Genomic DNA, 71219 nt, shown 5'->3' on the forward strand with positions numbered 1-71219 from the left:
ATGCTGGTGAGACAGCGGAGAAGACCACAAGCCTGTCCTCAGAGAGATGACATCTGGTGGGGGAGACAGACCCCAAAGGAAAAATGCGCAGCTGGGTGGTGCGATTTCAGTTCATACGGTGGGGGGGGGGGGAGTGGGATAAGGGGATGGAGGTTAATGCAGGGGTGATATTTTAAATAATGTGGTCAGGAGGGTCCTCTCTCAGAAGACAGCCAGGGCCAGAGATGCTAATGAAATGAGCGACCCAGCCCTTGGCTGCCTGTTGCAGACTGCTCCAGACGGAGGAAACAGCAAGTGCAAAGCCCCGGGGGTGGAGAGCGCTTTGCCAGATCAAAGGAACAGCGAGACGGCCACGTGGCTCCATGTGGGGGCTGGGGGAGCAGTGGGTGGGCCGGATCGTGGGGGCCTCCGGGAAGACACAGCTGTCATTCTGTGTGTGATTGGAAGTCTTTGATGATGACCTTGGTGCATGGGGAGGGGGCGGGTGGGTGGGTGTGGGTGTGTGTCCTTCCTTGTCTGCTGGTCTTTCCGTGCGGGTGGAGCGGGGCACGTGCTGAGCCTTGCTTCTCACCCTTCATTTTCATTCCTGCGCTCTTGGTCCCCACCAGTGTGCAGTGTGAACCCTCCTCTGGGCCTGGCACATGCTGGCCCTCCATGAACGTCTGAGAGCCACCCATGTTAATTCCAACCCAAGCCCTGTCCTGGTCTCCAGCCCTGCGCCTTCAAGGACCCCTGACCTCTCTTTTTCAGGTCCCCCAATGGAACCTCACTCCCAACATGCCCCAAGGTGAACTCGGTCCCTCCCTTCCCGGCCCCTAGAAAAGGCAGTAGAAATGGATTCTGGTCGCTAGCCGGCCCTGTAGGCCATGCAAAGGGACAGCAAGATGTCATTGCCTGCGCCAGGGGACACTGAGCCATTGCAAGCAGATTCCTTCCGTGTTTCAACATTGTTCTTCCTCAATACGCTAGCTTTGTCTTCAGACTAGCTCCTCTCATGGTCTTAAGATTGCTACCAACGGCCCAGGCATCACACACCGACACGACATCAGCGAGAGAGACAGAAGCCACTTCTTCTCAGGTGTCTCTTTTATTTAAAAAAAAATTTTTTTATAACGTTTATTTATTTTTGGGACAGAGAGAGACAGAGCATGAACGGGGGAGGGGCAGAGAGAGAGGGAGACACAGAATCGGAAACAGGCTCCAGGCTCTGAGCCATCAGCCCAGAGCCCGACGCGGGGCTCGAACTCACGGATGGCGAGATCATGACCTGAGCCAAAGTCAGACGCTTAACCAACTGAGCCACCCAGGCACCCCTCAGGTGTCTCTTTTAGTTAGCGGGAAACCTTTTCCAGAACCTCCTCCCCCAGCTTATTTTCCTTTACATCTTATTGGCCAGAACTGTGCCACATACCTCGAAACCAGTCACTGCCAAGGAGCATGGAGTGACCACGTTTGGCTCGGAACAGTTAGGATTTACCCTTGAACCACGGTTGGAAGGGGCATGAATGCGAGCAAATCCAAGTCTTACCAGTGAGGAACAGGGCTGTTGGGGAAGGGACTGACCCCCACGGCGGAAGGCACGATGAGGGGCCTTCAGAACCACGGTGTCCCAGGGCCTGCAGGCCCCCAGCACCTCGAGTTCAAGGACGACTAGAAATGCAGCTCTTGTCTGGCTAGGCCCTTGGGTTCCACGGCAACACACACCTGTGACAATACGCGGCTACTGAATGCTGCTGAGCAGGGACACCTGCCGGGGCCAGTGCTGTAAAAAGATGGCCAAAGGAACTTGTGAGTCTGGAGCCAGACAGACTGGATGCCTCATCCTCCAGGCTGATGCTGACTGACATGGAGCACAAGGCCCCCCTCTCATTTCGGGCGCCATAATCATTTGTCAAAGGAGCGCCCGCAGGAAGGAATAAAAATCAGTTGGCTTCGGCTCAGAAGCCAGGGCCTCTGCCTCTCTAGAAGGGCCCAGCCCCAGCAGCTGTGGGCCTTTCCCATCCCGGTAAAGACAGGAAATTTTCTGGAGAGTCAGTGAGGGGAAAGCCCCACCCTCTGGGATGGCATCCATTTCCCGCCAAGGAATCATCTCGGTGTTTTACAGGCCAGCAGCCTCCCTGAGACTCCTGAGACCCTCACCCTTGCCTTGAGGAACAACGGCTGCATGGGAAGAGGCAGGAATGGGTTCCCCTCAGGGTCGTATCTCCCCACGTCATTAGCCACTGTGGATGGAAAGTCACATGCCCCTTAAGCGGGAGGAGGAGTTTGTATGTTTTTCAGAGCCAGTTTTCCCCATCTTGTTGTCTGCTCCTGGCTCAGGACTGAAGTAGGGCTGGTCTTTCTGACGCCAGGCTACAAAGTCCTTTGATTTTTAAGAGCAGCCCAGGAAGTCAGTAGAACAGCGCACTAGACGGGCAGTGAATGTCCCAGTCTTCCGAGATTGCAGGGCCAACTCAGGCTGAGGAGCTGAAGGAAGCTGGGGGAAGCCGAAACTTGTTTCAGTTTTCACATCAGTGTTTCATCTATGAGCTCACTTGATCCACCGTAAGATAGCCGACCCAGGGATTTGCAAGCCCATTTGACAGAGGAGATGAGAAAACCGGGTGACTTGCCCCAGGTCCCCCTCTGGGGTGAGGGGTAGAGCAGCTCAGAATCCTCCAAGGACTGGCCTGTTCAACTGCACCGTTCACGATGCTTCTGTGAGCGAGCCGACCCTGTGCTGGGAGCGGCCCGAGGTTGCCTCCGTTACTCAGGCTCCCCAAACAAATGCCCCACCGTAATGAGACTCTGTCCCAAGACACCAAGCTATCCCCTCTGTTGGCTGAAGCTGGCTGATGCGTTGTTGGATGTGATGCAACCCTGTGAATTTTGCTGCCAATGCCATGCTTGAAATGTAAGATCGTGCCTGGTTTTTAGCAATCTAGGTATAGAGGAGCAGCGGACGCGGGAGAGTCATTTGTGCCTGGCGGAGGTGCCCAAACCATCTCTTGTCACAAGTGAGGCTGGACAGGGGTGCCTGCGTGGCTCAGTTGGTTAAGCGTTCGACTCTTGATTTCGGCTCAGGCCGTGATCTCACGGTCATGAGATCGAGCCCTGTGTCAGGCTCTGCACTGGGCATGAAGCCTGCTTATGATTCTCTCTCTCCCCCCGCCCCTGCCCCACTACTTTGCTCGTGCCCAGTCTCTCTCTCTCTCTCAATAAATAAACATTTAAAAAAGAAAGTGAAGCAGGACGAGGCCCAGTTAGCTACAAACTCTCTCTCCCTGGGGCTCCCCAAGCCCACAGAACACCCAGCCTGCCCATGTGGCACATGTTGGGGTGCTGAGGCCCCCAAAGGACACGTGGTTCCCATGGCCAAGTAAGGCAAGACCCAGTTCCAGGCATCCTCGGTTCCTGTTTCTAGCAGCCGCCCCAGTTCTTACTGGGGCCTGAGCCAGCAGAATACCCCCGGCCTCGGTATCTGCCATCGGCCCACCTGTCTGGACCAGTGACGACTGGTCCCTGGCTCCTCTCTTTTCCAGGAGCCCGTGTCTTCCCACCCAGGCCAAGGGCTGTGGTCCGCAGGGCTGGGGAGCGGTCCTAAAGCCAACTGGAGTTTTTCTCCCTTCCTTAAGCCCTCGACTCTGGGCAAACGCTCCCCATTCCCAAGAGGAATGTTCCCGCTCGGAACTAGAAATTGAGTCTTCAGTTGGCTGTAATGGTGCCAGCCGCTGGGTGTCTCCCTGTCTCAACTCCCTCGTTCCCCAAGACATCAGGCAGCCCGGAAGGTGCTCAGCAAATACAGGGTGTGGCTGCCAAGCCTGGAGACCTCCAGACAACCTGCCAGGGAGAGCGATGCAGGATACAGCTCGCCTTACCGGGAAGGACCGATGTGCCGGGAGTTAGTCTCCCCGTCTCCCTCTCTCCCTGTCCCTCCCCCTCTCTTAGTTTCAGGAGATGTTCACTCAGCTGTTCAGGTGTCATGGGAAGTCTTTCCTGGCCTGGGCCATAAGACCGTGACCCTGGGCGCCTCCCCAACCAGTTTCTCCATCTGGGAGTCATCCAGACCCTCACCCTCCATCCCCACCCATGCCCACCACATCCTGTCCCTTCTCTGTCCCCACTGCCACCCTCACCTCTGGTCGGGGGCCAAGAGTGTTATTCCAGCACCCTCCTCACTGGCCTCCCACCTCGGCCTTTCCCCCTCCCCGTCTGCTTTTCCCCAGGAGGAAAGACTGTTCTAGATGCAAACCTTGCCATGTTGAAACAAGTCTGCTTTGTCTCCAAGACAAAGTCCAGACCTAGCAGACAGGAGGCTCCCCTTCCCGGGAAGAAGGTATCCTGTCTCCCCAGCTTCCTGATTCACTCCTCCTGCCCTTGTACTTCACCTTTACTGCACCAACCTGCTCATACCTGCAATCTCCCATGCGGTGCTCTTTCCACCTCCCGCCTCGGCTCTGCTGTTTCCTCTGTCTCCTCTCTCCGTTGTTCCCTTCAGCCCAGCGGCTCCTCCTGCAGGAAGCATTCCCAGACTGCCCTCCTCCATGCTTTCTGCCCAGCCTGGGTTCAGGGCCCCTGCAGTGTGCTCACCTCTCCCCGTGCACCCCTGTGCACCTGTTATCTGTGTCTGTTCCCGGGTCTGTCCACAGGAGCCATCGGACTCATCATCATATTGCTGAGTGTCCTGCTGAGTGCCTGTGCTCTGTGTGTGGATTTGCCCCCACGGAGCAGCCCTGAAACAGAGCCAACCCTCACCCTGGGGAGATAACGAGGAGGCCCATCCAGGAGCCCTGCCACAGGCAGTTTGGTTCGAGCCCCAATTCTGCCTCTAGCTCACCGTGTGAATTTCGGCAAGTCACACGATGTCTCTGAACCTCCACTTCTTTTTTCTTTTTAATGTTTATTTTTGAGAGAGAGAGAAACAGAGCACGAGCAGGGGAAGGACAGAGAGAGAGGGAGACACAGCATCCGAAGCAGGCACCCGGCCCTGAGCCGTCAGCACTGAGCCCGACGTGGGGCCTGAACTTGTGGACCGTGAGATCATGACCTGAGCCGAAGTCAAGACGCTTAACCGACTGAGCGCCCCTGAACCTCTCTTTCTTTATCTCCCATATAAGACAAATGATGAGCAGCACTTTCAGCCCCCTGTCCCTATCTCCAGGCAAGGTTGTGATAACATTAAATGGTGGGGACACGTGCAGTCCCAGGACTGCTAACATTCCCAAGCGTTCTGAACCAGATGTATCCACAAGACACAGAGCAAGGTGTCTTTGCCGCTGGAAAATGCAAACCAGGTGGGAATGAGGTTAGCCACTTCAAACCTCCCTCTTCTCCTGCATGACAGGTGTAATCTCCCACAGTGTCACCAGGGGCACAGTTAGCAGAAGCAAAGGACACCTTCTCTACCACAAAAGCACCCCCCCCCCCAGTACCCATTGCTCATCTCTGGTCTTCTCTCCCTGCTTCCTTGTCCTTCACCCTCGTATCCCAAGAGAATCCTTATGCCTCCTCCGCGTTTTGAACCCAATCTCTCCCTTCTCTGGGAAAACTTCTCTGCTCCCTGTTCAAGCTTGACCTCCGCCCTCCTGGTCCATCGGGTTCCTGCGTTTAATATCTACCCCTCCCCAGGGTCAAAGTGCCAGGCAGCTACGAAAAGCAACTTCAGCCCATGCCCACAGCTCAGGAAACCGCCCTGTGCCCCCAACTCACGTGCACGCGCATGTGCTCGCACGCACGCATGATCTTGGAGACTTGCCTTTTCTTCTGAACACGGTCCCTCTAGTTTGGAGTCTCCATCTGCCTGCTGCCTGAGTCAGCCGGCACCCCCGCTGTGCTCCGCAAATCCCATCCAGACCCCTAGGAAAGGAGAGCAAGCCCGGAGTCCCCGGGAGCTGGCTTTTAGTCTCTGGCACTCTCTTACCCACCTGGGACTCCTCTCCTGGCATGAGGGCATGCCATCCTGTGTCCCACTGCCTGAGAGAGACTCCCAGCTGAAAAGTGACCTCTCAGTAGCGTGCTGATGACTGCTCAGATCATGAATACTCGCAATGCTGCTAGATTTGGAGAGAAAATGCCTTAGCCCAATGGAACGAGCAAATGAGTGACGCGGCTTCTGGCGGAGGCCCTGGGGTGGAGGAGGAGGCCAGGCCGGTCCTCCTGTCACCCCCCACACTCTCTGCCTCTGCCCAGAGACAGCCCCTGACCTGGGCATCGGGAGCAAGGACCACAGCCCTGCCTTCCTGGTGCTCCCAGTTCTGACCCACCCCGGCCTGGGATCCAGGCCTGCAAACCAGGCCTCCTGAATTGTGCTGCAAGGGCCCCGGCTGGAGGAGAAGAGGTTGCCAAGCCTGGAGCCCAAGGGAACCCCGCGAGCTTAGAATTTAGAACTTGAACCTTTCAAAGTCTGAGTCCATTTAGACTCCAAAAAACACAACTTCCGTTCCTTCGACATAAACGGGGAGTAGTGGGTGGGGAGAGAGCATAAAACATCTCATAAAAAGGCTCCCAGTCCTGCTGGACATCAAAGGGCTCTTAGGAGCCGTCTGCAGATGAGTTCAGGGTAAAGGAATCATCAGCATATGGATTAAATTCCCCATTCATTATGCATCCGCCAGAGCTCAGGAGAAAACCTCACACAGCAGGGCCCCCGTTCAGCGAGCTGGAAAATGCTCTGAGTCACGGAGGGACCCCAAAGGCAGTCAGGCGCTCTCCACCATCCCGAATCTTCTTTCCGCTGTTGAAAAACCTGCGCTAGAGGAAACCGGCAGCGCTCATTCAGACGGCTGGCCCCAAATCACCGAGGCCGTGGCTGGGTCTGCTCCCTCCCTGGCGCCCTCCCTCTGCCATCCTCTCGGATCCCTGCAGGGGCGCAGCGGGTCCTCCCTCAGGGGACATTGAAGCTGGAGGCGTCCCCGAGTCCCCGACACTGCTTCCAGCAGGATGTGGCTTCCTGGTTCCCAGACACTCCTCCTGAACTAGGCCTGTCCTGCACCGGTCCCTCCCTCCCCAGGCAGGGGTCCCCACTATGGAGGGACCCCATGAGCCCCCTCACTGAGTCTCTGCCGATCCCCCCATCATGTCTGAGGTCCTCAGCAGAGATGTACAAAGAAGTACAATAGCAAGGTGGACTTATTCCCCAGTCTCTGGGATGCCTCCTTAGTCAGCTCTCCCTGTTCCGCCCCTCCCCACACAGCCAAGGGCACCCCCCCCTTCCTCAGGGCCACCTGTCAATGACTGATGGATGACACAGGATGCAAAGACTGGGCCACATCTTCAGAGTTGCCTTCAGGGTGAGCGGAGGTCCCTACTACCTGGCAGCTGGACCCTTCCTCTGCCCACTCTGTGTCTTTTCCTTCCCTTCCATAGGCGTGTCTCCCCAGAGCACCCCTAATAAGATCCCCACGGGCAGATGTCCATCTCTGTCTGCTTCCCTGGGACCCCCACCCGCAGCACAGGCCAAACAGGAAACTAAGAAAGAACCACTTTGTTAAAAACTGGTCTCGGGGCACCTGGGTGGCTCAGTGGGTTAAGCGTCTGACTTTGGCTCAGGTCATGATCTCGTAGTTTGTGAGTTTGAGCCCCGCGTCGGACTCACTGCCGTCAGCCCACTTCGGATCCTCTGTCCCCGCCTCTCTCTGGCCCTCTCGAGGAGGGCTGGCTACAGAGCCAGCCTGGACACAGGTATTCACCAAACTGGCCAGATAAGTGAATTAAGGATTGCCAGAATCAGGGAGCACCCTTCCCATTTCTCCCAAAGGCCCAAAGGCACGCAGACGGGAGGGTCGGCGTGACATGGAGGTCAGCCCCCCTGCTAGGAGGTTTTGCGTGGCATCCCTCTCTCGGATCACTTCATCCCCTTTGTCCTCACCCTCACACCTTGCAAGCTGGTTTTCTGTGCTGTTTGTGGCCGGGCTGAGACTCGAGAAGGAGAAGGCAGCTGCATATGGGCGCTCTGTGGACCTCGCCTCACTGCTGGTGGCCAGAACCCAGGGCCACCTCAACATGCAGACTGTGCCCTTCACCAAAGCATCTAGCTGAGGCCGGGGCAGGGGGGGGGGGGGAGCGGCGCTCAGGTCCAGCCTGCAGCCCACTCACCAAGCCCTGTGCCCGGACAGCTCTTTTTTTCTCACTCATACAAAGACGCTTTCTGGGTTGGCAGGGCCCAGATGTTTCGCCCCTCTGCGGGATGGTGCCACTTCACAGAGGGAGAAACTGAGGCTCAGAGGGGTTAAGTAACTTGCTCAAGGTCACACAATTTCAGGTCCGTCTGACCGAGCCCCTTTCCAAGTGCTGGTGGCACCGACAGGCTGTTATGAGACCGCAACTGTGTCCTCAGAAAATAGTCTGGAGAGAGGCTTTCTCCACAGGCTGGTTTATGCCTGACCCAGCCTTATAATTTGGGCATGCAGATAATCCCTTACATGATGTGGTAGTTAGGGTTCTCTTCATTTCAAGTAACAGAAAACAGACCAGCCAAAGGGGGAAAAAAAAGTCATTAGAAGGGTACTGAGAGGCCTGGTGGAATCTGAGGAAAGAACTGAAAATCCCAGCAGGAAGACCAGGACAGTGTTGTCAGGCACAAATCTAAAGACCCCAGAGGTTGGAGACCCAAGCGAGGCCACCATACTTCAGAGGGACCCACATCTTATAAACTCACACACACACACACACACACACACACACACACACACACACATTCCCAGACTTACTAATTAGACAACACACAGAATCCAGAGCTAAGTGCTGGTGCATCACCGCCCATCACCCTAAGCACCCATCCCCATGGCCAACATCACTCAGGCCCCGGGGAAATATCTCTCTACATCTCGTCCCACATCCTCTGAAACGAAAGGGATCTGAATCTGTGAGTTGTCTCTGCTCACGTCAGAGACAGACACTGCTTCCAAACGTGAGGAAGGTCTGAGCAGTGGAAACTCGTATCTAAGAGAAAATAAAGTTATTGAACTTGTTGGATGCTTTCAGCATGAATGCAATTTATTTCAGTAGCATATTCTCAGTAATCGAATATTGTTCCCTACTATTGTTGAGCACCCATTTTCTTTCTTCTCTTCCTGTTTCTTCCTTTTTTTTTTTTCTAATTTTTATTTTAATTCCAGTTACTTAACATGCAGTGCATCAGCTTCTGGCATATTCTACTCTTCCTGTCTCAAATCATGATTCGGAAGGTACATGACAATGAGCATGTTTCTCACAACAGCAGAGCTGATATTTTGCATGAGTGACTGAGAAATATTTTACCATATTAAACAATTCATTTTGAGGGACGCCTGGGTGATTCAGTTGGTTAAGCGCCTGATTTCGGCTGAGGTCATGATCTCGCGGTTCGTGAGTTCAAGCCCTGCATCGGGGCTTAAAGACTTTTTTTTTTTTTTTCCAACGTTTATTTATTTTTGGGACAGAGAGAGACAGAGCATGAACGGGGGAGGGGCAGAGAGAGAGGGAGACACAGAATCGGAAACAGGCTCCAGGCTCTGAGCCATCGGCCCAGAGCCTGACGCGGGGCTCGAACTCACGGACCGTGAGATCGTGACCTGGCTGAAGTCGGACGCTTAACCGACTGCGCCACCCAGGCGCCCCTAAAGATTTTTTTAAACAATTCATTTGCCCTTCAATTTTTTATATATGTACATCTATATTAGAAATTACATGATGAATTATAACACCAATTTTTTAATGTTTATTTATTTTTTAGAGAGAGCAAGTAGAGGAGGAGCACAGAGAGAGGGAGACACAGAATCCAAAGCAGGCTCTAGGCTCTGAGCTATCAGCACAGAGCCCAACGCAGGGCTGGAACCCACAAACTGTGAGATCATGACCTGAGCAGAAGTCGGAGGCTTAACTAGCTGAGCCACCCAAGTGCCCCAACATTAATTCTTTATATTGACAACGAGATAATCATAGAATGCCAGAACTGTGGCTCATTTTCATTCTATAAAACCACTTAATAGGATTGACTTGAATTTTCCAAAAACTAAACTAAATTAAAAATTTCATCTTTACTGGGATAATTTTGATTTGTGATTTTATGAGTCATTGATTATCATTTACCTTGACCCTCATGCAAGCAAGGGGGTCTGCTACAACTCAACTCTGCTGTTGCAGCATGAAAGTAGCTATAAACAAATTGTAAATAAATATGTGCGGCTATGTTCCAACAAAACTTTATTTACAAAAATGATTTGTTTGTCTGTTGCTTCACGTGTAAGACATTTTTTCGAACGATGATTAACAAAACATGGTCTTTGATCGGCCCTGAGCAATGATCGGTTGTCACATCGGACTATCCTCTCCCCTGAATATTAATATTTGAAGAAGATCAATTCTGATGAAGTCATCAACAAACTGCAGAAGTTAAGGATCAGAATTAGAGACTCATGTTCTTCATCGCTGTGCTAGAACAATGGATAAAAGCATTTTCCCTTTTTCATAAAAAAAAACAGTTAATACATTAAAAGTATTAATTACTTTTCTTCTTTTTACCATCCTCCTCTTTTCCATTATCCTGCTTTAAGGATAATGGGTTCTTTTTATGGGTTCTAGGTCTATGAATTGAATCAGGTCTCAGAAGTGGTTAAGAAGCTAGGATTCTCGATCATGATAACTCAAGCCAGATCTGAGAGGATCTTGGTAGACTACCTCTGATAAAATCCTAGAAGCTTCCGCTTTGTTGAAAGTGTCTCCTGAGAGCAGGTCTTGTTAAGAAGAACAGAATGTTCTAGCCTCTTCTTTTTTTTTTTTTTTTTTTTTTTTTTTTAGTGTTTTATTTATTTTTGAGAGAGAGAGAGAGAGAGAGGCGGGGGAAGGGGCAGAGAGAGAGGAGAACAGAGGATCTGAAGTGGGTTTTTGCTGACAGCAGCAAGCTGGATGTGGGGCTCGAGCTCACAAACCATGAGATCATAACCTGAGCCAAAGTTGGATGCTCAGCCGACTGAGCCACCCAGGCGCCCCTGTTCTGGCCTCATTTTCCCTTCTCCTTGTTGGAAGCACCAGGGGACTTTTCTCTCAGATTCACTCTGAGGACCTGGTAGAACTCCTAAAGGTAAACGCCCATGACTGGGTCTTCCTGGAGTTTTTATCTCCACACTGAGCTTCCAGAAATTCTCCAGTTACTTTGGTTGCCCTGTGCTGACCCTGGTTCGCACAGAGATTTCAGCTCATGGTTTCTTCGCAGATGAGATGTGATGCCCTGGGTCTGCCTGTCAGTCTTTCCCATTCTGGGGCTAGCAATTGGTCCTGTGATCTCACTTCTCTGACAAATTTAAGAAGAGTTGTTGATTTTTCAGTTGGTCTAGCTTTTTACTAGTGAGGATAAAGTGGGGCTTCTAATCTCCTTAAACGCCTGCCCAGAAACCATAGGTCCGGTCCTTTTCTCCTTTTCTTTTGCCATATATTAATTTTATTTTTTATTGAAAAAACCTTGACCGGCCTGATTACAATCAAAGAAAATTTTCACTCTCTGTGCTTCTTTTCTGGCTTTTATTATTCCTTTCATTTCATGAAGGTTTCCTGAAAATAATCTTATCGCATAGAGGAAGGGGATTTGAAACACAAAATTATCCACTCTGGGCAGTGGTGTCCTGGAGCCAGCTTGCGCTGGCTCATAAAAGGCCATCATGAAGTTTCTTTCCACTTCTGTGTTCAGTGATGTCATGTGGATAGCTCGGAATCAGCCGCAGTGGTTGTGTTTACACCATGGAAACCTGCAAGCATGACATATCAGGGCTCCCCCGTCCCCTGCCTGAGAGGGTTGGCTGTTAAATATTTACCAGGACACCTCTGACTCTGGGTGTCAAATATGCTAGGTACACCCCTGACCTTCAGGACATGCGTAGGCCCAGGGGTCTCGATACCCCTTTTACGTCGTGATGGAATGTTGCAAGCCATGCTCAATTTCATGGTCTGGTGAAGCAGATAACGCCCAGCTAATAGAAGGAAACACGGGACGTGTAATCATCTGACATCTTCTGGTTGGGGATACCATTTCTCTACCAGCCCCCCCACCCCCCGCAAAAAAAGAATACTTTTTTGCTGAACAAATCATAACTTTATTTCCAAATCTTAGGGATTCTGCTGATTCTCTAATCAATGATCTACTAAAGAAACGTAGCACCATGGGATCTACTGGATTATAAAACCCAAAGAGCACAGCCACTTACATCATAGCCTGGACCAGTTTAAGAGCCTTCTCTTGCTCTGAGCCCCGCTCCAAAGTGGACATCTTCTGGTTTACTCAGTAAATGAATCAGAAAATCTCCACCAACCATTGTGTTCGGTTATTTCTATGCTCCTTCCAAAGCCCAAATGAGTTCACAAAGCATCATACCTCCTTCTTTGCAGAGGGGATAGAGTGAGTCAGTTTCTCTTTCTCTTTGAAGCAAATACCCCAATATGTCCCAGACACCAGAACCCCAGAAACTTTGGTGATCTCCAGACACCAGAACCCCAGACACCAGAGCCCTAGAAACTTCAGCAAGGACCAAGTCCTTGCATTTTTATGGGATATATTGCCTGTCTTGTAGCACACATGTATCTTCCAAAAGCACGTCAACACCTGTTACTTTCTACCTTTCTACTTTCCATGACCCGCTAGCCGCTAGCTTGACATCAGCAATGTCGCAGGCTAGCATTACACCCGTGTGGGGTGATGAGACAATCAGAGCAATTGTGCCGCAGAGACAGAAGACAGATATAATCCAGAGAGCAGATCATGAAGATATATTGCTGTCCTTTTAAGGTGGATCCTAACTACGTCCTTTCTTCAGTGCAGAATTACCTGCTAAGGGGCCCAGGTCACTGGCATAGGCTAGAAGGAAGATCCACATTACTGTAAGGTCCTGCTTTAAGGTAAATGGGTTCTTTTCAAGGCTTGTGGGTCCGCCCACGGGGCAGAAGTGATTAAGGAAGTTAAGTGACTCACTTAAGATCACACAGCTACTGGGGCGCCTGGGTGGCGCAGTCGGTTAAGCGTCCGACTTCAGCCAGGTCACGATCTCGCGGTCCATGAGTTCGAGCCCCGCGTCGGGCTCTGGGCTGATGGCTCAGAGCCTGGAGCCTGTTTCCGATTCTGTGTCTCCCTCTCTCTCTGCCCCTCGCCCGTTCATGCTCTGTCTCTCTCTGTCCCAAAAATAAATAAACGTTGAAAAAAAAAAAAATTTTAAAAAAAAAAGATCACACAGCTACTAAGTGACAGAGGGGGTCCTGAGTCCACGCGGCCTGATTCCAGGGCCCATGCTCTACCGCCTTGCCTCCCTTCCTGCTCTCCTGCTCCTTCCTTCCTCCACCTATTCAGGTCTGTCTGGCCCTGCGTGGGGTGGGTGGTGCCTCCACCGTGAGTTTGGAAGATTCCATGCTGAGAGCTTTGCCTACCTTTTAAAAGTTAATTCTCTCAACACTCCTGGGAGGCAGCTTCCATTATCCCTGATGTTCCAGATGGGGGCTCTGAAGCTCCGACAAGCTAACTAGCTGCGTGTGCATGGCGTAAGCCTACAGAAGGACCCACCATAGTGCTTACACTCGATCTCACCAGCCGGTTAAGAAGATCAAAAGGGAAAGTGTCTGTGGTAGTTCTTTGAAAAGTTAGCCTCCCCTGGTATTTAGGAAAAACCCGCTCTGGGGGGGGGGGGCATCTGGGAGGCACAGTCGGTTGAGCGCTCCGACTCTTGATTTCGGCTCAGCTCGTGATCCCAGGGTTGTGGGATCGAGCCCCGCATCGAGCTCCACGCCGAGTGTGACGTTTGCTTGAGATTCTCTTTCTCTCCCTCTGCTCCTCCCCAACTCCCATGCACACGCGCACGCTCTAATTGAAACAAATAAGTTAAATACATACATACATGCATACATAGGTATTAAAAAAAAAAAGTTTTGTTCTTCCTGTGTAGGGAGAAACTCAGCTCTTCCCTACTATGTCTCTCTTCCCTGCCTCTGCTTCAGCACTCACACAGCACGCTTCCCTTGACGTTTCTGGTCACCCAATGTGAGGGGGTTATTCCCACAACGAGCAATTCTTTGAGACACCTGCTGGGTGTCTTACGATTGACCCACGAGCTATAGATTGGGGGTTCCAATGACCCCTCCTTGGGTTTGAATAATGGGTGAGGGGGGCTCACAGAACTCAGAAACGCTGACTTACTTTTACCGCTTTATTGTAAAAGGATATGAGAAGGGACACAGATGAACATCCACATGGGACATCCAGACCCAAGAGGGCAGGGTAGGTGGGAAGGGGCGTGGAGCTTCTCTGCCCCCTTTGGCCCCACCACCTTCCCAGCAACTCCACGAGCTCGCCAGCCGGGAAGCTCTCCGAACCTTCTACTTTGGGGATTTTATAGAGGCTTCATCACGTGTCTGCATGATCAATCGTGAGCTCCGTTTTCCGCCCTTCTCCCTCATCAACAGAATGCGGGGGAAGGGGAAGTTTCAACTGCCAAGCTCCTAACCAGGGCTTCTTCTTTCTGGTGACCAGCCCTGATCTAAGAGCCCACACCAAGTCTCCTTATTAGAACACAGACACTTGCTAACACCCAGGAAATTACAAGGGTTTCAGGAGCTCAGCGTCAGGCACCGGGGGCAGAGGCCCATCCATGTTTTCTATGATCTGGTACTGTTGGAGGATTTTTTTTTTTTCAACGTTTATTTATTTTTGGGACAGAGAGAGACAGAGCATGAACGGGGGAGGGGCAGAGAGAGGGAGACACAGAATCGGAAACAGGCTCCAGGCTCTGAGCCATCAGCCCAGAGCCTGACGCGGGGCTCGAACTCACGGACCGTGAGATCGTGACCTGGCTGAAGTCGGACGCTTAACCGACTGCGCCACCCAGGCGCCCCTGTTGGAGGATTTTTTTACCTCAAAACCCGAGCTCCTTTGTCTCACCACTTCGAAGAACGAAGAGGTGGACACCAAACGGTAGCAGGCCAAAGTTTATTAGAGTAGAAGATCAGAAAGGGAGAATGGTAGGAAAGCTCTCTTTACAGAGAGGGGACATTTGAAAGGGAACGCCCCTGACTGTAGGCAAGCGCCCTTGTTTTCTGAGGTTCTGGTCAGCCCTCCCTCCCTTCGCCTGTTCCTTCTCGGGTTCTACCCTTATTGGCTGGATCGCTCTACGTGCTGGGTTGTCCATTCCTGATCGGCTGGTTTCCATCGTATGAGGGGTGATCTCTGGCCATACCGTTCCTTGTGGTTCAGACATTTTATGGGCTACTACTTATTTTTAGCTAGGCCTTTCGTCAAATTCCTGAGGGAAACCTGAGGACACGTAGGGGGGTATCTGTTACATTCTTAACAGGAACCTTATGCCCGAGGGGTTTGCTGTGGTCAGAAGCTCTCAGCATTGTTCCAAAATATGTGTTTTGCCCCACCCAGGGCCCTCAGGTCCTAACCTTTCCCTCTCAGCCTACTGAATCCTACCTTTTCCTATCATAATACCTGGTACAATATAAAAGTAACTGTCTATGGTACTGTCCATTGCAGCTTTTGGCTTGGTGGTTTAGCAAACCCTGGTGAATACTCTGTCGGAGGGGTCTTTCCCTATCACTCGGGAACGGGTGACCAGACTCCACATATGGTAGGTGCCTCACAACTTAAAGAGAGCAGCCAAAAACTGAGGCCAGAGTCTTGCTGTCAAGGTTGACCCACTAATGGAAGCTCTGGGCCCACGACCCTCACACGCCACCCTCTGCTCACCCCAGTCGTATGAGGAGAAGGCCAGGCAAGGGGGGAGAGGACAGGATCCAGGGCTGTGGAGTTGGTGGGAGGAAGGGTTTGTGGTAGAATGTTTTTCCTTCCCCTCCCCATAGAGAAGGAGGTTGCCCCTCGTGAGGGTTGATTTTACACGGGTCGCCCAGAGAGCTGTCAAAACATTATTTCTGGGTGTGTCTGCGAGGGCGTTTCCAGAAGAGATTAACATTTGAATGGGTGGCCTGAGTAGAAAGATCACCCTCCCCAACACGTGTGCATCATCCAGTGTGCTGAGGGCCTGAATAGAACAAAATGGCGGATTCAGAACAAAATGTGCTCTTTCTTTTTAAAAAAAAATTTTTTGGGGTGCCTGGGTGGCGCAGTCGGTTAAGCATCCGACTTCAGCCAGGTCACGATCTCGCGGTCCGTGAGTTCGAGCCCCGCGTCAGGCTCTGGGCTGACATCTCAGAGCCTGGAGCCTGTTTCCGATTCTGTGTCTCCCTCTCTCTCTGCCCCTCCCCCGTTCATGCTCTGTCTCTCTCTGTCCCAAAAATAAATAAATGTTGAAAAAAAAAATTAAAAAAAAAATTTTTTTTAATGTTTTATTTTTGACACAGAGAGAGAGAGACAGAGCATGAGCAGGGGAGGGGCAGAGAGAGAGGGAAACAACAGAATCCGAAGCAGGCTCCAGGCTCAGCGCTGTCAGCACAGAGCCCGATGTGGGGCTCGAACTCACGGACCGTGAGATCATGACCTGAGCTGAAGCCGGACGCTCAACCGACTGAGCCACCCAGGTGCCCCCAAAATGTGCTCTTTCTGAGTGAGCTGAGACCTCGGAGCTCCTGGCTCTCAGGCCTTCGGACTGGAACTGACTACACCACCAGCTTTCCCAGGTCTCCAGCTTACCATGGGGCATCTTGGCTTCCATAATCATGGGACCCAATTCCTGTAGTAAGGGAGGGATGTGAGGGAAAAGGAATTGTCCTCTGGAAAACACCATGCATTGGGCTGACGGCCACCGCCTCAGCTTACTGCCAGGACAGACCGAATTGGGGAGGCCTCCAGAACCTAGGTTCAGGTTCTTGGGGCAACTCCTCCCCTCTGTCCTTCTCTCCTGTCCCATCCTTAGGGTAGCCATATCCTGGAGCCAGGGTGGGTGAGGCAGGAGGGAGAATGTGTCTCAGAAGAGGCCATATCCTCTCCCAACTTATCCTCCCAGCTCCAAGGTCAAATCTCAGATGCATGGAAGGTTTAAATGATTTTTTAAATGTTTATTTATTTCTGAGAGAGAGAGAAAGAGAGAGAGAGAGTGAGTGGAGGAGGGGCAGAGAGAGAAAGGGAGACACAGAATGTGAAGCAGGATCCAGGCTCTGAGCTGTCAGGACAGAGCCCGACGCAGGGCTTAAACTCACGAACCTCGAGATCCTGACCTGAGTCAAAGTTGGACACTTAACCGACTGAGCCACCCGGGCGCCCCTTAAATATCTTTCAACAACCAACAGTAGTTTGATCTGCTTGCTATGTTGTTCAGGATGCAACAAAACTGGCTTGCACTCAGCGGTGGGTGACAGAGGCTAATGTCTCCGAATGCACCCTCCTCCACTAAACTCCCCCTCAGATAATCTAGAAGGCGGCCATCCCAGGCGGACACTGCTTCCCATGGTCCTTGAGGGGACGCGACAGGGAGGGAGTACCAGGGTCCCGGCTCCCCACCCCACCGCACCACTGCCTGTGATCCCGGTCCTGCAGTCAGTGCTGAGAGGAAATGAGCGATGCTGACTCACAGCCCGATGACAGCTCTCCCCCTCCCCGGTGACAGCGACCAGATGGTGAAGCCCTGTCCTGAGACCACCAGGCGCTCGCAGCCTGAACATGCCTGTCCATCACAGACAAGCAAATTAGCCGTGCGAGGCTGCTGTTTTCGGGGCCGGTTAGTTAAGTCAGGGCTCTGGTCCTCCTTGCCGGCTATCGGTCCCTCAGAGATGGGTTTGGAAAACAGAACGAACCACCTTCCCCAGGAAGCACAGGCCCGGGTCAGAGGTTGGCGGGTTGGGAGGAATCTGCAGGCTCCTGCTGGTGTTTGCGGAGGCCGCGTGGCCCAATGCCCCGGACGTCACTGCCAGCACTGTGGCCACAGCCACCTGTAGTCAGTGGCTGAGGATGGAAACAAGGCCTCCCGCATTTAAACCCAGTGACGTCAGTCGGCCTGTTGATCTGCCGGGCAAGTCAGACGTGGTCCTCAGCAGCTTCTATCACTTCTGTCTCTAAGATCTGTGCGGGGTGGGGTGCAGGGGAGTACCCAGACAGGCTTTTCCCCAGCTCTGCCTCATTCCCAGATCCAGCCCTCCACTCCCTGCGGGACGCACACAAGGAGGGGCTCCAGGCCAGCCTAGGCCAAGCCCAGGATCGGAGTGGGTGTAGTGCAGGAGGTCAGAGACAGCCTGTAGCTGTCTCGGGAAGCTTCATATAAGAGACCGCGGAGTCCCAAAGAATGCTAAGACTCAGGGCTACTCGAGTCAGCAGGCCATGGCAGGCACGGGGAGGAACTTGCCACCACCAAGAGGGAGAGTCACTGATTTGGTTGACAGAACTTCATGGAGTCTCCTGCGTAAAGGTTCTGTGCTGCAGCTGGGGACCAGACCATGGAGGGTCAGCAAGGTTGTGCCCTCTGGAGCTTTTGGTCTAAGAAAACACACGGGACAGAGCAGCTCGGACCATCGGGGTGGTTCCAAACAAGCACCAGTGCGGGGTGGAGGTGGCCAGACGGCTACAGGCTGGACCTGCGTGTCTGGAAGTTTCCAGATGTGGCCCCACCTTCTTCCCTAGCATTTTCTGCTCTCCTTCCAGCCAGGGATGAATTCTTCCCACTCCACAGCGCAGTTCTTTGGTGCCTTGGCCAGTAACCCGTCCTCTGGACCCAGAATGCTCTTCCTTATCTCCGCCTGGCAAAGTCCTGCTTATCCTCAGCCTCTCTGTGAACCATCACCTTCCCTGGGCTCCTTGCCAGACTGCATGGAGGGCCCCTCCTCTGGTTTCTCCAGGACGGCCTGAGTGTAGCCAGGACATCAGACATTAATTCATGTTATCTTCACAATAACTCTATTAGGACACGTTATCATCTTCGTCTTACAGAGGAGGACATTGAGGCACAGAGAAGTGAAGTCAGTGGCCCAAAGTCACACAGCTCCTTCCTCTAAGTCTGACTCCCTTCCTGCCCAGGAGGGTCTCCAGACGCAGGCAGGCCTTCCCTGCCTTCACGGTGCTTTTCTGGGTCACAGTCCAAGGGATGTTTGTCCACCAAAAGAGTGTGCACTGGCCCATGAAACAAACAGCCATCCCAGAACCCCCCGCCCCCCAGGTCGGGGACCATGCCGGTCATGCAGGTCACATGACATTGCTTCTCCGTCCCTGGCTGCTACCCTCCCTTCCTAGAGAGAGGGGGAGGTGACAGCAGGGCATAGCCTCCAGCAGCACGAAAACAAACAGCATCAATCTCACCACCTCCCACAGTTCTCGGAACTGGATGCCCTTCTGGCTATCAAGCGTGAAGGAATTCTTTCAAGGCGGACCAGGGAGAGGCAAGAAAGATGTAGGCACCACGGAGTGACAATAGAAACATTCAGCAGTCCTCATAAACCATGCTCTGGGTCTTTGCCCGGCTGTCAGCCACCTTCACCCAGATGTCACCATGCATGGTCTGGACAGGCAGGTGGCCAGCCCCGTACCCAGGAACAAGGGAGGTGTGGGCACCAGCCCCCTCAGCCCACATGGCTTCCATTCTCAGAGTAAGCCAGCTTCTCCTTCTCTTTCTTAGGTCCCAAGGTCTGTTTCTCACTATGGCACCTTCCCAGATGCCTGCCTTCACAGAATTCTTGCAATTAGGCACATATCTCAGAGCCAATGTGATTTTAATCATATTTCTCCATAGGCTGGATGCCTCCCACTCCTGTCTTCCTCTGTTTTCCTTACAAATGCATCAACAACTGGTGAATGCACACACTCCACTGGCTCCTCAGTCTCTCTGCAAACACATGCAGGCACACACGGCTCACGCACAAGTACACACACACGTATGCACAGATATGCACACACGGGCTTAAGAGTTCTGACCCTCCCAGCACTTTTTTTTTTTTTTAGAGAGAGAGAGAGAGAAAGTGCATGCAAGCGGGGGTGGGGGGGGGGAAGGGCAGAGAGAGAGAGAGAGAATCCTAAGTAGGCTCCATGCTTAGCTTGGAGCCTGACTTGGGGCTCCCTCTCACCACCCTGGGACCATGACCCAAGCTGAAATCAAGAGTCAGACACTCACCCAACAAGCCACCCAGGCGCCCCCTTCCCAATACTTTTGGTGGGTCCATTCTTGACACAGAGCTCTTCACAGGAAGACGGGGATGAGGACATTTTGGAGAACGGCTCTCCATTGGTCATAGATGTCTTCCCCAGAAGCCACGGCTTCCCCATTCTGCAAACGCGGAGTTCAAGGTGCCAGCAACAGGAAGGCCATCACGGCTATGACTGGTCAGAATTAGGTTCAGCCAATAAATGCAGCTTCAACCGGTGTTTCTCAAACTTTCACAGGCACACAAATCACGTGGGGATCTTCTTAAACTGAGGTTGTTGACTGAGTAGGTCTGGGTGGGACACACATTTCTTTTTCTTTTTCTTTTTTTTTTTAAGATTTTATTTATTTTTTTTTTAATTTTTTTTTCAACGTTTATTTATTTTTGGGACAGAGAGAGACAGAGCATGAACGGGGGAGGCGCAGAGAGAGAGGGAGACACAGAATCGGAAGCAGGCTCCAGGCTCTGAGCCATCAGCCCAGAGCTTGACGCGGGGCTCGAACTCACGGACCGTGAGATCGTGACCTGGCTGAAGTCGGACGCTTAACCGACTGCGCCACCCAGGCGCCCCTTAAGATTTTATTTTTAAGTCATCTCCAACCCAACCCTAAGGTCAAGAGTTGCATGCTCCACCAACAGACCCCAGGCTGACGCCCCCAGAATATACATTTCTAACAAGATCCTAGGAGATACCAGTGATTACTGGAGCTCCAGCTATGATACTGTGTTTCATCCAGCTTCTTTCTCAGAGGCAAGAACTCACAGAAAAAGAGCTTGGCCCCTCCCTATAAGAGTGCATCGGATTTTCTGTTAACTTCCCACCAGCCACAAGGGAGCCACATGGCCTCACCTTTGCCCATCTGTAAAGGAGGCTGGGAAATGATCTTGTGTGTCAGTTACCATGTGCCCTGCTGAACATTGGGAGTTCTGTTACTGAGGAATTAGGTAAGGGGCACTGAGAGTCAGCAATCTCCGACAGATAGCAAGCTGAGGTGAAAACACAGACATTTCTGAGCCCTTGTCGGCAGGGAGCAGACGTCTGGCCCCTTGGGCTTCTGCCCACAACCTCTGAGTCCTCCTTAAGACAAGTCTGATGATATGCCAAGCACTGCCTGGGCAATCTCAGACACCGGTCAAGCCTCAGGCACTGGGGGCAAGTGACCAGGTTCAAATCTTGGTTCTACTACTTACTGGCCAAATAGTCTTGGGCAAGTGACTTCAACGCTCTGTGCCTCAGTTTCCCCATACATAAAACGCGCATAATGCTAATCTCTCTCTCCAAGTGTTGGTGTGCGGAAAATGAGCAGAGCTTGTATAGAGTGAGCATTCAACAAACACCAGCTTCAGTGAGGAAAGGAGGCCATGCTACCTCTCTGTGTCAGCCCGTCTTGGATCACGCCCTGTGCGACGCCGCATGCCCAGAAGAGAAGGGGGGGAGACTCGAGGCCATCCCGGAGGAGCTGACAACCCTTAAGCTGAATTAATGACCGTGAAGCGATGCATTGGAAGACCAGGCATGTATTTGCAGATGATCTCGGTTTCCTAAGAAAGCCTCCGGACGATTTTCTTCCAAATTGTCTTTTAATGGGTTTTTGACTGAATCACTGAATTCTAATCATACCACGGTAGCTGTGTAATGGATCACCTCGGCCGGGTTGAACTCCATACCCCAGGGGTCCTTTTCTTGTGTGTTTCTGCTGGAGGTGGCCACAGGGGGGTCGTCCCAGGAGAGCGCAGGTGGGGAAAGGAAGGAGGCGGAGGTCATTCCGTGGCAGACGCAGTAAAAGTATGCAGTGCTGATCTGCTGACTTCCCTCCCCCGCAGCTGGGGCCTGAGGGCCACGTTGGAGGAGGGCTCCCGGCTCCTGCTGGATTCCCTTGTCTCCAAGGTCAGAGGCAGCGAGAACCGGGCTCCGGTTTTGGTCTCATCCTGAGGGGATTCCAGTGCCTACGCCCTTGGGGTCCCAGCCTGCTCTCACTGCTGCCCCCGTAGGCTCCAAGCTCCAACATCAGACCTGGAGATGGTTACCCAGCTCCCAGCGTTGGTGCAAGCCAATATTCCTGAATAAATTATCTATCTGTGTATCTATCATTTGTCTAACATCTCACACTCTTCCACTAGTTTCGCTGCAGTGGTTCTGTGGTCGAACCCCCGACTGACACGCATACGGTCAGAAATGCAGAGGAACTTTCCTGTCGCTCAGTCCCCTATTTCACAGCTGGGAGAAGTGAGGCCCAGAAAAGTGAAATGCTTTACGTGAGGCCACCCTTCAAGCCAGCGACCAAGGAAGGGCCAGAACCTGCTCTCCTGACCCCCGCTCCTGTGCCCTTTGCGCAGACGTCTCCAACCACATTCACGTGGTCACACGGCAGAACGTTCTGGGCCCCTCCTGCCTTCCAGCTGCCAGGCCTGGGGTTGGTGTAGGGCCAATTCCTATGTGGGGCTGCCCTCAAGCTGCCCACAGTCAGGTGGGAGGCAGGGAAGCCTTCAGACAATGCTGACAGGGGGTGACAAGTGCCCCAGGGGGCGGGCACTGATCTTCTCTGAGGACACTCTGGGAAGAGCTCTCCACTATCTTGGCCCAAGAATGAAGCGGCACACTGACAGCTCCCGGCAAGTGCCAGCCCTGAACTGTCCTGGGGGGTGCCTCTCCCTGCTGCCCTCCCCTCCTCTGCGGGGCCTGGCATCCTCCGGCCCTCCCTGTCCTGTGCTACCTGCTCCCCCCCCACCCCCCACCAGACCCCTACCTCCTGAGCATCCCTTTGGTGCTAAAGGCTCTGTGTCCTACCAAGTGAATAGAGTGAGGAGCCTGGGAGGGGTTGCTGGAGCCCCCCACCCTCTCCTCTTCTGCCAGAGGCAGTGCTTAGCAGGAGGCATACTTCAAGGTACTGTCTTCAACAAACCCTTCTGGAGGCTGCCTTGGGCTCGCCATTGTCCTCCTCCCTGGGGATCCAGAAGCTCACTAAGCCCCAGGCCTGGCCTGCCCCCACCCACTGTGGCCCGCAGAGCCTGGCCTCAAGTGTGAGAAACACCATGACTGGCATTTCTGAATACGGAGGTGCTTCCTGGCCTGAGGACTCCCGGAAACACAGCGACCCCAGGAAGCCGGCCTGGCTGCCCTCACCAAACCTCAGGTCACACCAAAGCACTCTGGAGAACAAACAATGTGCTGGTTCCGTGACTGATGTGGGGAAGGCAGAAGGGGGTGGCCGTGGGGAGGGACAGGACCGAAGTTACTTGTCCCTGTTTACTCCCTGCCGAGCCAGAAACTCTCTGAACTTACTGGAAAGCTCCTGTGACTTTGTTTTCCTGCAATGATACAAAAACAGGTTGGACTTCTCCAGTATTTACTCGAAGACTTAATTACCTAATTATGAGCTGGGTTGCCTGGCAGGCTCGCAAGGGTAAAGGTGGGGCAAACGCATCCACTTCTCACCTGGGCCCCTGAGAAGTCCTGGGATGGGGGCTCCTCCACCCAAGACAGGAGCAACCCGGGGGGAGGGGGCCGAGTTGAAACCGGCAGAGTCCTGGCTACGGAATAGGACAGAGTTGGCAGAATGCTGTGCGGCCTTGAGCAGCTTGCCTAACCTCTCTGAACCACTGTCTTCATCTGTTAAGTAGAAATAGCAATGCTTCTCTTGCTGATTATTGGAGGGGTAATAGTGGTTTCCTGGAACCCAGCACGCAAAGGGGCTACTGTCAGTAACAAAGTCCTCATTGTGTCAGGCTGCTGGGGACTCAGATGTTCTGACCCAGCTTCCACCCTCAGTCCCCTTCAGAAACTGATTCTACCCAAGCACGTGTCCTCCCTGCCCACCCAGTGTCCCCTCCCAGCCTCACCGCTCCCAGACACACGGATAGCACTACCTCAAGACAGCAGATGCAGATAATGAGTTGGCAGATACGAAGTTGCCACTGACGATGTTGGACACCCTCCCAGCTGCTGGGAGGAGGTTCTGTCCTCCCAGTTCAGCTCTGTCATGTCTTGACTCAGTTTCCCTCTGCTCTGGTCTCCTGAACCCCTGAGGAGCCATGTTCATGCCCTGTGCCCTGATAAGCATCTGGCTGCCTCTTCAGTCCATCTCTGGTGACCATCAAAATTTTGCTGCTTGGATCCCCTGCACCATGGATTTAAAAAAATATATACGCCCGAGTTGAAATTCCCAATGGGAGGGGGCAGCTATGCAGAACACATCTAGATGTGTTTTTAGATTAACATCAAAATGAAATAAAAAAAAAAAATTCTCAAGGAGCTGCTGACCCCAGTGTGAGAAAGTCTGGATTGGGGTCAGCAGAACCTGGGTCAATCCCACCTGACCCTCTTCCTCTAACACTTCCTTTTTCCCACCTCCAGGGCACGCAGGAGGAACAGTGGGTGTTGGCCCAGAGCCCTCAGTGGTGTCCGAGGTAGATTGCAAACAGCAGCAGAAACATTTACTCCTCCCCCTCCAAGCCCTTGCAGTGACTTTGCAGCTCCTTCCTCGAGGGTGTGGGGGGGGTCAGTTCCCCTGCCCTTGAATCCAGGCTCTCCTGTTGCTTGCTCCAGAGAACACAGCAGAAGTGAAGGTGATACTGAGCCAGACCCCTAAGGTGGTGGGTTCCCTCTTTAAGTCACCCCTGGTAAGGTAACTCGGAAATCAGAGCTCCCCCCTTTGTGGGGGACAGCACCTTGGTACCACTTCTAGTAGAGAGAGGAGGGTGCGGCGTGGGTAGGAAGTAATGCAGAAAGTTTTCAGGTCTCCCGTTCAGAACTGGGGAAAAGGGAAACACAGTGGCTCGCTGTTTCTCCTTCTTCATTGGAAAGGAAGCTCTGGCAAGCTGGAAGGTGAGTACTAACCTCTTGGCTGCAGTAAAGCCCAAGACAAGGACAGGGTGCCTTGTCCCCCTGCATTACGGCCATGTGGGGAAGGGAACTGATCCCCCACCCCCGGCTCAGGAGCCCAGGCTTTCCTGGTGGCAGCTGCTATTAAACTGTGTCATTCTGCAGAAGAGGCATGCCAAGCCCAGAGATGCTGTGTCCTTTTCCCAAACCACAGAGCAAGCAAAGGGTAGGCCGAGATGGTCTCCTGGCGTACGTGTTCTCAGCCTCTCCCTGGGAAACGCAGGGCCCTGCTGCTGGCCTTGCCTCCTTGCCCCTTCCCACAAACCCAGCTGAGATCAGAGATTCTCTCTTAAAGATGAGCGCTCCTTGAGGGCTCGAGGCCCGGCTGCTTCTTTTCTCCAGTCTTCCTGGTTGTGAGGGCTAAATCTGGCCAGAGGGGGAGCCAGGACAGGGTTGCTGAAGGAGCTTTTCTGACTCCCCATCAGTGGGTGCAAGTTCAAAGTCTGGTGGCACAGCACACACACCTCTCTCCAGCAGTATCTGAAGCATGCTTATAAGTGGTTATTTACGTATGTATATTCACATTCGTGTGTGTGTGCGCGCGCACGCGCGTGCGTACCTATCCTTGTCCACTGGATTGTGAGCTCTGATGACATGGGCTCATAGATAGAAAGATAGATAGATAGATAGATAGATACTGGGCAGGTGGATGGACAGGTGGGTGAGTGGGTGGATGGATGGATAGATTTGTTCATAATGGAGTCAGATAATACGGAAGGAAGGCAGAATTCAGGGCAGGGCTTGATCCTAGAAAAACAGAACAGCCAACATGAAGACACCGCAGCAACCAAGCCTCTGGGTTTGAAACTAGAGGGCCCAAATGCGGTCTTAGTCATTCAATTTCTCTAGTCTTTAGTTTCTTCTGTAAAAAGGGAATGGTAACAACGGGGTCTGCCGCTCAGAAACAAATGAGAAGACAAGCCTAAAAGAACGTGCTTCCCAGGTTCACAGGGCAGACGGGCTCAGGGCCCCGAACTCAGGCAGGTACGGGGTCCAGTTCCGGCTCTACCACATATGGACTGCTGGACCCCGGGGGAGATCGCTTGACGCCCCCCCCCACCCCCCGCCCCGCCACCACCGCCAAGCCTCAGCTGCAAAACCAGAAGAGGAAGTTGCTCCTTGGCAGGGGTTTGTGAATATGAAACAAGGTTTTGTGTTGGAAGCAGGTGCTCAGCGATGATCACGTGGCGGCTGCTGTCAATTTCTCTTCTCAGGAGGCCTGGCTCCGCCCCCTCGCAGTTTGGAAGATCAGAGAGACGCAGGTGGAGGCAGGGCCACAGCCAGGCGGGGACTGCTGCACTGCGGGAGGGCGGTGGGGGCGCGGGCTGCAGAGCAGGGCGAAGGGTGACGGCTCCCGCAGCGCATGGGGGGCAAGGAGAGCCGCTTGGAGGTGGTGGGCAGGATTTATAAGGAAAACCCTTTGCTCCTCAGCTGATTCCCAGGGAAGGGGGGAGGGCGTGGGAGGGGAGATGCTGGCAAGGCGAGGACAAGAGAAATATTTTAGAAACAAAATAATGACAGTTCTTGGGGAGATGCCAACTTTAGCTTATCTGCGGACATGCTCCCTCAGGAAGGGCCAGGGGCCTGGCCGCTGGAGACAGCTGCCAACACAAACAAGGAGAGGGACCTGGCTTCCTCTGCGGACGAGGCCGAGAATAGGAGCCAGCTCTACATGATGGCAGGGAAAAGACAGGGTCTGGGGACCCCAAAGCAGCCCAAAGCAGCCGCGTACAGCCAGGGGCAGCTGGCATCCTGGGTTCTTCTGGTCCAGTTCTGGGTGCTTCTCATTCCTACTGGGGCCTGAGATAATTAATTCACTTCCCTCTGCCACCTCTCCCTCCATCTGTGAGCCCCGCCCCACACCATCCTCTCCTTGCCTTGGAGGGACTGCCCTGTCCCCTCCCTGAGAAACAAGCCCCCCTCAGCCACTCCACCAAAGCCACCAGGGCTTGAGCAGAGGTTGCCCTTCCTCACCCGCTCCTCCCCAGCCGGTCCTCAGCCGGTACACAGCAGTGGTCAATGGGATGCTCTTTTCCTTGGATCTGAATTTAGAGAGCATTTTCTAGCTCTTGGAAGGGATGAAAGGCTGGGAGCAGAGGACCTGCCCATGCTAAGCAAAGGGGTAAGGATGGGAGCTTTTTGTGGTAGAGAAAGGAAAGTTAGAAGAGGAAGAGGTACTGAAGGAGGGAGGAAGGAGGGGGACAAGGAGGAGAAAGAGAGAAAGTCCAACTCCCCTAAATACCCTCCATAGGACCTCAGACTTAGTCCCCACCAACCCTAACATTAAGTCCTATCCTGGGTGGCTCAGTTGGTTAAGCGTCTGACTTTGGTTCAGGTCGTGATCTCACAGTTCGTGAGTTCGAGCCGCGCGTCAGGCTCACTGTGGTCAGCGCAGGGCCCGCTTTGGATCCTCTGTCCCCCTCTCTCTCTGCCCCTCTCCCACTCGCACTCGCGCTCTCAAAAATAAATAAATAAATAAATAAATAAATAAATAAATAAATAAATCCTATCCTGGTTTTCAATTTATGGACTTAATTTTTTTGGCCATTTTATTTTATTTTATTTTACTTGATATTCTAATTTATTTCTGTTAAGTTTTGATTTAAATTTCAGTTAGCTAACATACCGTGTAAAATTAGTTTCATGCATACCATGTAGCGATCAGCCTTTTGTATTTCAAAATACGATACCTAGAGATATAGGTGTTACAAAATAACCATACAGCTTAACAAACTATTAGTGACTAAATCGTAGGCCAGCTCGAGACTTGGGATCGCGGGTGCCCGAAGCCCTTCCCACTCACGACCTCCCTTCCCCTCAAAGTTGGCCGGTATGAGAACTTGTGTCTTTTCTTTATAATTTTACACAGCCAACTAAGCGTGTGACCTGAAACACGATAGTTCAATTTTGCCAGCTTTTAAGCTTTATGTAAACGGAATCCTATCTATGTGTTCTTTTGAGTTCAGCTTCTTTCATTTACTGTAACAGTTTTTGAGAGTAAATCACACTTTGCCTATTATTTGGGTCATTGGTTCTGGGTGCTGTGGATTACTCCACTGTATGACCAAACTTCAATGTATGCATCCGTTCTACGGTCATGGACATGAGGGTTGTTTCCAGCTGGACGCTATTACACAAAACCCTTCCTGTCCTAATTTTCTTTAGGTGTCCACCCAATTTTCTTTAGGTGTCCTAAGATTTTTACCAGATTTTTACCACCAGTGAGCGACCTGAACGTGGGGACACAGCACACAACTTGAAAAATGGGAAAATCCAGAGAAATTTGAGCCCTTATTAGGGCTGCATCCTGGACCTCTCAGAGAATGCAGGTTCAGAGTCATTTCACTTTCCAGGTCGATAAACGAACAAAGATTTTTTTTGAGCGTGTGGAGTCTAAAAGGAAGGGAGGACAGGCCCCAATGCATGCGCGGGAGGCCACAAAAAGATACCACCGCAGGCTTGAGGTCGAGGCCAGCTTCCATGAGGAATCAGTCTTGGAGAGGCCGGGAGGAAGGATTCACGTAGCGTAACCTGGACATTATTCAGTTCAACCCTTTGTACAGACGCGACTCCAAATGTCTGAGACTCCTGGCTTCCTTGTCTCCCCAGACCAAGTGGGAACAGGGACCTCCTCCATCGCAGTCCAAAGGAGCGCCTGGATCACGTTTGTCTGGACGTTGAAGCCCGCTGGAGCACTAGGAGAGCCATGGTGAGCCAGCAGGAGGGGACTGCGCAAGGTAGGAGCTTGTCACAGAGCAGCCTCTCGGGGAAGGTGGTGGACAAAACAAACAAGCTGACTTTGTAGAACAACGCTTTCCAGCGTGAGCCCTTGTAAACGAGCATTTGGGGTTCCAGAGATGGGAATCAGACTGTGTTCTGGGTTTGGTTAGGAGAACCCAAATCAACTCAATCTGTGGCCTGTGCACAGATTGCATTCAAGCATCGCAGAGGCTTTTGCTGCCTTGAGAAGACACACATACACACACACACACACACACACAGGGGCACCTGGGTGGCTCAGTCTGTTAAGCGTCCAACTTCGGCTCAGGTCATGATCTCCCGGTTCGTGGGTTCGAGCCCCGTGTCGGGCTCTGCGCTGACAGCTCAGAGCCTGGAGCCTGCTTCGGATTCCGTGTCTCCTTCTCTCTCTGCCCCTCTCCCGCGCACACTCTGTCTCCTTCTCTCTCAAAAATACATAAAAATTAAAAAAAAAAAAAAAGAAACCTGTTTAAAAAAAGGAGACACACACACCCATCCTGGGACGCCTACCTGGCTCAGTCACAAGAGCACGTGACTCTTGATCTCAGGGTTGGGAGTTCAAGCTCCATGGTGGGTGTAGAGATTACTGAAAAAAAAAAATTAAATTAAAACCAAACTTAAAGAAGACACACAGAGATATTAGACACCTTGCTTTTTTACTTCGTATATCAAGAACATCTTTGCAGGTGGATATGGATAGCTCGAACTCCGAAGCCACAGAATGAACATAGCTTAGGTCATTCACCCAGTCCCCTGAATACACAGGGTATTTCCAGTGTTTTGGGAACAGCCGTGTGATACACACCCTCGTACATACATCACATGCTGCAGTCTTTGACAAACAGCTCAGATTGTGTCACTCTCCTCCTCCAAGACAAAATGCAGACTCCTCTCCCTGAGCTTCAAGGTCTATACCATCTGGCCCTGCGCCTTCTCTGAGCTCCCCCCAGAACACCCTCCGTGCCCACTAGCGCCTGCTCTGCTGGCCTGATTGCAGGGCCTTGAACTGGCCAAGCTCGATCCTGCCTCGAGGCCGTTGGGCCAGCTGTTTCCTCCCCTAGAACATTCTTCCTTGATCTTCATTGACTTCTTCCTTGCCGCTCAGAGCTCAGGTTCAATGCCCCCTTCTCTGAGAAGCCTTCCTGCTCATCCAAGTTCAAGCAGCCACCCTCACTCTCTCATTATTGTCTTTTGTCAATTCTCTGGAGAGCCTGTCGAGGCTTGACTTGTGTCCGCTAAGAAGATGTATTGAAGTAACTCCTAGTAGCTGTGAATGTGCCCTTATTTGGGAGTCATCTTCGCAGGTGCAGTCAAGTTGAGATGAGGTCATCCTAGGAAAGGATGAACCCTAACCCAATGACTCGTGTCCACATAAAAAGAGGGAGATTTGGGCAAAGAGACACACAGAGAGAAGAGAACGCCATGGGATGGCAGACTGCAGTGATGAGCCAAGGGACACGGGGGTTTGCTGAGAGCCACCAGAAGCCAGGAGAGAAGCAAGGAACAGATTCTCCAAGCTCAGAGCCTCCAGAAGGAACCATGCCTGCCAACACCTTGATTTTGAACTTCTGGCTTCCAGGACTATGGGGGAGTATTTGGTTCTGTTATTTTAAGCCAGTAAGTTTGTGGCCATTTGTTACGGCAGCCCTGGGAAAGGAATACACGGCCCTCGTCCCAACCCAGTACGTGTCTGGTTTCTCTCTTTCTTGGTTTCTTTGTGGTCTGCCTTTCCCATAAGAACGTCAGCCCCATGAGAGCAGGGGCCTGGGCTGTCCTCTCTGTGGCTATACGCCCAGTGCCTGACACACGGGCATTTTTTAATTCAGGGGCAAGGTGTTATTTCTAAAGGGAATGAATTCCTGTACGTGGGCTTGCAACATTTGAATGTCAGTGTATTCTGAGTTTGATGGACCATCAGATTATGTTCCCCCAAATGTGGTAGCTACAGTCCTCCTCCCAGCAGGCCACAGAAATGCCTATCTCCCATGTTCTATTCAGCCCTAAAGGGTGTTAACCTTTTCCACACTTGCCATCTGGAGGCTGAGCACGGGATCTCCTTGCTGGGCTAACTTTTACTTTCTTGGCTTTTGGGAAAAGTGACTGTCTTTTCATAGAGTCAGGTGCTGTTTGCACTTCTCTTATGAATTGCTTTCTTTTCTGTTGGTATGTGTGGTGGGCAGAATAATGGCCCCTCCCCTAAATTTTCCATATCCTAATCCCCACATCTGTGAATATATTAGGTCACATGGCAAAGGGGAATTACAGTTGTGGGTGGAATTAAGTTGTCAATCAGCTGACCTTGAGAATGGAAAATCACCCCAGATTATCTGGGGGACCCCAGTATAATCACAAGGGTCCTCTGAAATGGAAAAGGGAGGCAGGCGAGAGAGAGTCAGAGAGGGGCAGCATGGGAAGGACTCAGCCTGATACTGCTGGCTTTGAAGGTAGAGGAAGGGACCAAAAGCCAAGGCATACAGGCAGCCTCTAGAAGCTGGAAGAGTCTGGGAAATGGATTTTCCCAAGAGCCTCTAGAAGGAATGAAGACCTACCAACACTCTGATTTGAGCCCAGTGAGACTCATTTTGGACTCCTGACCTTCAGAACTAAAGGAGTTGTTTTCAAGCCACCAGTTTTGTGGTAATTTGTTAGAGCAAGCAGCAATATGAAATTAGTACACTATGTTTGAATTTTCTTATCAATTCTGAGACGTCCGTTGTATGTTAGGGCTATAAACGCTTTAATTTTTTTTTTTTTAATCCATGCTACCCTCGTGTTCTGGGACTGGAATTATTGGTTAATCATCTACCTCCTTCCTCCCTGAGCCCTCAAGGACAGGATCCATATTTTATCCCGGTGTTTCTAGCAAGCCTGGAAGGTGCACCAAAAATGCAGAATGAATGAAAGAACAGCTGAACTCCAGGAATATCTTTACATTCTATTATCCCTGCATCCCCACATCCCTGTGCCCTAGAAACACCAAGGTTTCAGATAATGGGGAGACCCAAGTATTTGTTTCTTGGTCCTGTCCCTCCCTAAATGATTGGGTCCCTGTGCCTCACTTCCGAGTGGGGTCCAGGTAGAGAGCAGGACTGGAAGGAGCCTCGGCACGCAGTGAAACGCAGAGGCTGCAGGGCTTTGGGAGGTGGCCACGATTAGAATGAAGAGGCTTCCGGAATCCTCGAGTACTCCAGCACGCCACAGGCTGCAGCAGGACACTCTCCCACGAGGACCAGAATGTGACTCTACTGTGTGGCTTGGCAGAACTGGAGCGTTCTGAAGTCTGGGACACGGCAGAAGTGAGGGAGCATCACTCCCCGGATAAAAGTTGATGACACACTGTCTCGGGGTCTCCAGATCTGTTGGATCACTCACTGGGGCAGGGCGTGAGCAGCCCCACGGAGCGGTCTCTGCAGCAGGGACCTGCAGCCTTGTGCCAACAACCACGTGTATGAGCTTGGAAACAAATTCCTTCGCTCCAGCTGAACCTTCATCCGACTGCAATGCCGTCCCCCCAGCCGGTCGCAGCCTTAAGAGACACCCTGAGCCAGAGGCACCCAGTGACGCCGCTCCTGACTTCCTGACCCTCAGGAACCGTGAAATAATAATGTGCATTGTTCTAAGCCAGCAAGTTTTGTTATGTAGCGACAGTAACAAATGCTGTTGGAAATCCTGGTCCTTCGCAGTTTTGAGAGCTACGCTCTAAGGCTAAGGCTCTAGCTTTCCAGCGTTTCCATGGGGAGATCCCAAACAGCCCTGATTCCTGATTCTGTGCGCCTGACCCGCTTCCCCCGGCCACCGTGACGCCTTCTCCTTATCCCACGGGTTCTGAAATCGCACAGCCCTTTGCCTTGCTGGGTCCGCAGGTGTCTGGCAGGCCGTGTGGGTCTGCAGATTCCTTCCTTTCATTGCAGGGGAATTCTCTTGAATCCTTCGATTGACAATTTTCTCTATTCTCAATTGCTGAAATTCCTTTGGTTCATATTTTGGGCCTCCGGGGACTAGTCTTTATTTTCTTCTTCACTCTCCTCTCTTCCTCTGTGATCCATTTCTGTGTTTTTCCCATGCTTTCTGGGTGATTCCATAGTTTCATACTCTCATCTTTTAGTGACGTTTTTTATTTTATTTTTTCTTACGCATTCTCTTTTTTTGTAAGTGTTTTTACTGTGTGCTCCTTTTTGGTTTATTTTCATGTTGATTTATTTATTTTGAGAGAGAGAAAGAGATCACTTGTGCATGCACGTGAGTGGGAAGAGGCAGGGAGAGAGGGAGAGAGGGAGAGAGAGAATCCCAAACAGGCTCTACACTGTCAGTGCAGAGCCTGATACGGGGCTCGATCTCACTAACTGTGAAGTCATGACCTAAGCTGAAATCAAGAGTCAGACGCTTAACTGACTGAGCCACCCAGGTGCACCAAGTGCTCCCTTTTTCTTTTCTTTGTTTATTTAAAAAAATTTTTTTAATGTTTATTTATTTTTTTTGAGAGAGAGACAGAGAGAGAGAGAGCACACAAGCAGGGGAGAGGCAGAGAGAGGGAGACACAGAATCTGAAGCAGGCTCCAGGCTCTGAGCTGTCAGCACAGAGCCTGACGTGGGGCTTGAACTCACGAAACCGTGAGTTCACGACCTCAGCCGAAGTTGGACGCTTAACCGACTAAGCCCCCCAGGCACCCCCCAAGTGCTCCCTTTTTAGAGCATCTTGTTCTTATGTGATTGATGCAAATATCTTCTCTAATCACGGAAAAGTATCCACACGAGCTTTGGGAGAATTTTTGAAAAGTTTTCTTCCCTGTGCACAGGCTTTCTCTGTTCTTCCAGGTTGCTCTATTCTATTCTATTCTATTCTATTCTATTTATCTCTTCCCTTCAGGGTTGAGTGTTCTTCAGATGTCTGGCAATCCTAATTTCCCTGTTGCTATTTGGAAGTAGCCGCCGAAGAACTGACTGGAAGGTCTAAACCTTTGGTGGGTTGGAATTTGTTCCCCGACCCTCACCTAGGGAGATAGGATCAAAGTCAAGTCCCACCTGTATTTTAAGTTCACCTCCACGCAGGCACTTGTCGTGATGAACACCAGGTGTCATACATAAGTGATGAATCACTAAATTCTATACCCCAAACTAATATTACACTATATGTTAACTAGTGGGAATTTAAATAAAAACTTGGAAAGAAAAAATAAAAATAAAAATAAATTCACCTCCGTGAATGGGCTCCTGGTGGACAGTAGAGCGGTGACAGTATAAGGGGACCCAATGGAGGGCAGCAGGACAGGTGAGAGCCTCTCAGGAGGGGCCTCCCAGCTGGCCCCCATCATGTAATCTCTCTTGTCTATGATGAGAAGTTTCGAACTACAGAAAAGTGTAGAGAGCAAAATAGCATACATCCATTTACCATCTAATCAGTAGTGACAATTTGAAAAAAAATTTACTTCCCATTTTATTTATTTATGTATTTATTTATCGCTTTCAGAGGGAGAGAGAGAGAGAGAGAGAGAGCGAGAGAAAGCTTGAGCAGGGGAGAGGGGCAGAGGGAGAGGGAGAGAAAATCTTGAGCAAGCTCCGTGCTCAGTGCGGAGCCCAACGCGGGGCTCGATCCCACAACTGTGAGATCACGACCTGAGCTGAAATCAAGAGGTGGCCACTTAACCGACTGAGCCACCCAGGTGCCCCATTTCCCGTTATCTTTTAAAGATATAAAACACTCCAGGTATAACTGAAGTTTCAGGTGTATCCCCTTCCAGTCTCTTTTGTCTTTCTAGGCTTAACGCTTCTACCCCTGGAGGAAACCGGTATCTCAACTTCGGGATGTCCAAGATTCTATTCCTTCCACTTATGCGTGCATCCATAAATAATAGATAATACTATTCTGTGTCAAAGATTACACACATGAGCCAAAACTATTTATAAATTCACTGCAATCCCTATCAAAATATCGGCAGTCTTTTTCACAAAAAAACGGAAAAGCTGAGCCTCAGATTCATATCCATATGAATTCCAAGGGACCTCAGACAGTCAAAACACCGTTGAAAAAGAAGGTTAGACGTCTCACACTTCCGGGTTTCAAAACTTGCTACAAGGCTATAGTAACTGAAGCAGTACGGTACTGGTGTAAGTACAATTATATCCACCAACAGAATAGAACAGAGATCCCAGACATAAACGCTCTCATACATGGTCAATTGATTTTTAAAAAAAAAAAATTTAACGTTAATTTATTTTTGAGAGAGAGAGAGACAGAGCACAAGCAGGGCAAGGGCAGAGAAAGAGGGAGACACAGAATCGGAAGCAGGCTCCAGGCTCCGAGGTGTCAGCACAGAGCCCGATGCGGGGCTCAAACCCACGGACCGCGAAATCATGACCTGAGCTCAAGTCAGACGCCCAACCGACTGAGCCACCCAGGTGCCCCTTGGTCAACTGATTTTTGACAAGGTTGCCCAGATCATGCGATGGGGAAAAAGTCCTTTCAACAACTGGTGCTAGAAAACTGGATATCTTCATGTAAAAGAAATCAGACCCTTAATTAACATCAGGCTCAAAAATTAACTAAATATAGATCAAAGCCTACATTTAAGAGCTAAAACTTTAAGTCGTCTAAGAAAACAGAGGGGGCAACAGTTTCATAGATTGGCAACAATTTCATAGATTTGACATCAAAAATGCAGACAACAAAAGAAAAAAAAACAGATAAATTGGACTTCATCAAAATTTAGTCTAAGTTTTTAAACTTGCTGTCATAAAGGTTTTTATAATAAACCTTTTCTTATCTTTTAATGTCTGTAGGATCTTTTTCCTTGCTGATATTGACAACTTTTGTTATCTCTCTTTTTATCTTGGTGTTTATCATATTCATTACCTTTAAAAAAAAATCTCTACTTGTTTTTAAGTTTATTTATTTATTTATATATAGAGAGAGAATAGGAGCAGGCGAGAGGGAGAGTGAGGGAGAGACAGAATCCCAAGCAGGCTCCTCGACACCAGTGCAGAACCTGACATGGGGCTTGAACTCACGAACTGTGAGATCATGACCTGAGCCAAAATCAAGAGTCGGTGGCCTAAGTGACTGAGACTCCCAGGAGCCCCAGATTCATTACCTTTTTAATAACCCAGCTTTTTTTTTTTTTTTTTTGCTAACCTTCTCTTTTGTACATCTGCTTTATGTATTTTTAAGTAATCTCTACCCTCATTGTGGGGCTCAAACTCACAACCCCAAGATCAAGAGTCCTGTGGTCCACCGACGGAGCCACCCAGGCACGCCATATCTGCTTTATTTTTAAATTGACCTTGGTTTGTATTTTGATTTTCCCTTCTGTCTTCTTTCCTTGGATTTAAAGTTACTGTTCTTTTTCTAACTTGAGATGGAAATTTAGGTAAGTAGTTTTAAACTATTTTCTCTTATCATACATGCATTTAAATCTTAAAATTTCCCGGGGGGGCCTCAGTGGCTGAGTCGGTTAAGCGTCTGACTCTTGATTTCAGCTCAGGTCATGATCTCACGGTTCGTGGGTTCCAGCCCCGTGTCAGGCTCCACACCACCATGGAGACTGCTTGGAATTCTCTCTCTCCCTCTCTCTACTCCTCCCTCATTGTTTCTCTCTCTCTCTCTCTCAAAATAAATAAATAAACAAAATAAAATAAAATGAAACCTAAAATTTCTTTCTAATCACTGCATTGGCTTTTATCTCAGTGTTTGTATGCAATATTTTGATTTTCACTCAGTTCAAAATATTTTGACCCCCGGGTTATTTAAAAGTTCTGCTTAACATGCAAACATTTGAGGTCTAACAATCTTTCTTTTGTTCATTTCCAGTTTCATTCCACTTTGGTCGGAGATCATACCCAGCATGAGTTCATCTTTTGAAATTTGTTATAACTTGCTTTACGGTTCAATACACGTTCTATTTTGGTAAAAATGCACTTGGAGAGAAGAACATGTATTCTCCAGCTGTTGGGTGCAGCGTTCTATAGCTGTCTATTAAAGTCAAGGTGATTAACTCTGTCATTCATATTTTCTATATACATATTGATTTTTTTATCTGCTTTTTCTATCAGTTGCTGAAAGAGATTCGTTAAAACCTCGACCATGGTTACAAATTTGCCCACTTGTCTCTTTTGTTCTGTCAACTTTCTGCTTCATGCAGCCCTGTTATTAGGTGAGTACAAATTTATGATTGTTACGTCTTCCTGTTGAATTAGTCCTTTTATCATTATGAAACATCGCTCTTTACCACCATTCCTACTTCTGACTCTAAAGTCTACTTTGTCTGATATTAATTGAGCCACACCTTTCATTTGGTAAGTGCTTGCATGACATAATTTAAAAAAAAATTTTTTTTTCAACGTTTATTTATTTTTGGGACACAGAGAGACAGAGCATGAACGGGGGAGGGGCAGAGAGAGAGGGAGACACAGAATTGGAAACAGGCTCCAGGCTCTGAGCCATCAGCCCAGAGCCTGACGCGGGGCTCGAACTCACGGACCGCGAGATCGTGACCTGGCTGAAGTCGGACGCTTAACCGACTGCGCCACCCAGGCGCCCCAGACATAATTTTTACCATCAGTTTACTTTCTGCCTTTCTGTATCCTATGTTTAAATCATGTCTCATAGGGGCGCCTGACTGGCTCAGTCAATAGACCATGTGACTCTTAATTTCTGGGTCATGAATTCGAGCCCCATGTTGTGCGTAAAGCTTACTTTTTAAAAAACTTAAAAATAAAGTATGTCTCATGAGCAGCACACGATTGTTTTCTTTTTAATCCAGCCTAAAAATATTTGTCTTTTAATAGAAGTGGTGAGTGGAGCTTCGATCTGCAATCTTGTTTCTTTTTAAAAATTTATGACACCACTCCTTTAAACCTTCATTTCTCCTTTTGTGCATGTTTATTGTATTTTGCCTCTTCTGTTAAACTTTTAGTTTTATTTCTATTAATTTTTAGTGGTTAACTCAGAGGCATCATCGACTTTTGGAGTCTACCTTATAAATTGGAAGCTTTCCCATTTCACAAATAATAGAGGAAAACTACACTCGTGTGTACCCACCCTACCTTTTGTAATACTGTTGTTAAATGTTCTACTTTTAGGGGGACATGGGTGGCTCAGTCGGTTAAACGTCTGACTCTTTATCTCATCTCAAGTCTTGATGTCAGGGTTGTGAGTTCAAGCCCTGCATCGGGCTAAGTGTGAAACCTACTTAAAAAAAAAAAAAGTTTCAACTCTACATACGCTATAAATCCCACAAGCCATAGTTATTCTTGTGGCTTCAGTCAACCCTCTTATATCTGGGCACATATTTGCTTCTTGGAATTCTCTGTTCCACTCTGCAGTTCTGTTTCCATTCGGAATTGTCATCCTTGTATTTCTTGTAGCAGGAGTCTGCTGGTGGTGAGTCCTCTGACTTCATTAGCGTCAAAATGTCTTTGCCTTCATTTTTAAAATTAAATTAAATTAATTTTAGAGAGTGCACAAGCAAGGGAAAGGGGCAGAGGGAGAGACAGAGAGAGAGAGAGAGAGAGAGAGAGAGGAGAGATAAGAGAGAGAGAGAGACAGAGAGAAGCTTAAGCAGGCTCCACACTCAATGCGGAGCCTGACACAAGGCTCAATCCTACAACCCTAGGATCACAACCCATGCCGAAATCAAGAGCGGAACGCTCAACTGACTGAGTCACCCAGGCGCCCTGCCTTCATTTTTTAATTGTTACCTTTGAAAGCTTTGAAACTATCACAGTTATGGAAAAGTACAATGTCCAATACAGAGAAATGTTTGTTCCTGACCCATTTGAGAGTATTTTGCCAACCCAGTACCCCTGAATACTTTAGCATATGTTTCCTATAGTGTTTTCTGGCATAACCACAGTACAGACTTCAAAATCAGGCAGTTAATAATGATGCGTTCCCATCCTATCCAAGCCCCCAGTTAAGATTTGTCAATTGTCCCGATAACTTCTTTAGAAAAGGAATCATGCGTTATATCAGAAATTTCAGTTGTCATGGGTTACCATGCCTTCTTAGTCTCCTTCAGTCTGGACCAGCGTCTCAACCTTTCCTAACCTTGATGCATTTATGGATTACAGGCTAGCCATTTTACAGAATGCTCCCCCCCCGCCCCACCCCACTGCCATGTGTATTTGTCTGATAGTCTGATTTGCAAGCATTATAGTCAGATTCTTCATGTTTGGCAGGCATGTCACAGAAATGGTGCTAAATTCTCATTGCATCCCATCAGGTGCTGTATATCAATTTGTGCCATCACTGGTGATGCATACTTTGGTTGTTTGATTATGGTGGGGTCTGACAGCTTTCCGAACACTGCACGTTACTCTTTTCTCCTTTGTAACTAACAAGCATTTCGTGGGCAAGGACCTCAAAACTATACACACAGTCCTGGTCCCCATTGTGCTTTACTATTTAACTATTTATATACACTTGTGGCTCCTTATTTTATTCAAAGGATTATAATCCAATTTACTATTTATTTTGATTTTCAGATGTCCCCGATTCGATCGGTGGAAGCCACTTCAAGACAGCTTCTGTATCCTTCTGACATGTCCCCATTATTCTTTGAGTGCTTCCGTGCATTTTGGCCCAGGATGCTCCAGACTCGCCTTGTGCTTTCCCTGCCCAGTCCTGGAACCAGCCATTCTCTGGGGATCCCTGCCTTCTTTCTTTGAAACCGTTGTTTAGAAAACAAAATCTAGGTCTTGCTAATGAGATGTATCCACTCCTGGCTCTGTGTGAACACAGCTTGAGAATATGTATGCATATGTATACATACATATAGTATCTATTATATATCTGTTATATATGCATATATTATTATAATGTATTAATATATGTGTATATATAGATGAATCCACTCAGATATATTCTTTTCCAAATAAATATCACAGGGTTCATTCCAGTTTTCTCCTTTTCTATATTTATAACTCCCTCTCTCACTAAACCCAAACCTCCTCCCCCCTCCTCACCCTGCTCAGGATCTGACACCCCACATCTGGCTTCCCTCCCATGGGAATGCCCTTCTCATCCTGTCTGGGCTCTGACATCCTGCTCCGGGCCACCATGGCTTCCTCCACTCTCTACACCGTGCACACAAATGCATCCACGCCACGCCTTGTTCTGCCCCACCTGATGGCTTTAAATTGTTCAGAAATGGAAGAGAAGAAAAGGGAAAGGAAAGAGGACCATGAATTGTCTTTATTTGTGAAAAAAAAATTCACAGGATATAGAACTTTTTTTTGTACAGTTAAAAATGCCTTTCCATTGTCGTCTAGATTTCATAGTTGCGATCAACATGTCAGCCATAACTCATTGTTGCTCCTTGGAATATGATGTGTTTTAATTTTTCCTGGCTGCTTTTAACATTTTCTCATTGTCTTTGGTTTGCACCTCTGTGTAGTTTTCTTTGTTTTTCTTTAACTTGGGATTCACTGAGCTTTGTGCATCTATGAGTTGATGTGTTTCTCTGATTCTGACAACTCTTGCCCTTTATCTCTTCGAATATGCTTTTCTTATTCTCTCTCCCTCCCTTTTTCTGAGAATCCAATTAGATGCATGATCGATATTATGACTGTGTCCCAATATGTATCTTATACTCTGATCTATTATCTTCATTATTTTCTCTGTCTGTACTTCAGTTTGAGTACATCTATACACATGTCTTTGAGCTCACTAATCCTGTCATCTGCAGCTAAATCCATTCAATGAATCCTTAATTTCAAATACTAAGGTTTTTTAGTTCTTGAATGCCTATTTGAATTTTTATAGATTCCAATTCTCTGCATCAGTCCTGCATCATTCAAATGCCCATCTTTTTTTCTAAATATTCTCTTTATATTCTATTTATCATAGTTATTTTTACATTCTTGTCTCATAACTCCAAGAGAAAAATTATCGTAGTTGTGATGGTGGAATTGAATACCTCCAACCAAAATTTGGTTCAAATGTCAAGACTGATGACATAAAGCACATACCAAGAAGATATGAGACTTATTATACACATACGAGGATTTCTAGAGGCAGCCTGGAAACTTTCCAAGCAGGTCTAAAAATGGCTTAAGAGAGCAGAAAAAGGAGACTGGCTGGGAAATCATTGGAGAGTGGGACTAGGGATAAGTGTTCCCATGCATGGACCAAGGCTTGCATAGTTTGAACTTCGTGCTGAGATGAATGGATGGGGCACTTAGGCTTTCTTATGAGCTGGCCCAAGTCTAAAATAAGGAAAGAGGGAGTGGTGGGGCTTAAAAGCTGTCGGCATTCAGGGACACCTGGGTGGCTCAGTGGTTAAGCATTCCATCTCTTGATTTTAGCTCGGATCATGATCTCACTCTTCATGAGAGGAGCCCCATGTCGGGCTCTGTACTGGCAGTGCAGAGCCTGCTTGGGATTCTCTCTCTCTCTCTCTGCCTCTCCCCTGCTCATGCTCTCTCTCTCTCTCTCTCTCAAAATAAATATATAAACTTTTTTTTAAAAAGCTGTCAGCATTCAAAAGTTAAAAAAGGAGTCAGACTCTTTACTGTGTTATAGACCTAATGTTTGTGCCCCCCACACCAATTACATGCTGAAGCCTTAACCCTCGTTGTCATGGTATTTGGAAGTGGGGTCTTTGGGAGGCGATTAGGTTCAGATGAAGTCCTGAGGATGTAGCCCTCATGATGGGATTAATAAGCGTATAAAGAAGAAGAAATACCAGCGCTCCCTCTCTCCACCATGTGAGGACACAGCAAGAAGGTGGCCATGTGCAAGCTAAAGAGACTTTCAACTAGGAACTGAATCGCCAGTGCCTTGATCTTGGATTTCCCAGCCTCCGGAAGCATGAGAAATAAATGTCTGTTGTTTAATCCACCCAGTCTGCAGTATTTTGTCATGGCAGCCTGAGCTGACTAAAACACCCTATAAGTGTGCTTCTGTTAGAGTTTTTTCTCATGCTTATTGGTCACGATTTCTTACTTATTCACATGTCTTGTAATTTTTTAAATGGATTCCAGATAGTATATATAAAGGAATCCCAGGCCTTAAAAATCATCTTTGTTCCTCTCCAGAAAGGATTGTCCTATCTTCTCTTTGACAGATACCAGGGGCAAATCACCTCAATCCAATCAGAAATTGAGTTGGGCTGGAACTGGATTCCAGGGTTAGTCCACTTCTGGTCTCAAATATCTCAAGGTTGAGAGGCACCTGGGTGGCTCAGTCAGTTGAGTATCCGACTTCAGCTCAGGTCATGATCTCACGGTTCATGAGTTTGAGCCCCGCATTGGGCTCTGTGCTGACAGCTCAGAGACTGAAGCTGCTTCAGATTCTGTGTCTCCCTCTCTCTCTGCCCCTCTCCCGCTCGCACTCTGTCTCTCTTTCTCAAAAATAAGTAAACATTAAAAAAATAAGAAATTCAGATATCTCAAGAGTGAGACATGGCAAGTGTTTCTTGCAGCTTCCTCTTTTTAGCAGCTTTCTCCTTCTAGAAGCTTCCTTCTCATGCACGGTCCTCCTGAGTTTCTCATACTATGAGACTGACAGGTCTTTGTCTCCTTGGCCTTGAAAGTTCTGCTCTTCTGACGTGTTAAGCTTAACTCTTACCTCCCTTCACATGCAAACAAAATATGTAGCAAATGTCTTGAGGAGGATACTTACCATGTGTTTCTTGAAAGCTTTTTTCTCTAGCTGTATTTTCCTTTTCACGAACTAAAAAACTGTGCCTTATAGCCCAGACCACCGACCTCCTATACTACCCCAGCAATCAGTATCCCACAGGGAAACTTCAGAGCTTTACTATTCTCTAGTCACTCAGGCTAGTCTATATGGCTGTCAAAATCCCGGGCGGTTTCTTCTTCCCCTAGTAGCCCTTTTTGCCCAGTGCTCAGTCGGGACACTGACTCAGCAAATGGACTCATAGAAGAAAAAAGCCTAGTAATTCCAACTCACCTAGGGAGCCTTTGTCCTTCCTAATAGGTTCAGTGCTATCTACTGCACGTTACCCAAAAGGAGAACCTCTCTGGATGCTTCATTTTCATTGCTACCCATCACAAAACTATCCTCATGAAGAAGGTGGAGAAATGTGAAAAGGTGATCACGACAATAATACACTCATGTAGATAGTTTAACCTATTGAATAGCTCCAGTGGAATATCCAAATGTTTTTCTTCCTCAGTCATGCTAAGGAATTAATGCCTTCCTTCCATACAGGGAGATTTGAATTTGAAGAGTATCATGGCTCATGCCACCTTTCAAATCTTTCTTGCCCAGCAACTACTGCCTCCGTCTATTTTTCAAGTTGGCTCAGGATCTGAAGGAACAGTAGAGTAACTGGAAAAGAGTGAGTTTTTTTTTTAATTTAATGTTTATTTATTTTTGAGAGAGAGCGAGCGAGAGAGAGAGAGCAGGAGAGGGGCAGAGAGAGAGGGAGACACAGAATCCAAAGCAGGCTCCAGGCTCTGAGCTGTCAGCACAGAGCCTGACGCGGGGCTCAAACCCACAAACCGCGAGATCATGACCTGAGCCGAAGTCGGACACTTAACCGACTGAGCCACCCAGGTGCCCCAAGAGTGAGTTTGGATCAGGTAAAGCCTTCCTCTTAAATTTCTGTGTGACTTTCGGGGAAGTTACTTAACCTCTCGTAAGTTCTGGTTTCCTCTTTTGTAAAATAAAACAACCAATGCCTACCTCCTAGGGCTGTTGTAAGAATTATGTTAGATATCAAGTACCCCAAACACAAGAAACAGTCTACACATTGTCCTCATTGGTCATCCCTGGTCCTCAGTTTACTCTGATGCACGATTTGGATGGTGGCAACCTTACAGAGTTGTTTTCATTCTGCAGTTAAATGAGACCATGGAGGAGAAGGGATTTGTAAAAGCACAATGCTATGCAAGAAGATTTGGTGCCCATGTTAGAGGTGACTCTTTTGGTTTCTGAGTCACCAAGTGACTGGTCTCATAGCAAAGTCCAAAGGTCTTTCTGGTTAACTTTTGTTTCTAGGGCCTCTGCACTGTGGGTGTATCCTCAACACCACCCGTCTTCAAAGGATGGCAGGGTGCCATCTGCAGGGGGAAGCCTGCTGGGAGCTGACCAAGCTAGGACAGGGAGCCCATCCTCCTAATCGCTAGGATACGCCCACCCAGCCCCATTAGGTTGCCGCTTGGTGCCGTACTTGGACTCGTACAAGGCATCGACCAAATCCCACCTCTGTACGACTAGCTGTGTGACCCTGGGCAAGTCCCTTAAACTTTCTGCCATCAGTTTCCTCATCCATGAACCCGGGATACAACAATACCTACGGCAGGACTGTTGTAAGGAATGAATGAAAATAACAACAGGAAACCCGGTGTATATGGGGGATGCCTATACATGGAAACTGTCACTCTGACCGGGTCCCTGACACCTCCTGAACCCATGGTGTCGGGCTCTGTGCTGGGTCAGCACCAACATTCCACCTTCCCGGCGGCCCAATCCTTAAAGATGGCGCCTTCCCGCTTCCCCATTTCCCAGGCAACAGAGGGCGCCGCTTGCAGGGGCCCTGGAAGGGACCAGGGGAGCCAATGGGAATGCGGGAAGGCCACGGAGGAGCCAATGGGCGCGGCGGCGGGGCCGGGGGCGGGCCTAGCGGGCCTCTCTGAATGCCTGGAGCATCAGGGCTCCTGGCCCAGCCTGCACTTTCCCGGCCTGGCTTGGGCAGGGCGCCAGGCCCCCCATCGGCCTCCACCCCACTTCCCAGCCCGGAGAGCATGCATAAATTAGGCTATTCTTAGTAGGGCCTGAAAAGGAGCCCTTTCTGTCTAATAAGAAAGACAAAGTTTTGTCAGTATCTATTTCTCAAACCCAAACAGTACAGTTCTATGGGTTTCCGAGTTCTGGCGTGGGGGACCCCGAGCAGCCGGGGGTGCTGGGTGGTGCCCCAAGGAGCTGCTCGGGCAGGAGCCAGGTGGTCTAGGTCTGCTCGGCTTCGGCGAAGAGAACAGATCATCTACGGGGTGAGGGCGAACTGGTGTGCTGGCATCGGGAGTCTGCTTACGGAGGCCGGACTCAGGCCACCAGGGGCCCCCGCAGACTTCGGGACCTCTGCCCTCACCCTGCCTGGGGCCCCAGCAGCTTGAGGGCCCATTGGACCACCTCTGTGACCTCCTAGCCCACCTCCTCCGGTTCTGGCCTCCTCTCTGCTCCACACACACACCAGCCCCCACTTGCCATGCTTCCTGCCCCACCCCCCTCGCCAGCTGCTCTTTCTCCTCCTTCAGGCCTCGGCTCCCCCTCCCCATCACTCTCCATCACATCGTCCTGCATTTCCTTTACAGTGCTTATCCCAACATGGAACCATTAATTCATCTGGTCATTGTCTTCTCCCCAACTAGAGTGTCAGCTCCACCAGGGCAGGGACCGTGCTGTCTCGTTCACTTGTGTACCCGCAGCACAGAGTAGACACTCAACAAATTAATGTTGAATGAATGAATCCAAAATATGGTACTTAAATGCCCAAGACCCTTCTGGAACCATTCTTATTGCAGATTGATGAGTCCAACAGCTAGCCTTATTCTCCATGGCCACCTGAAGAAATACCCATTGTTGGTGGCGGAGATGTGGGGGGACCCTCTACTAAACACCAGCTTGAGAGAAGCTGGGGCTCAAACATGTCTGTATGGCTCTCTCTGGTAGAACTAAAACAAGGGGGAGCTCTGGCCAACATCTCAGAACTTGGGGATTTTCTACAGCTGTTGTGAGCTAGATGCTCTGAAATCCCTGAATACCTCATTGATATTTTGTTGAGTTGAGAGTGTCTCCACTTGTCAAAATAATAACAAAAATGACCATGATATACCAAATTCCTGCAGCAGGCATGTTCCCTGTCTTAGCTCAGGCTGCCGAAATGAAATACCACCGGCTGGCTGGCTTAAATAAGACACATTTGTTTCTCACAGTTCTGGAGACAGGGAAGTCCAAGATCAGGGTGCTAGGGGATTCAGTTCCTGGTGAGACCCACTTCTTGGCTGGCAAATGGCCACTTTCTCTCTGTGTCCTCACATGGCATCTTCTCTTTTCTTTTTTTTTTATGTTTATTTATTTTTGAGAGAGAGAGAGAGCACAAGGTGGGGAGGGGTGGAGAGAGAAGGAGACACAGAATCCCAAGCAGGATCTAGGCTCCAAGCTGTCAGCATGGAGCCCGACACGGAACTCGAACCCACGAACCATGAGATCATGACCCAAACCTAAGTCAGATGCTCAACTGACTGAGCCACCCAGGCACCCCACTGGTGTCTTTCCTTATAAAGGCACTAATTCCATCATGGTGGCCCCACCCTCATGACTTCATTTAAACCTAATTATGTCCCACAGGCCCCACCTCCAAGTACCATCACATAGAGGGTTAGGGATTCAACGTACGAATTTGAGGGGGTTGGGGAGACACAAACATGTTGCCCATAACACTCCCTACATCAACTAATCTCTATAGATATACCACGAAGTGAGTGGTTAATCTCATTTAGTAAGACTCTGAGGGGCAGGGAGGCTATGGAGGAGACTTACTCAAGGTCACACAGAGAAACCCAAGGTCAACATCCTCCTTCCCTAGTAAGCTCCCCCTCAAATCTGCTAGCTAGGCCCTATCACACAGAGATCATACGACAGGCCCTGGGGTCTGGTCAGCCTGGCCCCTAAATAACAGAGTTTGTTGCTGAAAAAAACTCAGAAAAATGATATCCCGAATCAAATGGAACCCTTTGCCCTAACCATCACACTATGGATTTGCTCACTTAGTTTTCTTGGTCCCACAAAGATTTGTTGAGTATGTGCTATGTGCCCCAGAATACGGCAGTGAACAAGACAGCATGGCCACCCCCCCCCCAGTGGGGGGTAGACAATGAAGCACCAAGAAAAGAGTTCCATATGGGACTCCGTATTATAACGGAAATACACAGAGTAAGGGGTGTAGAGCAAGGAGGAATGGGGGCTCCCCTCCATGTGGGTGGTCAGGGGGGCCCCTCAGAACAAGTGACAGGACAGAGGCTCCCAGAGGGACAGAGCTTGGTGACACTCAACATGACCACTCCTGAATTTCGGAATCACACCTGTGGAGCCCAAGACTCTCTGCTCAGAAGGGAACTCCGGGTGGGCCCCACAGCACAAGGCCCAACGGGACCCCAGTGTGTGCCCTTTCTGTGCCCACAACACCCCTATTTCCATCTTTCCTGCATCTGCCCCCCCCCAGCCCCACACCTCCCCTTTGTTTCTTTATTTATTTTACCACTTCCGAGGAGTTTTTAGTGGGAGAAAAGGCCTAGAATGGGGTTGTTTGAGGACAAGGAAACGAGCCACTTGCTGTGATGAATGTTCTTGAAAAGCAATTTCTTTTTTCACAGGTAGCTCACTGGGCTTGGGAACAAAAGCGCTTTGGCTCCCTATCAAGTACTAACAGAGGCTAACTGTTTTCTGGGCACTTCTCTTTCCCCGCACACGCTCACTTGTGCCTCTCCCTATGCATGACAGAAATGACATCCAGTTCAAGGGCTCCCGGGGGTCTCCTCCCAGGATAAAGTGGCAGCTGTTTTCATGGCGCTGGAGGACCCTCTCCCTGCCCCCCACCCTCTCCCCCTCCTCCGCTCATTTGTGCCCAAGCATCGACCTTGCACTGCCAGGACGTTTTCTCTGGCCTGGTGGGAGGGGAAGGAGGGGGTCCCCAGGAAATCAGAGACCAGGTGGAAATCCTGGAAAGGTCCATGCCGCCCACGGCAACCAGGAGCTCACCTGCGCTCTTCCCACCGTGTAGCAAGAGGGGAAATAACCCTGCACATTTGCCCCTTGGCTCCAACCACACCCCCCACCAAAGCCGCCATATTCACACTGGGAGGCAGCCTTTCTTGGGTGTTCTCAGTTTACCCATGCAGCATCTTTGCCCCCTGAGGACGGACTCTCAGGCACCGTCGTACATCTGCAGGGAGCACTACACTCAGATGATGGTGACAGAGAGGCCACTGATACTCCTAACGCACTGGAACCCTGCTCTTGCCACATGAGGGCTGATCGTGGCTGTCTGGGAGAGCACGTTAAATCGCTGGGAAGTGTGACAGCTAAAGCAAAACAGGGGATTAGGTTTCCAGCTGGGCCCGCGCAGCACGGGTGAAAAATTACAGTGTCTGAAACGTACTGTTACGAGAGTCTGCGTTTTAGCAATAATTCCAGGAAACCAGAAGTCTCCCGCTAGTGTATATCCTGAAAGGAAGTCCGGACCAAACCCTGCCTCTCTCTCCTGCTCCTCTTGGAGCTGGCTCCTGCTTTTAGGTTTGCCAAAGGGACAGTTGTCAGAAACAAGAGGCCGGCTGGGGGTGACTCAGCCAGGACAGTCAAGTGGACGTCACCGTCTGATCATATTACAGATGTGTCCGGGAACATGACTTCACTTCCACAGCAGAATGCTGGAATTAGGGATTTGGGTTTGTTCTCCTAAAGGGGATGTGACTTTTCTCATGTCCATCATTAAGGAAGAGAGGCCTTTGTCCCTTGTAAAAAGAACGTGAGACAAGTAGAAGGGGGTAGGCTTCCTTTTGCCCACTTTGCCAGCCCCGATTCTGGAGCTTAGACAGGACTCTAGACTGAGGCCCCCAACTCCAGCTTCTGACAGTGGCTGCAGAGGCAGGGCATGGAAGGGTCAGGCCTGTGTAGTCCTCCTTCCTTTTGGGACTGTGGTAGCCAGCCTCCAAAGATGGCCTCCAAATGGTTCCGCCTCCTGGTGTTTACGGACTTGCAGAGTCCTTCCCTATCAAGGTGGGCTGGCCTTGTGACTAGCTTTTGACGAGTCGAATATGACAGAAGTGATACTTGTATTTCTGAGGCCAAGTCACAAAAAGCCTTGCAATTCTGCCAGGGTCTCTTGGGTCATGCATCTGGAAGGAGCCAGGCTCCATGCAAGAAGTCGGACTATCCCAAGACCACCATACTGGGGAAGAAGTCTACAGAGCAAGACCATGTGGAAAGACAGCTGTCCAGCTGATCCCCATCCTCTCAGCCACCCAGCTGGGGCACAGACGTGCCATGTTGGACCATCTGCCCAACTGAGCCTCTGGCCTCCAGCTCTGGCCACCACCTAACTGCATCCACAAGAGAGACCCCAATCAAAAATCGCCTACCTGAGCCCAGTCAACTCATGAAAGAAAACGATAAATTGCTATTGTGAGCCACTAAGTTTTGGAGTGCTTTGAAACATAGTGAGAGAAAGCCGGAACAGAGATCCCGGCTTGGAGAAGGAAGAGGTTAGCAAAGAATTCCCCAGTCTAGCTGACCAGTGATTTCAAGCACTGGTTTTTCACCCCGCTCAGCTAAGGAATCTTTTGTCCGTTGAAAATCATGATCAGAACTGTGATATGTTGCAGAAAGAAAAGCACGGGGGCTCTCTTTTTGAAAAGGTGGGAGGCCCTGCCCAAGCTCTCCTTTTTTCCACATGCCCGTGCACCTGCTCCTGGGAAATGAATGAGATCTCCATTTAGTCCCCCAGGACTCTCTCTCTCTCGTTCTCCCTTCTCTCTTTCCTAAAATGCAAAGAAAAACAAAAACAAAAACAAAGAACAAAAACCAACCCACCAAGGACTTTCTTCATCCACACCCCCCTGGTCCAGAGGGCATCCTGGCCACCCCCTGGATTCATGCCCACAGCGCAGAGGCCCTGCTGGGAGTCCTGTACATCTGAAGGTTACATACTCTGAAGGCCTTCCCTTCTTCAGTTGGTGGGAGATGCCCCAGGTGCCTCGAGCACCCGTGTCCTCTTGCACCACCCTGCCTTCCTTCACCAAAAAGACGCCGGGGTGGCGGTCCGGCTGGTCCTGCTGAGATACTGGGTCACCTCTTCTACCAAAAGACATTGTTCTCAAGAGACATTGTCATCAACCTCTGCTTCCAGCCCGCCATTTCGAGAGAAAAGAGGCAAGCTTGTAGAACCTCTGTTGTCCTCCCGGAGACACTGAGGCCCAAAACAGGCTCAGGCTCTGAGTAAAGCAAGAGTAGAGATCCCTCCAGCCCCAGTCCAAGCCTCTCTTCCCAGCAGCCCTAGCTGCTCCGCCACCATTATGCGCCCGAAGGCGGTGGCCAGAGGCCTGAGGGGAAGGGAAACTTCTCTTCCAAAGCCAAGCCAAGCTGCACCCCGGCTCTCCCTGCAGACCTCGCCCAGCACTGTGGCCAGCATGGCCCCCTCCCCCACCTGGCTCATCCTGGCTGACGCTAGAGCCTGTGAGTCCCTCCAGGACCAGGCGATCACCCCATAGCCACGGCCCTCCCCAAGGAGACAGTACGTGCTGCATAGATCTTACTCCCTTTCCATCCTTGTTGCCAAATCCCCCCAGACTCTGTCTGCTCCTCTTCTTCTCAGGGAGAGCGAGGGCTTGCCTAATAAGCGCTTGACTAGTCTCCAAAGCCAAGGTTCGTTCCAATGGCTTTGACTTTCAACCTCCCCACGTCTCCCTGAAAAGGATGAACCGCGCTTTTGTACCACAGCGCATGCCAGGAATAGCTCACATAGACTGCTTGCGGGAGGGGGTTTCATGAGGAAGAGGCCACAGATAAGCCAGACATCTGAGAAGGGCCATTAAGATGATGGACGCCTTTTCCCATGGTGCCTCGGGCAAGCCTTGAGCCTTATTACTCATCTCTTCGGCGGGGAGGTCACGACGTGAGCGTGTCCTGTGCTCCTCTGGCCAGGACGCGTGCCCTGGGACCACACTCACATCCTTGGAAATGGAGACTGTGGAGCGGGACCTCGGAATGTTCTGTTTCTAGAGGGCTCAGTGCGTCCCTGCCTGAAAGCAAGGCTTGGGCAAAACGGACAGGGGTTCCTTCCAGGCCACCGCGGCCACGCCACAGCCACCATCCCTGCCTCGCCACCGTCACATTTCCCCCCAAACCAGCCAGAATCTCGTGCTCGCTTCGGCATCCACGTATGCTAAAATTGGAACGATACAGAGAAGATTAGCACGGCCCCTGCACAGGGATGATGTGCAAACCCGCAGATGGTCCCAACAGCCTGCAGAGAAGTTAGGAGACTTGCTCCTTTGTAAGTGATGGCAGAGCTGGGATTGAAAACCGCGTCTGTCTGGTTCCAAAGCTCACCACCGTCTCTCCATTAGCGACACCGCCCGTGTGATTGAGAGGGTGGGACTTTGCCGTGACAGAAACAAGAGACTGGATTCGAGTTCTGGGAGGACCTGGGTCAGTCTGAACCAAATAATAGGGGGCAGCAACCTCTGAATGTCCAACCGGCATTCTCTGGCCGGCCTTCAGGCTGGGGCAGGGCCCAGGCGGATGTGCAGGACGCGGAGCCTGGACGGTCCTCAGGGAGCCTCCAGCGGCCCCTTCAGGGACCAGTGCGGCAGAGGGAATTAGGAGCTCAGGCCCTGCTAGGTCATAGGACCGCCACCACAGAACTTGGCCATCCTTAGAGAAAGCGCACGAGGTAGGTATTGTCTCACCCATTTCACAGATGGGGAAATACGGGCTCAGCAAGGTCCAAGAACCCAAGAGACATGCAGATTCCATGCCAGAACTGTCAACTCCAAGGACGCTGTGTCCCCACCGCTACCCCATGCTGCCTCTGCGTGCAAAGAGGCTGACTTTGACCCCAGTGACCCCACTTGCTGTTCACCATTGCTGAGGATCAACCTCTCGAGGCGCTGACCAAACGAAACCATGTGATCTCTGCCTTGTACCTGAATCACCTTCAGGATAGTATGGGATCCCGTGGGTGCAATTAGATTATTCAAAAGAACAATTTTTAATTTTTCCCCGTGTCCAGAAATGGGTTCTGCTGCTGTGCTGAAAAATTCTTTTTTTCCCTCTTTTGGTGCGTTAAGCCTCTCCTGGTATATGATAATTATCCATGTTTACACTATCGACTAGCTTTTTAAGGTCTTTCTGTGTAAATACAGGAAAGATAAATTTCAGTTGAACTCCCGTCTGAATTATTCCAAGCCTGAAATGCTGCGGGGTCCATGTGAATGGGCTTTGACTGTGCCTTGAGTCTCAAGAGGAGGAATACATTACCCTTGACCTTTCCAAGAGGAGCTCAGCGGCAAGCCCTGTCCACTGGGAAACTGCCTGATTAGACGAAGCTTTCCACATCCCCCACTGGGCTCTGTGACCCGAGGTTCGCGCCCAGAGCCTGGAGGTAAGCTCGTGCCCCGTAAAGGGCAGGCGTTCGAATCTATGCTGGATGTCTTCCGTCTGCAGCCTGGGGCCGCCCTTCGCCCACCCTGCTCTCTGCCCGGGAACACAGCCCTGTCTGGTTGGGACCCACGGGCTCCCTGGCCCCCTGTCTTCCTGTTGGGTTTGGCCATGGGAAGCCCCAGGGGGAGATGGGAGGGAGGACATTGAGATGAGGGTATTTCTTTCTCTGGGTCCCCCAGGCTAGCCATGCTCTCCGCACAGTCTCGTTGACTCCCTTCCCTCCTCCCCGGCGTCTGGGTGGTCAAGGCCCCTCTGACCAGCCTCAGGCTACAGCACTAATCCTTGTGGTTTCCCTACTCCTTGCCCAGGCCTCTCTGGTGTCTCTGTTAGACTCTCCTTACCTTGCATCGGCCATCTGTTTCCTGACCCAGGCCAGTGTTTGCCAAGGAGCACTGGTAACAGTAACAGCGACCGCCCCTGTTGTCAACCGTCCTTGTCCCAGCCCTAAAGTGACACTCCTCCAAGCACTCCTACTTCAACTCAAGACCCCTGACCACCTGGGTCTTCCCCCAAGACCAGGGCCACCTTTGTCCCCCATCAGGGCCACAGCTGGGGCTCTTCACTTGGCCAAAGGTCTTGCCATCCAACTGGGAAGCATGACATTTTGAGCCCAACCATCTCAGCCTCTTCCTCACCGGTGCTTCTGGGCCTCCCTCTCATTTGACCTTCTCGACTTTTCCTTCCTCACGAACCTCATACTTCTCTCTCTTCCCCCTATTTCTCCATTTCACAAAATTGTTCACGAATTTCTGATAGAAGAGCAAAGAAAGAAATAGAACTACCTACTTTTTAGAGAATTAATAAAGAATACCAACAGAAATAAAAATAATCCGCACAGGGGCACCTAGGTGGTTCAGTCAAGTGTCTGACTTCAGCTCAGGTCATGATCTCATGGGCTCGTGAGAGTTCAAGCCCTGCGTCGGGTTCTGTGCTGACAGCTTGGAGCCTGCTTCGGATTCTGTGTCTCCCCCCACCGCCGCCCCTCCCCCACTCACACTCTGTCTCTCTCTCTCTCAAAAATAAATAAACTTAAAAAAAAAATTTAAAAGGGGTGCCTGGGTGGCTCAGTCAGTTGGACGTCCGACTTCAGCTCAGGTCATGATCTCACAGCTCGTGAGTTCGAGCCCTGCGTCGGGCTCTGTGCTGACAGCTCAGAGTCTGGAGCCTGCTTCGGATTCGCTGTCTCCCTCTCTCTCTGACCCTCCTTGTGCATGCTCTGTCTCTCTTTCTCTCAAAAATAAATAAACATTAAAAAATATTTTTTTTTAATTTTTTTAAATGTTTTTATTTATTTTTGAGACAGAGAGAGACAGAGCATGAGCAGGGGACAGGGAGAGAGAGAGGGAGACACAGAATCCGAAGCAGGCTCCAGGCTCTGAGCTGTCAGCACAGAGCCCGATGCGGGGCTCGAACTCACAGACCGTGAGATCATGACCTGAGCCGAAGTCTGACGCTCAACCGACTGAGCCACCCAGGCGCCCCTAAAAAATATTTTTTAATTAAAAAAAATAATCCGCACAAAATACATCAACATAACCAGCACTTAAGGAAAAAAGTATGTAATTGACGAACAACCAATGAAACAATTAAACATTCCTTATGATGTTTGGGTCTGCATCATTTCCAAGAGAACTCAGATCTGGTAGAAATAATGGCTAAACACACACACACACACACACACACCAGCAGAAGTAAAATTATAAATGGACAAAAAACTGATCTGTGAATTAGTTGTAAAATTTTGTTATAAAAACCAAACAGAAAATAACTTATTTGATGAATATAATCTCGGGGCTCCTGGGTGGCTCAGTCAGTTAACTGTCCGACTCTTGATTTCAGCTCAGGTCATGATCCCAGGGCTGTGGAATCGAGCCCCATGTTGGGCTCTGTGCTGAGAATGGAAACTGCTCAAGATTCTCTCTCTCTCCCTCTGCCCTCCCCAACACACTCTCTCTCTCTCCAAAAATAAATAAATAACAATAAAAATAATCTCAATAAAATAACAAAGAAAAAATAACAGAAATGGTAATTACACTATATGAAAACTTAGAATTCAATTGCCTTGCTATTTGGGCTGAAAAATACTTTCACAATGAGCTTTCATCAGTGTTTTGCATAATCCTATTAAAATGTAAATAGTAAAACGGTTTATGGGTCAAAATAGCCTCAGTTTTGAAGGGGCAGAGTCAAAACATCAGAGCCAAAAGGCGGAGGACATAACACCCATGTCTCCCCCAAAAAGGCCCACATGCCCTGTCCTGCCTCAACTTCTGCATGAATCTACCCCACCCCATTTTCTGCATCCCAGCCTGTTCCCCACCCACACCCCACCCAGTGTCTGATCTCCAGACTCATTTGCCCTTCACAGCCTCCTCTCACCCTCTGGCTCCCCATATCTCACTGGTCCTCTCTGATTATGACTGGAGCACTCTCTCAGCCTCTTACTACCACCTGCCCAGGTCCAGACATCCCCCAGTGACCTCTAAGAGATGTAAGTCCAGAAAGCACAGTTCCTGCCAACTTTACCCCAGCCTGGCCATGTGTCACTTCCCCCAGAAGCCTCCTGGATGTCATGCAAACAAAACTCCCGGAGACCCATCCCGGGCACTGGAGGTGCAATGAGAGGGCCATGAAGACTCTTCGAGAACATCAACAAAAACAAAGCTCTTTGTCTTGAGTACCTACCATATGTTACGTTAGATATTCTTAAGTACATTACATGTTATTTCATTTTTTTTTTAATTTCTTAACGTTTATTTTTTGAGAGAGAGAGAGCAGGGGAGGAGCAGAGAGAGAGGGAGACACAGAATCCGAAGCGGGCTCCAGGCTCCGAGCTGTCAGCACAGAACCCAACACGAGGCTCGATTCCACAACCCTGGGATCATGACCTGAGCTGCAGTCAGACACTCAACCAACTGAGCCACCCAGGCGCCCCACATGTGTTACTTCTAAGCCTCAAATAAATCCTGTAGGGCAGGTATTAACCCCTTTTTTTCAGAGAGATATTTGGGGCTCAGAAAGATTGGGCAGCTTGCCTGAGACCACCCAGTTACTAAAAGGTAGAGGTGAAATTTGAACCCTTGCCTAGCTGGTTTCTGAAGTCTATCACGATCTCCAGTATGGCGATGGCAGACTCCTGCCGGGAACAACGAGCAATGTGGAGAGACAGAAAGGAAACGTCTGTCAGAAGGCTTCAGAGCAGTGAGGGGCTGTGTGCTAAGACTGAGAGCCCAGAGTGGCGACCCCACTGTGGGTTCACTCTCCTCTAGCAGCTCCTGAAGACACTAAGATCATGTGTGAGAGGCAGGGCTGGCTTCGCAAGGGTCTGGGGCAAATATGGGAATTCCGGGCCCACTAAGGATGTCCTGGTAAACATCCCAGGCTGTCATTTGGGACCCAATGAGCTACACCGTAAGGGTAAGAGTAACCAGATGCATTTCCCACTCTCACTGAGTCTGAAGCTCAGCCTTTGATTGGATCAAGGTGATCTGGGATTGAGGGCCCCTAGCCCCCAGCTTCCACACCAAATATAAATCTTTTCCAAAGTATTATAACATCATCCAAGATGAATAAGCTCTAAAGATCTGCTCTACGACACTGTACTTGTAGTCAACAATGATGTATTTTACACCTAAAAATTTGTTAAGAGGGTAGATCTGATGTTGTATGTTCTAACCTCAATATAATAATTTTCTTTTGATTGTAACATCATCCAGAGTCTCAAATGAACTCTATTTAAAATATGATGTCTGGGGGGCGCCTGGGTGGCTCAGTCGGTTGGGTGACCAACTTCAGCTCAGGTCATGATCTCGCAGTTTGTGAGTTCGAGCCCCGCGTCGGGCTCTGCGCTGACAGCTCGGAGCCTGGAGCCTGCTTCGGATTCTGTGTCTCCTCCTCTCTCTGCCCCTCTCCTGCTCACATTCTGTGTCTCTCTGTCTCTCAATAATAAATAAACATTTAAAAATAAATAAATAAATAAATAAATAAATAAATAAAATACGATGCCTGGCATGGAATAAAAAATGAAAAAATCGGATGACATGATCAAAGACTAGGAGAAAAAATAAAGACAACAGACCGACAGTAGATTCAGATGGTGGTGTGCTTAGGCATAAACCTTAAGTTTCTGTTTCATGCACTCAAGGAAATGAGAGATAGGATTCAATTTCCGTCACAGAATACAAGCTGTTAAAATTGACATCCTAAAACTGAAAAAAAGGAGATTAAGAGCAAGCTGGATGGATTTCAGAGATAATTAGGCATAGCTGCAGAGGGAATTCGTGAATTGGAAAACACAACAGAAGAAAATATCCAGAGGAGGTGCGCTTGGGTGGCTCAGTTGGTTAAGCGTCTGACTTTGGCTCAGGTCATGATCTCACGGTTCATGGGTTTGAGCCCCGCAACGGGCTCTGTGCTGACAGCTCAGGTTCTACGTCTCCCTCTCTCTCTGCCCTTCTGCTCGCACTCTGTCTCTGTCTTTCTCTCTCTCTCAAAAATAAATAAACGTTAAAAAAAGTTTTTTAGTAAAAAAGAAAATATCCAGAGGAAAGCTCAATGAACAAAAAGACGGAAATGAGAAAATGGAAAAGAGCATAAGAGATGGGTTGGATATGGTAAAGAAAGGAAGCCTATAGCTGGAATCTAAGGAGAGAGGAGGGAGAAGAGACCTAGCCGAATACAGAAGATCTGACAGTTTTCCCAGGTGTGTGCTCTTCCCATTTAATCCATTCAGAATAATTCAAGTTTCAGGTTTCTTTTATCTTTGCTCTCCCCATGTTACTTCTCTTACACTCCCAATTGGTACTTGTTCAATTGGGTATTTGTTCAATCATGGTTCAGAGATTGGCCATAGGCAACATTAATAAATCAGGAGGCAACATTTTCTGGGAGCTTCTGGGAACTACCAAAAAGAATGATCTCTTTTCTTGGACAGCAGAGTGTGAGAGCCAGAGCAACGGCAGCTATTTTAAGAACATAAAAGAGTAGTCTTGGAAGAAAGGTGACACCACAGACACAGAGGAAGATCACACAATTAAGGTATGCCTAAGACCAGCACGCACACACACACAGACACACGAACACACACACACACCCCTCCCGTCTGATTATTTGGGACAATAAATTCCCTTTTAAACCAGTTAAATCAGTTTGTAGACACTTGCAACTAAAGCGCCTTTGATTGATATAAAATTTTGGAAGTAAAAATACTTTCCAGAAAGTGTGAAACCATATCTAGCCTGATGTATATGCAAGGGCCTCTGTGCCTACCCCAACATTTGCTGCTGTCGTTTTGACATCGCTTCTGATAAGGCAAGACACTCAAACTTTATTGTTAGTTTTCATTCACCTGTCTCTGATGTCCAGGGTAGTTGAATATGTTTCTTAGCATTTTAATTTCTCCTCTTATGTATTCTTTCTTTATGGCTGTGACTTATTAAGACCTTAGATTTCCATTTTCTCCGTTACTTCCATTGGTCAATTGGATTCAAATAAACAAATGCTTTTTACAAACCTCACCAGACGGAGGGCCAAATATTGGGCTGTGTTGGGCAGGAGCCATGGAATCAAGTGGGACAGGCTTCCACCCTGGAGAGCTGATCCTCTATTGTAGTGGTGGGAAGACATAGATGCAAACATCTGGACCAACGGCTGATGGCAGGCATGCAGGAAGATGTGCAAGGTTGCATTCATTAGAACTCTCCTATGTTTGGGGCGCCTGTGTGGCTCAGTCGGTTAAGCGTCCAACTTCGGCTCGGGTCACGATCTCACGGTCCGTGAGTTCGAGCCCCGTGTCGGGCTCTGGGCTGACATCTCAGAGCCTGGGACGTGCTTCTGATTCTGTGTCTCCCTCTCTCTCTGGCCCTCCCCCGTTCATGCTCTGTCTCTCTCTGTCTCAAAATTAAATAAACGTTAAAAAAAATTTTTTTTTTATTTTTTTATTTTTAAATTTTTTTTTTCAACGTTTATTTATTTTTGGGACAGAGAGAGACAGAGCATGAACGGGGGAGGGGCAGAGAGAGAGGGAGACACAGAATCGGAAACAGGCTCCAGGCTCCGAGCCATCAGCCCAGAGCCCGACGCGGGGCTCGAACTCACAGACCGCGAGATCGTGACCTGGCTGAAGTCGGACGCTTAACCGACTGCGCCACCCAGGCGCCCCAAAAAATTTTTTTAAAAAAGAACTCTCTTATGTTTTTTTTTTTAATTTTTTTTAACGTTTATTTATTTTTGAGACAGAGACAGAGCATGAGCAGGGGACGGGGAGAGAGAGAGGGAGACACAGAATCCGAAGCAGGCTCCAGGCTCTGAGCTGTCAGCACAGAGCCCGACACGGGGCTCGAAATCACAGACCGCGAGATCGTGACCTGAGCTGAAGTCGGACGCCCAACTGACTGAGCCACCCAGGTGCCCCATCTTATGTTTTATTTCAACTGAGTAACTTGCAATTATTTCCATGGGGGTGTGGGGGATTTGGGGCTTTCTCCTCCCCCTCCTTCTCCTCCTCCTCTTTCTCCTCTTCCTCCTCTTTCTCCTCCTCCTCCTCTTCCTAGTCCTCCTCCTCCTTCTTCTTTCTTCTTCTTCTTTCTTCCTCTTCTCCTTCCTCTTCTCCCCCCACTTCTCTCCTTCTTCTCCCCTGTCTTATACTACCTCTTCTCCTCCTCCTCCTTCTCCTTCTTTCCTTATTTTTTCTCTCTTTCCCTATACTCATTGCATTGATTGAGTTCTCTTTGTTCCTCTCTGTTCTCCCATTTCACTGGTTTGAAAGCTATACATTCTACTTCTCATCTTTCCGTGACAACCCACTCTTGTTAACATGGTATCTGAGGCTGGTCAGGGTCTCTATCTTTCAGCCAAATGATGCATGGAATTCACTTCAATCAACCATTTAACATGTATCACCATAATGCTGTATAGTATTTCACTTCTACCTGATTTTTAAACCCTTCCCACCAATTAGTGTCTTTTTAATTATAAATGCTTTTTTTTTACTTATCAACATGCTTCCTAACTTCTTTGCTTACTTTGTTACTCCTTATTCTGGATTCCATTTCCTTGTTATTCAAAACAATCCTTTATTAATTCTCAAATTAGAGGCTGTGAATAATCAACTCATTCAATTTTTATTTGAAAACTGTCTCTCCCTTCTTTATTCATGAATAATTGTTTAGCTGGACATTAATGATCGGGTTGACAGAATTTATTTTTCTCCAGTTCTGTGATGATTTTATCCCATCGTCTCCTGGCATCAGTTGTTGTTGCTGAGAAGTCTGCTGTCAACCTAATTATCATTCTGTTTTCATTACTCTGTCTCTTTACTCTGTTGTCTTTGCTATTTTACAATGACGTACCTAGGTGTTAATTTGTTTCTATTTCACCTATTTGGAACTTAATGTGCTTCTTCAACCTTTCATAACCACTCCCTCTTTCCAGAGAGAAAATGTATATGGACCCCTTCATTCTGTCCATCAGCCTCTTAACATCACTGTCACATTTTCCTTCTCCTTATCTCTTTTGTTGAAATGTTCTCAAGCCTACCTACCAATTCCCCACTTTTTTCTATTTAAATATTCCATTGAGTTGTTAATGCTAATGACTACATTTATTATTTCTTTTTAAGACAATTTTTTAAATGTTTATTTTTGAGCGAGAGAGACAGACAGACAGAGTGCAAGCAGGCGAGGGACAGAGAGAGGGAGACACAGAATTGGAAGCAGGCTCCAGGCTCTGGGCTTCCAGCATCGAGACTAATGTGGGGCTCAAACTCACAAACCGTGAGATCATGACCTGAGCTGAAGTCAGATGCTTAACCAACTGAGCCACCCAGATGCCCCTACATTTATTATTTCTAGAGATGTATTCGGTTATTGTTCAAATCTGTTATGACTGTTTTCCTCATTTTATCATTGTAAATGTTTTAATCATATTTATTTTATAGTCTCTTGTTCAATTCTAGATTATTTTATTGTTTCTAATTCTTGGAATGGGTATCTTCTCTTCATTGATTCTGTTCAAGACTATTTAAATTGTAAGGACAGAAAATCCCACATGAAACAAACCAAAGCCAAAGTAAGTTCATTGGCTCACACAACTGAAAATTCTAAGGTTGCATTGGCTTCAGTCACAATTTGGTTCAGGTCTAAAACCCAGGGCCTAATCTCTCTCTCTCTCTTTTTTCTATACTTTGGATCCACTTCACCCATGTTGGTTCTTTTCTCAGACATATGACTCCTCGTGGGGTCAAGAGAATTGCAGAAACAGAAGCTTTGCCATCTGAATTTGCCATTTGAATTTGCCATGATTCAAATTGAGCCATCAAGAGAGAACCTTTCCTGCCCCAGCTTCTACAAAAATCCTGAGGTTGCCTCTGGTTGGCCTAGCTTAGATCATGCGCCCACTTCTGCACCAATGACTGTGGCTGGTTGGCTTGGCCTGGGGTGAGACCCCAGCAGCTGACCTCCTATGGAGGAAGTGAGATCACCAAATGGGCCATGGAAGGAAGAAAGGACCATGATGGGCGGCATAGTGTGGGGATGATAGTAAGTTTCATTAAATGTTGAGGGACCAGATGAATGTAATCTGACTTTTATCTAACTCATGATCCCCTTTTACATGTGCCCCCCCACATACACCAGGAACACACAAGCACCAAAATGACGCCCCCCATGCACACACAGCTCCATCTTGTCTGCTAGATGAGCAAGCCCTGCTCAGAAAGATCCTTTCCCAAGGGCCCCCCTCCCACAGTGCAGGGAAGGAGTCTTTGGCTGAATTAGATGCCTTTCCTTGGACTCGACATGAGCATTCTGCCTGGCCACACCTGAGTCATGTCCCTCCCCTACAGCCAGAGTGGGGGCAACCCCACAGAGCCACGCGGTCTGAGAGTGCAGGAGGGGATGGTCCCTACGGAAGGTGGGGTGCTTACACCAGAAAAGGGGGACAGATATGTAAGGCAGAAATAGCAGCTGCGCTTTTTTTTTTTTTCAACGTTTATTTATTTTTGGGACAGAGAGAGACAGAGCATGAACGGGGGAGGGGCAGAGAGAGAGGGAGACACAGAATCGGAAACACGCTCCAGGCCCTGAGCCATCAGCCCAGAGCCTGACGCGGGGCTCGAACTCACGGACCGTGAGATCGTGACCTGGCTGAAGTCACGCTTAACCAACTGTGCCACCCAGGCGTCCCAACAGCTGCACTCTTTAAAGAACATACCGGTTCCCCAGGCCTGTGGGTTCCCATGGGACAGCTCAGGCTGCCAAGCCCAGATCAATTTCCCTGTGCTTCCTGCCCATAGTATCACCATGCCGGGGGCACTCATGGCTTCTCTGGTATCTCCTATCCAAAATTTATTTTAAAACTTTTCTCGGGGCGCCTGGGTGGGTCAGTTGGTTAAGCATCCAACTCTTGGTTTCGGCTCAGGTCAGGATCTCACGGTTTTGTGGGTTTGAGCCTCACATCGGGCTCCGTGCTGATAGTGCAGAGCCTGCTTGGGATTCTCTCTCTCCCTCTCTCGGTGCCCTTCCTCCACTCATGCTGTCTCTTTCTCAAAATAAATACACTTAAGAAATGAAAGAAAAAAAACCTTTCTCTAATTTTGGCCTATAACATCTTTTTTTTTTTTAATGTTTTTTTTTTTTAGTTTTGAGAGAGAGGGAGACAGAGCACGAGTTGGGGAGGGGTTGAGAGAAAGAGGAAGACACAGAATCCAAAGCAGGCTCCAGGCTCTCAGCTGTCAGCACAGAGCCCGATGCAGGACTCAAGCCCACAAACCGTGAGATGGTGACCTGAGCCGAACACCTGTAACATCTTTTAATGTGAGCAAACGTGCGACCAAAATGTGTCACCCACTCTGTAAAGTAAGACTTTGCTAGTTACTGGTGTCATTAGTTCTCATCGGGGCCTCTTTGGAAATCCCTGATCTAAAATATGATCGATTCCGTATTCCTCTGAGCTAACGCCTTAGTGAATCCGGACCTCAGACATGACCCTCCTTTCCAGAGGTGAGCCATCAGTGTTTGAGTGCGTCCTCAGAATACAGACCACCCTTGCTTCTGTGACCTCGCCCTTCACTGTGCTGTCAGTGTCACTTCTGATGCCAACCCTGCCGCTCCGGAGCGGTGAGACTTGTGGTGATTTAGTCAACTTCTCTGGGCCTCAGTTCCTCACCTGCAAGATCAATGTAATGTTGCTCACCTCCCAAGGTGAGGGGACGACCCACCGGGCAGGGCGGCCCAGGCACACGGCCTTACTCTGCGTTAGCCCCCTGGAGGGGAGTTCTGCCTTCGTTCTTCTGGCCATGGCTCCTTTCTCAAGGCCTTACTGTTCCTCCACCACTGGCCTGCCCCAGACATAGGCTAACCGGCCGGTCCTTGACCTCTAGCTATTAACAGCCACACGTCTTTGCCTTGAGATAACTGCCCATCTGACCTTTGATCCCTGACCCATGACACCTGCTCCCCCCGCCAAGACGTCACCATTGGCCCATCTCTTCCTGTGACCCCTGACCCATGGACCCCAGGTGTGGGTGCGGCCCCATGGGAATGGGGTTGGGGGGGTGGCAGGTGACGTGGAGGAGATGCTAGAGGTCACAACAAGAGATGTCCTCGGGAGTTCTTCTCTTTCATCTCGAGAGAACATCTGTGGCTTCCACATTGTCACAAAACAAACAGAAGTGAGTCTTATGTTTCACAATGCATGCAGCTAGTTTCATGGATCTTTGACAGTTCTTTCATGTCCCTGACAGTGGCAAAGCTTTTTCCCCTGGGAAGTTAGAGGGCACGTACCACAACCCCCCCGCCGGCCCCCCTCGCCCCGATGACGTTATGCCGGCACGCCCAGGCTGCCGACACTCTGCAGCCACCTTTCATGTGCGAGCAGATGTCACTGCATGGGCTTCCAGGTGGCCATGTGGCGTCCCTGCCGCCTCCCCTTCTGCCTCTGGAGGACCCTTCTGACTCACGGGGCCTCCGCCCATGCCCACGGAGGGCTTCCCGCTCTGCCTCTCTTGGGCAACCTTCCCAGTTTTGAGCTAAGGCCTTTCCGCTCACAGCCCTCCCTGGGGCCATGGTGGAAGTGGAGCTGCAGGCGGTGGGACTGTCCCCCTCTTGCTCTGGTCTGAACCGCAGCTCACACGTTCCCAGGTCCGCCGGCGACGTCCTCGGACTGCCCCTGACTTGGGGTTTGTTTGCATGTCCGATGCCCGCTTCGGGCTCCCCCCGCCCCATCCCTTCCTGAACCCTCCCCTTCAAGGGACTGCTTCTGGTGACAGTCCCTCTGACAAAGCCGTGATCAGCGACACGAAGCGGGGAGCTGTGATGGGGGCTGGGCTCACACCCGCCTCCGCTGTCCCCTCACCTGCTTCAGATGCCCTTCCGGCCCTCCTGCCCGCAAAGTGCAGCCGAAGCAGTGATACCCGGAAGCCAGAAAGAGCCCTTGGTACGAGGGCTGCAGATCTGAGCTGTGAAGCCCTGGGTAGTTATGCCCGTCTCTGAGCCTCAGTTTCCTCACCCGGAGAGTGAGGACGCTGCGACCCTCCGCACAGAGCAGCAGTGAGGGAGGGTTAAATGAGAAAAGCCGTGCGAAGCGATGGTTTATCATACACCCTTACTGTGCTGCAAGATAATGCCGCTCAACGTTTATGATGCGCCCGCAATGTGCCAGGTGCGTGGTACGCAGAGAACATAATCTTCACTACGAGCCGCAAGGAAGGTGCCACGAGATGCCCATCCTGCACGTGAGGAAATCGCTGCACAGAGAGATCGAGTACCTTTCTCAAGGTCACCCAGCTGGGAAGCGGTAGAGCAGGCTGCGGACCCAAGCACTACCCCCCCCCCTTTTCCCTCCAGGAAGAGTCATCCTCATTTCTCTGAGAATGTTCCTTTTCCATCTTGAGGGAACGCGAGGGTGTCACGGTCTCCAGAGGCTCATTGTCTGCTCACGGCCAGTCTCCCCGGTCCCCTTCACCTTCCTGGTTCCGATGGTCATGCTGAGTGAGGGCCTGGGACGGGCCCTCACCCCCCATTGGCAAGGTGGGTGGCTCAGGTCCTGAGGACTCCGCTGAACAGATAAGGGACTGAGTCTCGGAGGAGGAGGTGTCCCAGTCGGAACTGGGACAGGAGCCAAACAGTGGCTCTTGGCCTCTGCCTCCCCCAGACAGGTGGCTTTGGGCTTGGGCACTGCCCGGGAGCCAGTGGGAGGACGCTGTGACGGCCCCTGGGCTGGCCCCCGGCCCACAGGTGCTCTTGGGGGACACGTGGGAAGGAGGGGCAGGGAGCCGCGAGAGGGGCGCCCGCAGGCAGGGCCCGCAAAGAAGGTGTCTGTTGTTTCCTCCTTCGTCTCGGGGAACAATTCCCCTTTGAGCTTCTTGGCTGAGACAGTTGAGAGATTCTTTCTCCAAGGCTTCTTCTTGACAGATTGATTTATCTGTTTCGGTAACTTGGCCTTCCTGCGAAAGGGAGGCTCCGTGCCAGGGCTGGCGTGGGGACCAACCTGGGGGTGAATGAGGGGCCCCACTTCCCCCATCCCTGCAGACAGCTGAAGTGCAGATCCTGGGGCCATGTTCCTCCCCACCCCTGACCCCGCTGCTGACCACAGGCGTGAGGACTGCGCCCAGGGAGGACACGAAACCCACTGACGGACCATTCGTCCTGCTACCCTCCCAGCCTTGGCTCCCCGTCATAGGTCTTCTTGGACCCATTTTATGGCTGGACAGATAGAGTAACTTGTACCCAACTGCCCAAGTGTGCAGTGAGCAAGAGGCCAAGACCAGACGTGAGGGCAGAACTTTGCCTCCTCCATGCCGGCCTCTTGCACCTGAAGAAAGGGCCCTGAGCCTGGAACCACTGGGGTGCTGGGGGCTTGAATGGATGCGGCCTCCCCAGACTCAGCGAAGCATCAGGTTGATAGCCCTTCCAGGTGCACCCTCGCTGGTTCCTGCCTCTGCTGGGCTGTCCTCCGTTGGGGCGCACGGTCCCCCAGTTTGAGCTCTGTCTTACCACAAACCCCCCTTTCACTTGCTTGTCTCCCCATCGGACTTCCCCTTCCTCCAGGCAGAGACCCCTGGGCCGGGCACTGAGGGCGGGCTCCATAAATGTTTGAAGAAGCAACGCAGGGAGGAAGGAGGGAGGGCAGGAAAGATGTTAGGATGGGAGGGAGGGAAGAAGGACCTCCCGGTGGTGATGCTCAGGGGCCCTCGGGCCATCGTGAAGTCCACACAGCAGGCCGTGCCTTAAAAACCCAATGGAGGGGCGCCTGGGTGGCGCAGTCGGTTAAGCGTCCAACTTCAGCCAGGTCACGATCTCGCGGTCCGTGAGTTCGAGCCCCGCGTCAGGCTCTGGGCTGATGGCTCGGAGCCTGGAGCCTGTTTCCGATTCTGTGTCTCCCTCTCTCTCTGCCCCTCCCCCGTTCATGCTCTGTCTCTCTCTGTCCCAAAAATAAATAAACATTGAAAAAAAAATTTTTTTTAAAAAATAAAAAATAAAAACCCAATGGAAATACAGCGCAAAATCAGGCCCCACTAAGTTTCTTCCCTGGGCAAGGACACTGGAGCCAGGAAGCTGATCCTCAGCCAAATGGCACAAGACTGGTCCCAGACCTGTAGGGGGAGGGAGGACAGGTCCACGAGGCCGAGGCCACCAGCTGGAGATCCACAGCCTGAGCCACCCAGACTCTGCCCAGCTGTGTGTCCTTGGGCACGTCACTTCTCCCCGCTGAGCCCCGTTTCCCATCTGTGTGGCGGGGGTCAGAGTGATACGGGGGCAACCAAAGCATTGCCTGGGATTACACCTTTGCTAATCATTGCAAATCACTTAAGGTCCTTTGGGGAGAAAGTCAGGAATTCATGGGGAGAAATAAAATACTGTTGGACCCGTGGCACCTTCTGGTCCCCATCGGGGTTTCCTTTAGTTACTTTACAGTTGCTACCTCAGGAACCCACGGCTTTCTTTCCTGAAGAGGCTTCAGCATCCCTCACGGGTGAGGTTGCTCCACCAGCAGCTGGTTCCGAGCTGCTGTGTCCCCGGGAGAGGGGTCTCCCGGGCCTCTCGGGGTCCACCTTGGGGACAGTCCTCACTTGGGCCACTGCACGGTCTGACAGCCTTACAGCAGCCTCATGAGGGAGGCTTGCGGGTTGTGTGGAGCCATTTCACAGAGGGGAAGGCGGACGTCCACAGCGGTGGAGGACGTGGCCATGGCCACAGACCTAGAACCAGCCCCTCCGGGGCCCCGCGGATCTTTCCACTTGGCCCCTTGCCCTCTGCCTTTGGGACTTTCTGTCTACACCTCTGTGGGTTCCTTCCACCCTCTACGTTTTGTTTTGTTGTTGTTGTTGTTGTTCAAGCATATTTTCAACTTCTTTTTTAAATCGTGGTAAAACACACAACACAAAATTTACCACTTAGCCAGGTCTCAGGGTATCGTGGCATTGAGCCCATTCACACGGTTATGCAGCCATCACCATTGTCCTCCTCCAGAACTTTCCGCAGCTTCCCAAACTGAAAGCCTGGCCCTGCTCAACAGCAGCTCACAAGTTCCCCCTTCCCCGGCCGCTGGCAACCACCACCCTCTGCTTGTGTGAATTTGACTGCTTACGAGTGGAATCCCACAGTATTGGTCTTTGTGTGACTGGCCCGTTTCATTTAAAATAATGTCCTCAAGCTTCACCCATGTTTAGCATATGTCTGAATTCAATTTCTTCTTCTTTTTTAGAGAAAAAAATTTTTTTTTAAGTTTACTTACATATTTTGAGAGAGAGAGAGCAAGCGGAGGAGGGGCAGAGAGAGACAATCCCAAGCAGGCTCCGCACTGTCAGCACAGAGCCCGATGGGCTCGAACTTAGGAACCGTGAGATCATGACCTGAGCCGAAATCCAGAGTCAGACGCTTAACCGACTGAGCCCCACAGGCGCCCTTCAATTCCTTTTTAAGAATGAATGATATTCCATCATATGGATAGACCACATTGTGTTTTATCCACTCATCCCTCAGCGACCGTCTGGGCTTTAGAGCCAGGTGGCGAGCTGGACCCTGCCCCCTGAGCTGAGCCCTCCCAGGGGCCAGCCTGCCCAGCCCTGCCCTCCTGTCACTCTCCACCTGCCGGGCCACCTGCCACTCTTCTACCCTTGACTTTCCCCGCAAAGGGAGACTGCTGGGGCGAGACCCCTCCTGGGCCGTTGGCCGTCGGGACGTTGCTTCCGGGGACAAGCCTTCCTCTGCCTGTTTCCTCTTCCCCATGAGGCCCCAGTCCAACCGGGTTCCTCCCGCTACTTTCTCCTCCAAGAACCCCGAGTAGGACGTTCGTGCTCTGACAATTTGTCTTCTTAGTGAAACACGTGTGGAAGAGGACACAAGGAAAGGGCCACGCACCCCCCCGAGGAATTCTAGAAGCGGACAGGGTAGCCGGCAGGGCCCCACACCCCGGAGGCCTGGACCAGCGTGGCGGCCTCCCATTGAGCCTTCCCCCAGTGCCGCCCCAGTGGCTAGAGGCCCAGGGCAGTGTGCTGGGACACACTGACCTTGAGTCCAGCGGAGTCCCGGCCTTCCACGCACCGACTGCCAGGCCTTGGTCAGCTCCCCCTCTCAGAACCTCACTTTCTCATCCGTTGCTCACGGAGTGGATGTGCAATGCGCCAGCGGGGGCCAGGCCTGGCCAGTGCTCAGCAAACATGTATCTACTGTAGCCACGGCCCTGGGCTGATCCAGGACGAGCCAAGGTGGCCGGGTCTTTGGGCCTCAGCAGAAAAGAGTGAGAAGGAAGAGCGGAACCTGCACACCCCACCCCTGCAGAAACTCCCAAAAGCCAGGAACGGAGACCAGTAGGGTGGTCCAACCACCTACCCACTCAGCCGAAGAGGGTTGTGTGCCCGCAGGGATCCCTGGCCACGTGTGCAGAGGATCAACCCCACTGGTGGTGCGCCGAGAAACGTCCAACAGCCAGCTTACCGGGGGAAAGGCCCTGATTTGTGGCATCTGTCATTTCAAGCCACTTCTGTGGCTTCACTGAACGCGCAGACGCGGTTGCAAGGCCTCATACGGTATTTCCGGAACAGTAAATCGCTGCTAGAACGTAGATGATAGCAGCGTATAGTACAGCGACCAGGAAGCCCTGAGCCTTGAGTATTTATTGCCTTTGTTTTTAATATTTATTCAATCTGTTTGGACAACTTAATTTGTAAGGACGACTCCCAGCATTCCTGAATATTTAGCAACCCTTCGGCACTAGCCACGCCCAGCACGCCACTGCCCACCCCCAGGCTTCCGGCCTGGCCTGGCCTCACCTGTGGGCGCAGGGGGACGCTGCTGTCCCAAGCGGTCCCCAACTCCTGAGGTGGATGGCGCGCCTGGCGGGGGACCTCGATCGTTTCGGACTTGCTCTCACTTCAGCCTCCGGCAGCCACTCTCCCCGTTGCCCAGACGGGACCTTGAGAATAATCACTCGGCTTCATACACACATTCATTGTGCTCTGCAAGGACAATGGTCATGGTCCCCGGACTTGGGTGGTGTCCAAGGCAGGTCCTGCTGAAGTCCCCCCCTTAAGAGGGATCTAGGGGCAGGCAGTGAGGTCAGCCTGAGGCAGCGCCCAGCCCAGCTCTGGTTGACAGAGGGCAGCCCAGGTCCCAGAGCCTCACACCCGTGGGATGGGGGTGTGGGGACCGTGAACCTTTGACCCTTCCACCTGCAGAGGCCTGGCTCACCAAACAGCCTTGGAGCGTCACTTTCTCACATCGATTTCCTTACAGGGAGAGCCTGGGCCAGTCTCATCGGAACCCAGGGCCTTTGCAGAAGCTGTTACTAAGTTACTAAGGTGGTAACTTACTAAGTTACTAAGGTGGTAAGTTGCTAAGGTGGTGTGGGGTGGGGAGGTCAAACCAGCAGGTCACAGCGGCCTCCAGCGCCCCCTTCTAGAAACCCAGCAGGGGAAATGAGCGCCCCCCTCTGGGGTGCCCTGGACACTCTCACTTTGGCTGGTATGTTCCCCTTGGGACCTTTCTTGACCATATGGAGCTTCCACTCCGAAGGGGAAATAAAGATAAGGCTAGAAATGGGGTCCGGAGGCTGGGGACCTGCTTGTTGGATGGTATGTGATCAAAGAAAACACACGTATCCACTTCAAAGGGGACGCTGACTCTCATGAAACTTAAGGCCATTGAGAAAGTTTCGTTCTTGTTTCATAAACACGTTTGGCCTTTTCTATAAAAACCATTGTCTCACAGAGGCGTCCGCAAAATAAACAATTCTGTTCGGGTTTTTCAAATGCAAGACAACCCACTCATTCTTTGTTAGAAGCAGTAAGTTTATGTTCAGGACATACAGCCAATGCCTTCACGGGCCACCCTCGGTCTGTATCAGCCCAGACACATAGAAAACAGGAGAGCACATGGGGGTGAAAAGAAACATTGGCCCAGGAGAACCAGGGGCAGGCTGGCCACCTGCATCATTGCCCTCTCCCTCCCCGGGCCTGTGTGTGCACCACCAGCCATGGGTGAGATGCAGGCCCCGCTGACGTGGGTGCAGGCATGTCCTTGGAGAGCAAGGAGGAAACCCGGTTGCCAGGCCCAGATAAACAGACAAGCACCGGCAGAGGGGAGGGTGGCGGGCGGCCAGGCCAAGAGCGAGTTTCCTTGATGTAACATCCCCCTCTACTGGTCGTCTGTGATATCGCAGGCAGGAATTGCTAAACTCGTTGCGTTTTCACAACAATAACTGATTGGTAAAAACCCTGTCCCCGCCTTAGCCCTACAGGTTGGGAAGGATAAAAATGAGCAATCAAACTTGCATCTGACCAAATTAGTGGACATACTTATCAATCGAAGAAAAGACAGGGACAGAGGAGCTTGCTTAAAGGACACCGTGGGGATGCAACCAGCAACATCCAGACTGGGTAACGACAGGACAAACAGCCAGCTTCTCCAACACATAAGTTGTGTTGGAAAAATAAAATGGTGCAGAGGACACTGGATTAAAAAGGGCTTGGGAAAGAAGCACTTTCCAGGTGATAGTGTTGTGTAAAAAGAGCCGAGTGTGAGGGTCTGTAGCTCACCTTCCATGTACGAGAAAATAAACATATACCTGCTCATTTGTGCAAAGGAAACGCAGGAAGGATAAACGTGACCCTGATGAGATTGGTTATGGAGGGGAGGGGGGGGGGACCAGGGTGAAAAGGATGGGGGATGGGGACAGGGTAGAGAGATAGAGGGCGTGGTGCCTGAGGGTACCTATTTGAATAATTCTGACTTTCAGAATCACATTAGCATTGGGTGCAGTCAAAGCATTTTTGAAATCAGCAAGGCTGGGAGAAAACCCGAAATGAAATGCAACCAGAAATAAGTGAAACGAATCGTTTTACAAATGAACTACACCCCTACCCTGAATGGGAGCGAGAAGGAAGCTAATCCATGAAGATCGGGGAACGGTATTTTTACCATATCCTGTGAGGCTAAAGGCAGAAAGACACGTACACATCTAGTACACCCTAGTGGGTAGATGCATCGTTCACAGGGACGTGGGCGGGCAATTCTGAAACTATTTTACGTGCAAACGAGAACTGAACAGATGAGTAAATGAGCACCACCAGCACCCGGAGCCTGATTTCTACAAACTGTTCTCAGTAAGAGAAACCAGCGTCCTTAGAGACACAGCTCTCTCCAAGGCTGGGTCAGCACAAGTACGAGATGAGCTTGGAGTGTGGTGTGATGCCACAGAGCAAGGAAATGCTCAAAAGTTAATAAGGACATGTCAAAAGGACATTGAGGCCGACTGATTATTTGAATAACAAAATAATGATAGTAATGGTCCATAAGCCATACAATAAGAATCGATGAGTTACACAGACATAGATAAATGAGTAAATATATAAGTGGGGGAGAAGGGAAAGCCCGTCCTCACAAAAGAAATTTCCAGTGTTAAATGTTGAAGGAATAACAGAGAAAAAAATCACGATTTAAATTTATTTTTAATTTTTTTAATTAAAAAAAATTTTTTTAATGTTTATTTATTTTAGAGAGAGGGACCGTGAGCAGGGAAGGGGCAGAGAGAGAGAGGGAAACACAGAATCTGAAGCAGGCTCCAGGCTCTGAGCTGTCAGCACAGAGCCCGACACGGGGCTCAAACCCACAAACCGTGAGATCATTACCTGAGCGGAAGTCGGACGCTTAACTGACTGAGCCACCCAGGTGCCCCATTTTTTAAATTTTATTCTTTTATTTTTGTTAATGTTTATTTCATTTGAGAGAGAGATAGAAAGACAGAGCGTGAGCAAGGAAGGGGCAGAGAGAGAGAGGGAGGAAGAATCACTATTTGGTAAATACCTCAGTAATAATTGTTTCAAACAAGAACCAACAATGAATGCTAAAACCAGGAGGCAAAAAATATGATGAAAATAAGACATTTACA

The 71219-nt window shown here is 50.1% G+C and overlaps 1 long non-coding RNA gene and 1 other non-coding gene across 6 annotated transcripts; both read left to right on the forward strand.

Annotated features, from left to right (window-relative positions):
* Positions 1 to 24488: 24488 nt before the first annotated feature.
* On the forward strand, positions 24489 to 41486 carry LOC124515364 (uncharacterized). 5 transcript variants are annotated; one of them, XR_006962802.1, is made up of 5 exons: positions 24489 to 24576; positions 24747 to 24835; positions 28502 to 28629; positions 36698 to 36798; positions 39131 to 39335. It is a non-coding gene; the product is annotated as an uncharacterized LOC124515364 (long non-coding RNA). The 5 variants fall into 5 exon arrangements; XR_006962803.1 differs by lacking the exon at positions 24489 to 24576 and adding an exon at positions 24582 to 24600; XR_006962801.1 differs by lacking the exon at positions 24489 to 24576 and adding an exon at positions 41240 to 41486 and having other exon boundaries at positions 24583 to 24835; positions 39131 to 39174.
* Positions 41487 to 50528: 9042 nt separating this feature from the next.
* LOC124516749 (U6 spliceosomal RNA) lies at positions 50529 to 50637 on the forward strand. The gene has a single exon (XR_006963153.1). It is a non-coding gene; the product is annotated as a U6 spliceosomal RNA (small nuclear RNA).
* The last annotated feature ends 20582 nt before the right edge of the window (positions 50638 to 71219 follow it).

Source organism: Lynx rufus, unplaced genomic scaffold, assembly GCF_022079265.1.
Source record: "Lynx rufus isolate CCGP_SWC_20201006 ecotype Redwood Valley unplaced genomic scaffold, mLynRuf1.p SCAF_2, whole genome shotgun sequence".
Lineage (NCBI taxonomy): Eukaryota > Metazoa > Chordata > Mammalia > Carnivora > Felidae > Lynx > Lynx rufus.